Below are 72,089 nucleotides of genomic sequence, written 5' to 3'. Positions count from 1 at the left end.
GACTCTGCTACCATTTGTCACACAAAGTGTAACAGAACGTTGGTGGGAAAGTTCAACCTCTACTGCCATACCACCGACATCCATCTCTGATATTTTGGACTAACATCATAAAATAGGAGGCAGTACTTTTGGAGCAGCCTTTGTATTTGTCACTTACAGCCTCACATTACTTCATTTTAGTAGAGGTCACAGATACTCAGTATGACACAGCTTTGTTGTTCTGTAGCAGAAATATAGAAATCCCTTTCGAGGTAGGAGTCCAGCACAAAGCGTGAGACAAATGTGATTACAGGCTACATCTCTGATCTTCTGGTCCCCCAGAAAATACTGAAATTGGGCAAGAAATAAAACATTCCCAATCAGGAAGAACAGTTGGTTATGTAGTAGATATGTATATGTAGTAGATATGTAGAAGTTGGGCTTCTTCAGCTCTATGTCTATATTTTGTCAAGACAGGAAGGACATCAACACAGCAGCTAGCAGTGGGGTGCATTGGGTGCACCATTTCAAGAGTGCCTTTTCCTTTTGCATTCCTGGAAAAAAGCATAAAGACAGGGCAAAGAATGGGATAATGACCTGCGAACAGTGTTTAATGCAGCAGAAAAAAAACAAAATCTGTGCTCCAGTGTCAGAAATGCTGGCAAACCCCATGGATATTCAGTGCTGTCTGACCAGTATTCACAGGACTAGTCTCTAGGGGAGAAGGAGTATTCCAGCAGAAGCAAGGGAGGCTCATAATTTTTTATTTAATTATGGCTTTGTAGCTGGAGATTGGTCTCATGGGAAGCATAATGGGAGATTAAATGGCAGAAAAGTTCATTCTGTGTCTCTTATCTACACATGTCCAGATCTCTCTCACATAGGAGTTGTTTGTAACAGCTCTGACTTTTTTAAAAAAATAAAGTTGAGCATAAGGGGAAATAAGAAAGGGTCAGTTGGACTCAGTTTGACCTTTTTTTTCATAAAATAGCACTTGTGTGTTTGGGAACAATGAACTAAATATGGACTTCACTCAAACAAAGACAGATTCAAGGTTAAGGGGGAGGTTTCTGTTGTATTATGCAATGCTCTGGGATAGACTATTGCTGGTCCTCGCAGTGCAGATGTAGCCATGGCTGATTATCCCTACTCCCAAACCTCTTTACTCACCCGCACTGTTTGGTTTCCAAGAGAATGATTCTCCAGAGGCTGATTTATTTCTGCAGAAATACATGTGTGAAACTAACTTATTTTACAACTGTTCAGCATTGCGCATCCTCTTCCCTTAGCAACAGGCAAAAAAGGTTTTACAGAGGATACAGAATACCACTGTAGGTCTTGTTCTTTTTAAAAATATATTGTGTATCATGTAAAGACGTTATATCATGCAATAATATTTCAGTGGACATGGAGATAGAATCCAGAATGAAAGTTATGGAAGGAAAACTAGGTGTGGGACGTCCCCTAACGTCACTGAAATGAAAACAGAAAAGCGAGTTTTAGAAAGAAATAGCCTTGAGTTTCTGTAGCACTTATAAAATTTTATATTAAATTCTTAATTTGGTACAGCACCCTAATTTGTGCTGTAGACACCAAGCAGCTAGCTCTGGAGTAATGTAAAAAATCTGCTAGCACTGAGTACGTGCTATATGTAATGGGACAGAGGAGGGAAAATACATCAGTCAGGCAAAAGGTAGGTGGAAAATATCATACTTCATAAGGGAGGCAGCTCTGTGTTTCAAATACAGCAAACTGGGTGGTTCTCAAATAAATCACTAGTTGGCTCAAAAAATGTTTTGAGTTTGCGAGATGCTCCTTGAGAAGAATAAAATTGAAAGCGACACCTTGAAGGATTCTAGCAGAAAATGATATTGCGAAGATGCACCACAAGAAACAGGATGCTAACTGCAAGATTTGAATACTGGTGCAGAAGATTAGGGGATAAAAAGATTTGGGGGGGGGGGGGGGGGGGGGGGGGGAAGGGAGAATTACTTTCTACACAAAGAACTGCTCTGAAATCCACTTCTTGTGGATTGTTTCTTATTTGTTTCATGTTTCAGGAAAGAAACTTTTTGGAAAGGTCTGTTGCGTCTGGACAGTGGGAAATATTTTCAGGCTAAAAGGGGAGAGATGGAAAAAGCTTTTTACAGTAGGGGTGATGAAGCACTGGAACAGGTTGCTCAGAGACATAGTGGATGTCTCCTCCCTGGAGGCACTCAAGGTCAGGCTGGGATAGGACTCTGAGCACCTGATGGAACTATAGGTGTCCCTGTTCATTGCAGGGGAGTTGGACTAGAAGGCCTTTAAGGGTCCCTTCCAACTCCAATGATTCTATGATTCTATGAAACAGACCTGAATGTCTCTCATATTTCTTGGTGAAAAAAAGGACAACAGAAAGGGGGATATCCACAGTGCAACATGCAATAAATTGTCTAGTAAGAAGGAAGAGATAAACTTTCTGATACTTTCTGATAGCAAACATCTGAACCACCCAAAGAGTAGATCTTCTAGAAATCAGTGATCTTATCTGACTAATTATCAGTTGAGATGGGGAGAATTCAGTATATTTGGAGGACAGTCTGTTAGTTCAAAAAGCAAAAGAATGGAAAAGGAGGGGACTTTTTTAGGTTATGAGAAAGATCAGATCAGTAATCATGGGTTTTTCTTTAAACAATCATGGTTTACACAAAAACTCCTTAACTGAGAGATCTTTTGGGGAAAAAGAACTGAGAAACAAAGAAAAAACAGTGGGAGGTTTTGAATGAGACCACCGGAAAGAGGGGAAAGTTCAGAAGCACAGTAAGATGTTGATATGGCTCCATCAGGAACTCCTTACGGATCTGAAAGACAAGAAAGAACATTAAAGATGAGGTTCAGAACAAGTAACTAAGGATGGGAATTAAAATAACATGGATAAAATCAGAAAAGCTGTTGTAAGAACACAGAGGAAATGAAAAAAAGTCCAGCTATACACTAGAAATCAGAAGAGAGACTGCTTACAAGGAGGAAAAACACAGTGAAAAGGAAGATGTCTAGGTGTTAGTTGTTCTACTGTTTGCAAGAATTTTTAATTATGTTAGTGTCAATCATATAATGAATCAGATGCTAACATTTGAGGTGTTAGGGGAGGAGGAAGAGGTCAGAAAGGGAGAAGTATGTTTAAAAAAAGAAAATTAAGTTCAATATCAAATTATTGAGTTCACTGGAAAGAACATAGTTAGAGCAACCTCAGAAACAGTGGTGTTTCTATCCCAGGATTCCTGGATGATCGCATGAATCTAATAGGAGTCACTCCCTCCAGTGTTCAAAATGAACAGCATAATCTTCAGTCCTTAAATAATTTAAATACATAGATAAGTTAATTAAGACATTAAAAGGAGAATTCTGTTGGTGTCTAAAAAAAATAATATCAAGCTCACCAAATTTCCTTTTCTAATATGATTGCCAACAACCTGCATATCCCAGTACAAGAAAGACAGCTGTTGGAGAGGGTCCAGAGGAGAGCCACAAAGATGATCAGGGGACTGGAGCACCTCCCCTATGAAGACAGGCTGAGGGAGCTGGGCTTGTTCAGCCTGAAGAAAAGAAGGCTGCAGGGTGACCTCATTGCAGCCTTTCAGTACCTAAAGGGAGCCTACAAACAGGAGGGGAATCAACTCTTTGAAAGGGTTGACAACTGCAGGACAAGGGGAAATGGTGTCGAGGGAGGGAAGATTCAGGTTGGATACTGGGGGAAGTTCTTTATTATGAGAGTGGTGAGGTGCTGGAACAGCTGCCCAGAGAGGTTGTGTGGATGCTCCATCCCTGGAGGTGTTCAAGGTCAGATTGGATGGGGCCCTGGGCAGCCTGGTCTGGTATTAAATGGGGAGGTTGGTGGTCCTGTGTGTGGCAGGGGGGTTGGAACTTCATGATTCTTAATGTTCCTTCCAACCCTGGCCATTCTGTGATTCTATGTGATGTGATAGGGATTGCAGGAATAGTCCCTGCAAAGTGACCTGATATAGACAATGCTTCTTATAAGTATGCTAGGGAAATGGAGTTTAGGTAAAACATCCACAGTGTCTTATACATCTAGTTCGAAACCCTATACTAAGCATACTTATCAACACAGGCAACTTCTTAAAGACAGGTACTATAAGCAGGACCCTTATATGATATGTAAATGACACCAAAGTGAAAAGGTTGATGTGTGCTTGGGCTACAGGCTCAGAATTCAATGTGATCTTGGGAGAATGAAGAAATAATGTGGAGGAAAAAAAAAAAAGCAAGATTAAATTCTTCAAAGACATGTTGCAACAGTTCTTGTGAAATCCAGGCAGTTCACACAGCCGAGTGAATTGCTCTCTGGGGATGCCTGTGCCTCTGCATTGCAAATAGATGAAGTGCAGGGAACTGCGCAGACAAAATGATTAGCTTCTGAGTGGCTTTTGTTAGGTGAGATACATTCCAGCTCTGAATGAACAGATACGAAGGGGAGAATAGTTGTGGCTGGGCAGCAGTTCAGCGGGAAAGATCTCAGAATTACGGAGGATCACAAACTCATGACAAGTCTAACGTGGTGTTTTGCAGATGGAACGGTTCTTATTCTGGGTCATACTAAGCAGATTGTTCCATAAAGAGATGGGAGTATTTATTTAGTCTTTCTCCAAACTGACAAGGCCACATCTTAAAACCTGTTCCCAGTTGTGAAGTGAGCGCAGAAAGAATCAAGAAGCGACAGCATCAGAAACTGTCACCCGCTGATAGTGCCTTCAACCTTGCAGCTGTATACTTCTTTAGTGCAAAAACCTTCTGTCAGCTGCATGATTCACTTCATGAAATATTACTGGATATTAAAGTGTTCTAGTAAAATAATTTATGTTACAGAGAAAACTGATGTCTGAACTATGGAAACCAGTTGTAAAGAGGCAACCTGGCTTCCCTACACAAGAAAACTTCCTACAAAGGCTATATTTACCCTGCTTGAAAACTATCTGGCTAACTCCAGAGCTGATCTCTCCAGCTCAGGGAGAAATCCATGCATGCAGATGTTGCAGATAGGGATGAGCTCAAATTACTGCTTTGTGTCCTCATGAAACAGTAGAATGAGGCTCTCAGAGTGCAGCTCTCCAGAGCTGTCACACTGGCATCTCACCATCATTACACTTGCTTTACAATTGGTGTTAGAAAATATTTATACCAGACCGTGTATTCTAGGGGTGAAGACAGAAGTCCAGGGATGCTCAGTGGTGTGTCAAAATCTGCTCTCAGCAATAGCCAAGTGTCTTACAGCTGGTCCCTTGGTGGGGTCAGCCTAAGGCCAGGGATTTGCTATGTTCAAAATTATCCATTCATCCTGCTAGGAAAAAAAGAGGAACAAGCCATCTAAGGAAGGTAAGGCTTTTACTATCCCAAATAGAGTTCAGCACATGGACCATTGCCTGCACTGGAAAAGTTAAAGAGAAAAGCAGCTACAGAGGGAGAGGAGGATGCCTGATGCTGATGACATTACATATGTCAACTTGAAAAGCTGATGAGGGGGCATTAATTGCTTTGACACATAAAATCGCTGAAAGCTTTCGGATCTGAAATGCTGGAATTGGGTGGGAATCCAACCAGAAGTTGCCGTGCTTTGGGTTTATTTGGATTTCTTCCAAGGAGCATTTCAGAATTTTGCAGTGAAAGACTTTGAAATATCTCTCTTCACACAGTGATGGCAGCCATTCCCTCTGTGAGACGCAATGAGCATACAAAGCACTGCAATTTTGGATTATTCATTAATTATCTCAAACAAGCTGCAGAGAATACACACTGTGCCAGCTCATCAGCTGGTGTAAATCAATACAAATCCAGTGTTTCCCCCTATGAAGCCCACTAAAAGCACTAAAAGTTATTTAACTGACATTTTTGCAGTCCACATTTGTTTATTTCATACAGCCAAAAAGCAGGCTAAATGAAATATTTGTATACTATATAAAACCAGAGACTAAGCTTGCTATGCCTTTTAGCTCCCTTTTTTTTTTCTCACTGAAGTTTATCTCAGGATGGAGGATGATGGGACTGGCACTGTGAAGGTAATCCAGCTTCCTTAGGGCAGGGTGCTGGAACCTTGCTATTTGTGTTTCTACACCAGACTCTGACAGGTTTTCTGCTTCCTGGGAGCACTGAGAGACTGCAGCCTTTTCCTTCCCCTCTACTACCCAAGTATAAGGGCAGCTTGTCTTTCAAATCAGCTTTTGAGAATAAAGTACAAACCTTCCAAATATACAGATCTATTTTCCCTGTGAAGAGGAAGGGAGGGAAGGGGAAGGGGAAGGGGAAGGGGAAGGGGAAGGGGAAGGGGAAGGGGAAGGGGAAGGGGAAGGGGAAGGGGAAGGGGAAGGGAAGGGAAGGGAAGGGAAGGGAAGGGAAGGGAAGGGAAGGGAAGGGAAGGGAAGGGAAGGGAAGGGAAGGGAAGGGAAGGGAAGGGAAGGGAAGGGAAGGGAAGGGAAGGGAAGGGAAGGGAAGGGAAGGGAAGGGAAGGGAAGGGAAGGGAAGGGAAGGGAAGGGAAGGGAAGGGAAGGGAAGGGAAGGGAAGGGAAGGGAAGGGAAGGGAAGGGAAGGGAAGGGAAGGGAAGGGAAGGGAAGGGAAGGGAAGGGAAGGGAAGGGAAGGGAAGGGAAGGGAAGGGAAGGGAAGGGAAGGGAAGAGAAGAGAAGAGAAGAGAAGAGAAGAGAAGAGAAGAGAAGAGAAGAGAAGAGAAGAGAAGAGAAGAGAAGAGAAGAGAAGAGAAGAGAAGAGAAGAGAAGAGAAGAGAAGAGAAGAGAAGAGAAGAGAAGAGAAGACAGGTGTCATCACAAAAATTTCCATGCTTTTTTTTCCCTCAAGTCCTATTAATTGAAGGTTTCTCCAAGATCCAAACATAAAGTAAAATGAGCAAAAGGAAGATAAAATAACTAAGCTCTTATTCACCAAGGCATTCAGTCACAAGCCAGAATCAAAGCACATAATGTGACTGCACATTTTGAATTGTAAAATATAAACTTAATTGTTTCAAACACATTTTTAGCAGAGAATTAGGAGACTGTTGCAATGACAGTACTCGTAGATTACTAGATACATTTGAGAGTTTAATCCTCATGTAAATCTAAAACAACTTTCCTCTCTTAAACTGAGTTACTCTCATTTTACACCATGGTTCATCATTTTAATACAAGTGATATACTCCCTTAGTTGATGTACATCATATTCCCATGTATGAGTGGCTCTCCTCTGAAGCCTTTTCTGCTCAGCTGATCTTTCTCCTAGAAGGTAAGTTATCATATATTTGAATTGCCATGTTTCATAGACTTCTACAAACAAATAATTTCAGTGTAACAGTTGTCAAAGATGCAAGAACATGAGTTAAATTCTTTATAAAACATCTGTTCTTTTAATGCTAAGCTTTAGACATGTTAGGCATTTAAACAGAACATCCTGTGCTGGCCAAAGTAAAGAAAAGAAAAAAATAGTTAATATTCTTTTTTTTCTATTGCCATATAATTGTAAAGCACATAATTTCAGTCTATGGGAATATTTTTCAACAGATTTTTTTTTTTTTTTAAGGTAGTGGTTAATATCAATGATTTTTGCAGAGCTCTCAGTAGCAACACATTTCCTAACACGTGAGCAGATTACTCAGATGGCCAGAAAAGAATTGAGGCAGAATTTGTGGCTGCAGATACGTGAATATGGATAACAAATGTGAAGGGTGACAGGTTTCTTTCTTCTTTTCCACACTGTTTTTGAGCAAGCTGCCTTTTTCTCCCTGGAATGTGGGAGCTGCAGTTGTTTTGCACATTTCTGTGTAAATTATCCTGCTTCATCACAGAAACATGCAGTCATCAATTTAGAGAACTATGGCCCATGTGATTTGATAGCAATATATAATCTGGCCAGAAAATAAGTGAAAGGCCTAGGGTTGACACCGAGCCCTGATTATTAACAGAAGGGGAGTACGCTCAGCACCACAATGACAAAAGCACACCTTGGAATTAACCACACTGTGTCGGTTGTCTTCTTAGGTTTTTGCTGTTTTCTCATTTAGACTATCAACCCAAAATCAAGTGTAAAAATGGTTGTATCCAAATGAAAGCTAAGTACTGAAATGTTCTTTCATTATATTTATTTCAATGCCAGGTCCTGGAAAATGACCATAAATTCACAGCTAGTCATAGAAACAGTCATGAATCCTCATTACTTTTTCTTTGTTTCAGTGAACTCAAGCCATATCTTCTAGAAACGGGCCCAAAATTACTTTTCTCACCATGGAAGCTGAAGACTCTTGGTCTCTAGCTTGTGTGTCTATGGGAGCATCTGTACTTCATAGGAATTGATGTAATTGACGCAAGAATGATTAAACCTCTTCAGAGCCTGGCCTCTCATTATTAATAATTTAGAGAGAGTTTGTTCATCTTTCATCAATCTATAAAACACGTAATATACACAATCTATACACGTAACCACGTAGGGAGCACAGAGCTTGCTGGCAGAAGCAGTGCCCTTCCACACATTGCATGGACTATATAAGGACAAAGAAGCCATATACTGAAAATCTTAACTGTAATAATTGCGATTAGTAAATCAACTATGTGAAGGAACATAAAGTTCAAGAGCCTTAGAGACACTGGTAAATATTTCCCCACCCACCCCATCTTGCTCGTTACTGAAAATCCATGAGAACTGTCTGACTGGAATGCTTTGGTTAGAAGCCTGATTGAATCTTGGACAAGATGCTGCACAAAAAGCATTTTCTTCCAGCAGCCTACCAATCATGCTAACACTTGTTGATTTCAGATTTATCACTCTTCTTAAGAAGTGAAAATCTCTGTCCTGATAGCTTCCAACGCTAAGAAAATCTGCCAGAGGTAAGTAACGTAATGATAATTAGGATTGACAGAACTTGATTCTATTTTTAATGAATTTTGATTATGCACACATATGCATATTTCCCTATAGATCTTCCTGTTTTATTGATATATGTCTTTCCATCAGCAGTAAACAACAATTTTGTATTTTAATTGTCCTTTTTTCTCTCTAGATCAGTTATACGGGTCACAATTCATAACAGATTCATAAATAAAACACAATTTTATGTCATTCACTTCTGGTATATTGCCAGATAAGACTTCAGGAAAGGATACCAGTTGTCTACAAGTGCTACATTTCATATGTTTTCAACGATTCTTCCTCTGTAAAATTTCACATATTAGCAAAGGCATTTTTAAATATTTTAAATGGAAGGGGAAAAGTCAATGATCATTTACTATTGCAGGTTCAAATATAATCTTCACAAGCCCTTTACAATTGAAAATCTAATACAGTTGATTTTATCTTTGATTATATCTTTGCTGATATCTAACTTCAAATGAAAGAAGTGCAGCTATAAAGTTAAAAACAGAGCAAATGACCAGATTTCATAAAACATGAATTGCTACAACACTTTTGTCCATAAAGAATCCTTCATTCCAATTAAAACTATGGAAATCCCTGTTATTTTCTCCATGTAGAGAAAGACAGAGCAGTTTCCAAGAGTGATTTTGATTCTTTATGAGAAAAATACGTCAGTTAGACACTGAAGTGAAACTGAAATCTCCGTATAATGATAAATGATCAAAGTACCATTAGATGTTAGTTATTTTTCAGGTGTCTCCTCTGAAAGTATATAAAATTGTAAAGGTTATGTTTTCCAAATCAAACTCTGAAACCCAGCCTTAATTTGGCCACTCAGCAAAGTATCCTGCTGTTACAAAGTTTTAGACTCTTTAGCTCCCTCTTATTTTCATAAACAGAAACTACTAAATTTTTTCTGCATAGTAAAACTCATGACAAAAAAAAAAAAAAATCTCACATTTAGGAAGTACAACCATTAAATAAGACAAAAGAAATTGTTCCAATTTTCTGATTTCGTCAAGAAAATGTCTGCTTTGACACCACCACCACCCAGAAGAGAAAAGTGGTGGAGATTTTATAAAACTTTATTATTAGGCTCTCAGTATTACGTTACTTGGAAGGCATTAGCATACTATAGCAATGGTTACATCACCTTAACCAAGACGTAATGTAGATCTTTCTGTGACCTGAAGTGACCAAATCCCAAGACAGAGCTGCAATTTGGGCTATTTTTGTTTACAAATGGTAGCATTTTAGTAAGATTTTCCAAAGGGAAAAGAGCTATTTTAGCACGCTAAGTGTTTTGGGCTAGGCTGGTAATTACCTCATCCAACACAGATACAAAAGCAGCTATGATGAGAAGTTTCACAATGTTCCTTGCACACAAACGCTTCTCTTTATTAGCTGTTGTAATCTGGATATCTCCCAAGTCACCTATAGCCCAGACCTCCCAGAAGTCCCCTTTCCTCTCTTGTAGATGGGTTCATTTCACCACTATTGACACAAGGCACCTGTTTTGGGCAATTGTCTGACACTGTAGATCCACTTGGTCCCTGCTGAGTTAACAACCACAGGAGGAAAACTTTCTAATGCAGAAAAACATGTTGGCTCTGAAAGGTACTCAAGTTAAAAAAAAAAATACAGGAGATGAGCTTCACCTGCAAACATTTACTGGGCAAAGCACTGTATTTTTCTCCACTGTTACTACTTCCACATTTAAGAAGTGTGTGATACTCCACAGAGCTCAGGAGAGACAGGAATTTCTCTCTTTTTCAAGGCAAAATCAGCCTGCAATACACAGTGTATAATAAGCAGAGACTGAGCTAATTCTAACTTTAAATACATGCAGAGAGGGGGCCCAAGCACAGCATTTCTCCTATATGAATATTTTTATCCTACCTCACACGTCTCCTGTGTGCAGGACTGCAGGAAGGGAAAGAGCCCTTTCTCCCACCCTTGGCTATCCAGAAATGGGCAATGAAAATTACATCTCAATTTTTAGCAGTAATTCACGTGACTTCTGGAGCTTTCCCTACTGAAATGGGCTCTGTACTTAAGAGAAAAAAAGAAAATCCCCTCATGTTTTCTAATCATTTGCAGCAACTAAAAACTGAAGATCATTATAAACATGAGGCTTGGCAGCATACTACAAACCCTTTCCCCCTCTAATACAGATGATGCTGGAGGGCTGATCCATTGGCTTCTATTTTGGGAGGTGAAAGAAGGTAGTCACTGGAGCGCTATTAAAAACAGAATTTCTTCAAGATATTTGCATCACTTAAGTAGGTCATAAACAAAGGCAGAAGCAGTATTTACTGTGCTATTAAGGTAAACAAAAATAGAAACCCACAGGTAATTATGAAACAGATTGAGTCTGGCAGGTGGGTTCCAGCAGTCTGGTTTTGATTTCCAAACGAAGGATTAGAGCCAAGCTATAGACCCACCATAATAAATTAACTATATTCCCATACTTGCATGGCTTGTTTCTTTTCAATTCTACTTTCATTTTACACTAGCAGCATTGGTGCCCCGATCTAGAAACAGGCCTTCTCATTCCCTAATCACCTCTGAGTCCCAAGTTGGTTTTATGGTGGAACTACAGCCGCTGCACAGCGATCAGCATGGGGCCATCCTGCCAGTCTGTACCCGTGTAGAACTGACCCCTGGAACTGGCATCCATATGCTGCTCACAAGAAATGGAAGCCTTGCCTACATTTTTCAGAGGAAATAGCTTGTCAGTGCAATAACGAGTCCTGAGAGCAGAAACTACAGGGGGGAAAAAAAAGAGAGAGAGGAAGAAAAACGCTATGCAGATATTATGAGTAGACCAGGGAGTGGTACCACTCAAATGAATTGAGCACAGAGAGTCAAAGAGGAGGAGAAGGAGCTAGTTTGTAGAATGCATTTAAAAGGGACGAATATATTTGATTTTGTTCCACAGTCTAGAATATAAACTTGTGTATCTCATGACATGATTTAGTGATACGGTGGTGACAGGTTGATGGTTGGACTAGAAGATCTTAGTGTTCTTTCCAACCTCAATGATTCTATGATTCCATGCTTCTGTTATTCAAGGAATGTTCTCAGTAGTGACTGATGCACCAAAAAAAGTCTGGATTTGCACACTGCAGAGCAATGACTGCAGACCACAACACACCTCAGGGGCAGTTTGCATGAGGAGCAAGAATGTCAGTGGCCCAGAGCCCCTTGTAGCACCTCTTCATGTCAGTGTACACACCCAACCAACTGCTAGGATTTTGTTCTGTGTACTCTGCTTGGCTTCAAACACAGCAAGGGCAGGAACGACTACCTATACTGCAATCACAGCTCAGCTAATAAACTCCAAAGTGGCAGAGGTGCTTCCAAAAATAGGTCTTAAAATCTTGGAGCACTGCTGTCCCCTTGGAAATTCTCACTGGCCTTTTGGTGATGTTTTTTTCCTGCACATTATCAGGCACAGCAACAGTCTGACCTTGCAGTCCCAGGTGAGAATCAGTAGCACTGAAAACAAATGCAATTTACTCAGATAGTGAATATCCTTGGTCAAAACTAAGAGCAAAGAAAAGGAGACCAGATACAATTTACCCTTTAGACAGACAACTGACATGATCACTGCAGCTTTAGTACATCTGCTTTGATTTCTTTTGCTTAGATTAAAATCCATTAACAAGGCCCAAGAGGTTAAAAACTGAGAAATGACAGAAGTGAATTACTACTGCCAATTTTCAGTAGTAGAGACATAAAAAATGAAGGAATTGAGATTTTTTTTTTAATTTAAGTTTTATTACAGTTTCAGATTTTAATGGATAAATAAGCTTTTGTGAAAACTGCCAAACATTTTGTTCCGTTTCTAATTTCAGTACTGTTTGTTTTTTGGTGTTTTTTATTTTTTGGTGTTTTTTTTTTTTTTTTTGTAAGCAAGTATCAGAATTCAAAATTGTGTTTAAAAATACGAACACATTTATCATACAAACTATGGTTTTGATTGCAAAATCATCTGCAAAGGATATCAGTCAAATCACAGATTAAGCAGTGTGAGGGATAAAATGAACATGTTTGGTTGGATTCTTCAGTGAAAGGAAAAGTAAAGCAATTTCTGAGTGATTTATTTTTTTGTGAAAGCAGCAATAGTGAAGGACCTTGGGAGAGCACCAAAAGAAAACATCTTCCTTGGGAGGAACTCCAGCCCTTCAGATGGCTCACATGGCTCTGCACTGTCTCTGCATATTTCTTAGGTTTCAGAAGGGAACAGAACTTGGAAAATGAAAGTGTCATACCTACAGTTCTTTAACCAAGCTTAAATAAAACACTATGGGAATAGGCCCTTTTAAATACCTACTAGGACTAGTTTCAGAGACTCTTTGTTCACAATATCTTCCAATCCCACTTTTCCATTAGTTACTATGGCACCACAAAGTTCCTGGCTGACCTTGGTGGATGAGAGCAGAGTACCAGACTGCCCATCATCCTTGGCAAAATTGTTATGGCTTTCCACAAGCTCGCACCATTTTTTTAATATCTATTTAAATCTCTCATGCAATACCTTGACTATAAACTCTCTAAGACATAGAGCTGTTCTGCTGCATTTCCACTGCATCCAGTACGCCAAGCTGTCAATCCACAAATACACCTCCTAGGTGATATGATACAAATACAGGCTGTGGTCACCACTGTCTTTCCATCAAAAAGAACTTTTTCTGTTCCTGCTGCATGTGGAAGATGAGAGAGAAAAATTTTTAAATGAATGTTCAAAAATGTATGTTCTTTATTACCTAAAAGTGATCTTATTTTAGTAAAGCATTTACCACTTCATTCCATTCTAATAGGACAAGCTATGGTCTAGCAAGTAGGAAACAAAAGTCGCATAATAAATCACTCTGCTTGGTGTAAACTGGTACAGGTTCCCTACTATCTTCATTAGCTTTGCTTATGACTGGTGGAGTCTGCTAGAACTAAGCACATTTCATCTTTGTGCCTGAATCTGTTTATGTTTGAGGAAGAAAATAAGATTAACGCCGATTTTGTTTGTAAAATCCAAAGCACTGCATTAATACAGTGTATCTTTCACTGAGAGGGATGGTGGGGTGCTGGAACAGATCACTCAGGGAGGCCGTGGATGCTCTGCCCCTGGAGTTGTTTAAGGCCAGGTTGGATGGTGCCCTGGGCAATCTTATCTAGTACTTGATCTAGTCATTGGCAACCCTGGCCGCTGAGTGGAGGTTGGAACTTGATGATCCTTGAGGTCCCTTCCAACCCAAGTGATTCTATGATTCTATGAATACACTGTTATTCTTTAACAGCTAAAACTGTGGTAAAGAAAAATAAGCAGTAGAGAAGAAAATTGTTCCTCATGAAAGAAATGTCTTCTTCACAGAATGAAGTTCTGTGCTAGCTCTTCCTTTTGATCTGAGTAGTGGTGACAGAGTACGTATTGGACCCCAATGTCCCAACCAACATAGTAACTTTATCCTACCTGTAACATGGGAGAAGAGTTCAGATTCTCCATTGCAATGTAGACAGACTATAAGAACAAGCTTTCTCTTTCTAGTGCTCACAGCAAATGAAGAGTAGGGAAAATAACCATCTCAACACTGAAAAAAAGACAATTGACTTCACTGTGATACATCTTACTTGTAGCATCTAATATCTCAATGAAAAAAGACATAGCATGCTTGGACTGGACAAGAAATATGCCTTGGTTGCTCAGAAGGTTGACCAAAAATAATATAATTGTACCAGCTAAAGTTAAACAATGCATTGTTAAAGTGATACAACTTTATCTGTATGGATTTAAACTATACTTATTTGAAATATAAGAAGAAACTGTCCTTTGTAATAAATACTTCTGCTTTGCTAACTAACACTGCTAAACACAGGGTCTTCTATTTCTCTCCCTGAAGATCCTGGTGCTGATCAGCTGAAAATATTGCAAGATTGAGCCAGGAGAAAGGGACTGCATTTCCATTTAAAAGCCAGAGCCAGAGTAAATCCCATGGCAAATCAGGTGGAAACTAAACAGTGAAGTGATGTACTTATGTTCACACGAGTGGTGGCCCATGCCTTTGGATGACCAGGTTGATGATGGGAGCTGCCACACTTCTAATTCTTTGTACAGGCATGGATGTGCACCTCTGATATCACTGCTGAGAATGCAATAAACAGAGACTATTTCACCTTGAAAATCTGCCTCTCTTATAAACACTCCTTTTTTTGTACATGAAATGTGAGTGTTTGTTCATACTTTTCATTCAAACCTACTACTGCCTACGGTCAGATTGCATGACTACTGACTCTGCCCATGAAAGACAGCTAAGTCCATATATCCATCTATGAACATTCTTTTTTCTTTCCTTTGGAAATCCCCACCTTCATTATTGGTTAAGGCACATTAAATGCCATTGAATCATGAGGACCTTTCACATGGCTGTAGTTAACATCTTTTCCAAGGTATTTATTCCATGTCTGGATACACTCAAGATGGAACTAGTGTTAAAACACAGTTTTTAGGAATTAGGTTCTCCAATGAATTCAGGCTTCTAAGACACATAAACAAGGAATCCAGTGGGACATTCATTAGAAAAAGCCCAGGCAAATCCATAAACCAGCAAAGAGTTGAAATCTTTCATAACTAGATGTAAACAGATTTCAGCTCTTCACAGCCACTCTGTCATGATTTCCCACATCTACCTCTGCTCTGTGTGAGAGGGAACAGAGTTTTATCTCCCTGGAGAAGCAGCTTCCACACCTTTCATTTGTTGAGTAATGGCAGACAGCTCCCTAACCTGCAGTCATAAAAGCTGCCAATCACAAGGTACATCTATTTCGAGAGAATAAATTTTACTGCAGAAAATGATACACTAAATTTACTCCTTAAAAAAAAAAAAAAAAAAAGATTTATCTTTGTAACTGAAGCCTAAAATAACTATGAAATATTTTAAATGACCTATAAGCTCGCTATTGGAAGCAAGTTTGCTTCTCCCTGACAACTCTTTAAACATCATCTGTAATAATTAGTAATATGTCTCCTAACTTAGAGCTTTTCACTCATGTCTGCTATAGTTTCTCTGCTGAATGTTCCTCAAAAAAAAAAAAAAAAAAAAAAAAGATTGTTATCAAAGAATTTCCACTTAGCAAAGCCAGCTCTCTGAATTTTCATTGCTCTTTTTCTGGTGAGGGAACGAAACTGAGTGACAAGTTTTGGAAACTTAACAGATGCATCTCCTCACCTGAACCAGTGTAGCCTATTGCATGGGTGCTGCTACCTCACCTTGCCCAGAGGCAGAAGATGCTGCCTCTGCCCTGGTTGACACAGCTGCATTTAAGCCAGCACATTCTTCCCCAAAGTGAGCCTGGCTGAACCAACAGTGCATGTATGGCTCAGAAGAATTATTCAACACCCAAAATTTGATTTATTCAGTAACACACCCACTTAATGTTATGAGAAAAACTCAGCACCATAAACTATATTCCATTATGCTCATTGGAATGAACTTGAGGCAATGTATTTGGCTTCAGTTAATATTATCCATGTAGAGAAGTAACGGTAAGAAAAGGTTGGTCCTTATAGAGCTTATAATTAGTACTCAGTAACTCAGAACATTATGAAAACTACTCTGGCACCCTCTCCATTGGAAGAACTCATTACTGATGTTATAGTCCTTGGTCTATATAGAATAGAATTCTATATAGACGTAGAATTTATATATTATATTATTATGTTATATATATTATTCCACATATAGAATTTAAATATTCCCCTAAAGACATCAACTCTGTAAACACAACTAAAGTCAATGTATCAGTTTTCCTCCTTAGTATGTTATTAAAACAGGCAGAGAAAGTGTTTTTCTCCCTCTGTAGCAGCCAGACTGCAGACCCCTTTGCAGGTCAGACAGTTCAGAAAGATCATTTGGCTTACAGTAGTTTTATTTGCAAGTTATTGTAAGTAACTCCAGAGGAAGGAGAAGAAAGGAGCAAAGCAATGATTGATACCTAAAACTCATCTCCACTTCTCAGGAGAGACAGTGATCAACTGGACGGAGCTCTCTAAGAGTGCTTGTGCATCTAGCCAAACTCCTACAGGCTGTGAATAGATCTGTGCTCAACCTCAAGGACTTTCTGGGAGTAAGTGCAGTAGGAAGTAGGGCAGAAAAATGAGATCGCATCCAACAGGTTGTTAGGAGAGTCCAGTGCTTACTGCCCAGTGTCTTATTCATCTTATCTTCCCTTACAAGGAAAAACTAGAAGGAGAAGACATATGCAGAATTAAATTGACAATTTGATTGTTTTCACTAAGCGGTTAACAAATACGTGATTACAAGCTTCGTGCTTTCTGGAGCACAGAGTGAGGGAGAGAAAATAAAACCTGGAGTCAGAACTGTAAGAATAAAACAGGGTAGGAGTTCTTTTAACTTATTTTTTTCCTGAGTAGGGTTGGATGAGGGCTACTTTTTATTTATTTATTTATTTATTTGGCTGTTGGGCCAGATCCTTTCATCAACAGAGCTTCATACAGTTCTGCAGACTTCTCCTGCAATTTCCTGTAGGCAATATTTTTAAACTTAAAATATATAGAAAATAAATAGCTTACAGGCTTCAGCAGTTCTACTGTACTCATCCTTTTTTGTGGAGATGCCAGGCTCAATTCATCTATCAAAAGGAGAAAAAAAAAGTAGTACTTGAAATTAAATTATGACTGCAATTTGGGGAGTTTACTTTGCAGGGCAGTATGAGTGTGTGTTTATTTTATATTTCCCAAAGATGCATGCTCCCTTGAGGAGATGCTACTGAAATCATATTCACATAAACAGACTTCAGGGAGTTGACTTGAAGTTGTTAAGTTCACTGAACCACAGAATCACAGAATGGCCAGGGTTGGAAGGGACCTCAAGGATCATGAAGATCCAACCCCCCTGCCACATGCAGGGCCACCAACCTTTACATTTAGTACTAGACCAGGCTGCCCAGGGCCACATCTAATCTGACCTTGAACACCTCCAGGAACAGGGCATCCACAACCTCTCTGGGCAGCTGTTCCAGCACCTCACCACTCTCTCTGTAAAGAACTTCATCTTGAAATGAGGCAGAAAATGTACTGAAAGCGCACTGATCACATTTAACATCTAGAGGGGATGGGGGGGAAAGAACAAGTAACATAGGCTTTGACTGTTCTTCTCAATACCTCAGAACAGGCAAGGAGATAGAAGTAGGAGAGGCTGGGCAGCCTGGATGCAGGCCTGAAAGAGGAGGCACCACCCAAGGCAGAGCGCCATACAAGTCGGGTGCTGCCCCTGGAGCATTTTCCCCACTAGACCCATCTCCAGTTTTGTCCGTGGAAGTTAGCTTGGTGCTCAAGAGAGGAGCAGAGGAGCTGATTATTATGATGAGACATTTTCAGTACTAGTTGGCAGAACAAGTCAGACAAAGTTGTGAATGCAAAACTCAAGATTAAAGGAATGGCAGTTTTTAAGCTGTTAAACACCACAGCTTCTTGTAACACTGTTCACTAGAGATATGCCAAGCAGCACACTGAGACATTTCCTGTGCATGGAGCAGAACAAAAGTCTTTCCTTCACAAATACACACGATCACAAGGTACCATCAAATCCAAGAGATGGTTGATGCCTGAACTGCGAATGTTGGTCTTTCTGGCTTCAATATTATTAACCGAGTAGAGCTGGCTTTGGAGAGGCAGCCACAAGGTAACTGCCAAGAGTGTCAAGCCACAGGGAATGAAGAAAGACAGAGGGGGAGGGCATCGAGTTAAATATGTAGCACAAAGCATAAATCACTTGGTGCTGAAACCCCCACATCTGTATTTTAAGCAGTTCAGGGGGTTGTGTGGGATTAAGTTAAGATGGTTCCATGGGCCAAACTTCCCCACCACACATTTGGTCTGAAGCTGTGTGAAGGACCCATGATTGGCTTCAATCTCTATGCTTCCTTTAGGACTTAGAAAGCCCTTGGTATACACCTGAAACAGTGGTTCCAATTTAGTGTCCCTCCCAAAAAATCTACCTTAGGCACATGAATCTGTGGGTGGAAATCACACACAGCACATGGAAAAGTCCAGGGACAGACTTCCAAAGTAAAGAGTTGCTTCAAGCCAAAATGCTTAAGCAGACACAGCAGCAAAAATATCACTTGAAAGCTCACTACCCTTCATAATGTCTCAGTTGACCTCACCTGCTTCTACAATAATAGTGCTGAGGGAGCAAATATAACCAAAGGGTCATAATGTTCTGCAGCTTGTGACAACATAAATGTGGAAAGCTACCTCTCAGATCACTGGAAATGCTCTTTGAATAGCTAAGACATGATGATTAATTAACTCATTTTTCAAGTGCCTCATTTCATCTCAAAAATAGCTAAATCAGGCTATATTTTAATCCATCACCTTTTCACCGTCACCCCTGGCACAACCCTCCTCTCTTGACCTAATGTTTTCAACTTCCTTCTAAGATGTGTGTTTGATGCAACAAAAAACTGCCTAGCTTTCAAACTCAGATCCAGCTCTTTCCCTGTCATAGTCATCAGCTAATTTCCTTGAAACATCATCACATAATCAAAGGGGACCCTGGGGACCAGTGTCCTAACCCTGTCTTGTCTGACAGACTGAAGTTTCCTTTCTTAAAAGTCCAAAGCTCAAGGCTGACAGGAGCCCTTCAGGGAACAATATTCAGTTTTCCCAAGGCTGTACCAACTGCAGGTCACCTATGGCACTAACTGTAAAAATAAAAAATAAAAAAAAGACTTTTCCTGTTGTCCTGTCAGTACTCTTAAATGTTAACCTGGAAGGAGTACCCATTGCTTATGCAACTGAACAAAAGGTGATTTTGTACATGCATACTATATAGTGAGCTGAACATTTGACCTCCTTCATTATCGCCCAGTTTACTTTGGACAGAAATATCCAAGTTATTTGTGTTTGGCCAGCTCCCCCCTCCTCCTAGATCCTCAATGCTCTAACTAGATGTTAGAGAACAAACTGGTAACCTTCACTGGTGCAGCTACTTACCTCTAAAACTCAATAATTAATCCCAAGTGGATGACAAATGCTATGCAATTTATTCTCCACTTGGCTTTAGCTTGAAGGAGCATGGACTCTGAATTAGTGAGCTCTTTGGGTTCAATCTGGAAAGCATATGTTTCCCTTCCATCATTCAATCCATCAAAATGCAAAAAAAAAAAAAAAAAAAAAAAAAAAAAAAAAAGCTTGGGAAAGGCACATGGCACATTTTGATATTAGTCATTAACATTAATATCCTTTTTATAAAGATATGTTTTATTTGCAGGTAACAACAGCCTGGTGGGCATCTGGGAACACTTTGAATGATTGCCAAAAAAAAAAAAAGAAAGAAAGAAATTTGGGTCATAACTAATGATCAACATCCCCTTTTAATCAAATGAAGCCATCATAATGTATCAGTCCTCTGGGGGAACAAGAACCTTTCACCTTGCTGGGGCCTGTTGAGGCCAGCAGTAGCTGTAAGCAGCCCTGGAAAGTAGCCTTTTATCTTTAAGAGGGAAAAAATGGAATCTATCCATCAACACGCTCACTTTTGATACCAAACATATAAAAGAAACTAAGGCTCAGCTTTGGGTAGTGATGTCACCTCCCTATTAACACATTCATTTATGGAGCACCCATTTGGAGCCTTTCTAACAGCACAGCAACTCACACGGCACCACTGGTGGGTGGCCACTGCTTGAATGTTGAGGACTCTCAGAACATATCCTTGATAAAAGTACAGAGTTCTGTCTGTGCTTCCAGAACTTCTTGTAAAAGAGACTCAAAGGGCTACCCTGGGGCTCTGTAAAAGCAGTTTTCCCCTTTCATTGTTGGTTTTCCTACAAGTGGAAAAGGTTGTCAGGTCAATGGTAAAAATGTTCCAGCTTTTTTTTTTTTTTTTTTTAAATCAGTAAACAGCCTTCGAATGGATTTGGAAACAAAAGGACAAATACTTTATACCAAAATGACACCAAAATAAGACAGATGAGAACTTGCTGAAAGTTGATGAGGACAATAAAAAAGGAAAACACAACAACAACAACAACAAAAAAGAGGCCACAGCTAACAAATACTAATTTTCAGGTAGGCTTCAGATGCCTCCTGAATACTGCTACTCTCTGCCAGCCAAACTACTTGATGTTGAGTTTCACCCCCAAAATCTGCTACCATCAGATCCCCACAACACACGGCAGATGACTTACAAGGCAGTTAGGAGAATGGAGGTGTGAAGCACATCACATGGCACCTGAACAAAGTTTTCGAGTGGACAATAACTCAGTTTTGGGCCAATAGAACAAAGATTTTCCTTGAAAAAAGTCATTGTATTTACATCAATTAAGACATCCTGCTCAAGGCATTCTGCCAATGCAGTTCACTGCTTCAAGTGTTCTTACTGAATATGTCTGAGCCAAATGATCCACTTGTAAATAACCTCACATCAACCATTAGAGCGATGACAAGGGCAGAAGTCTTGCTCAGACTGCAGAAGTCCTGGCTGCATAGTGGTATTAAGGGAAGGGGCACTGGGCAGCTGTCCAGCCTCCAGAAAGGACAGTGACACAGCACATAACATCCTCTATGTCTTTGTCTCCAAAAACCTACTCAGAAGTCAGCCTACATTTTGTCCTAACAGGTAAATTTCATGCCTTTAACACAGTTTAGTCATCAATGCCCTTTAATGTTAAAGGAAAAGAAAAAAGAGAGACAACATCCCTGTTGTCTCAGTGTACTTCACACTGGAAGAAGCAACAACTGTCCTGTAGGCTCTCCAAAAACTGGTGAAGCGAATGTATCCACTTTGACTTTTCCTGAGGCATCAGAGAAAGAGGTTAATTAAACATTGTGGTCCGTATTTTGCTGTGAGATTTTAGCTAACTGTATTCTGGCTTTTTTCACTGCCACTCAGAGCCCCTTCAGTGAACTATAATATTTAATCTTTAGTGTTGTTCCAACTAAAATGACTCCCTAGATTTGTGTGAGAGCCTAATGTATATCTCAGATTTCTCTCTGGAGTGCTTCATCTATCAAAAAAAAAGCAGCCTTCTGGTGAGAGCTTTCCTATTAGCTTACCCTGAGAGGCTGGTGGGGGCTTTTAAAACCCGTATTTCTATGTGGCTCAATGCTCCTACTCCTGCAGCATCTGAACACTTCACATCCTGCGATGGGCACTTCCTTTCTGTAAGGTGAGGCTGGGCTATCACTACCAATTGACAAAAAAGAGATCTAAAGGTGCATGTAGAATCATAGAATGATTTGAACTGCAGAGACCTATAATGATCGTCTAGTTCCAATCCTCCTGCCATGGGCAGAGACACCTGACACCTTCCTCTAGACCAGATATCCCAAAGATATCCCAAAGCTCCATCCAACCTGGGCTTGAACTCTTTCAGGGATGGGGCATCCACAACTTCTCTGAGCAACCAGTTCCAGTGCCTCACCACCCTTAGGGTAAGGAATTTCTTCCTAATGTTTAACCAAAACCTACCTTCTTTAGTTTAAAACCGTTACACCTTAACCTATTGCTGCATTTGCTGATAAAAGAGTCCCTCCCCATCTTTCCCATAGCCCCATTATGTACTGAAAGACTGCTATAAGGTTTCCCTGGAACCTTCTCTTCTCCAGAGCGAACAACCCCAATTTTCTCAGCCTGCCTTCACAGGAGAGGTGCTCCAACCTCTGATCATCTCTGATCATCTGGACTCACTAAAAACTGAATGTCCTTCTTATGCTGGTGGCCCCAGAGCTGAACACAATATACCAGGCAGGATCTAACAAGAGTAGTGTAGAAAGGGAGGATCACATTCTTCGCTCTGCTAGCTACCACTTCTCTTGATGAAACCCAGGATACAGCTGATTTTCTGGGCTGCAAGCATACATTGCTAACTCATGTCAAGCTTCTCATTCACCAACACTCTCAAGTCCCACCCCAGAGAGCTGCTGTTCTCAATCCATGCTTTGTCTAGTTTGTATAATTGCTTGGGATCTCCTCAACCCAGGCACAGGATTCAACAGTTGGCCTTGTTGAACTTCATAAAGGCTGATACAGGCCCATCTATCAAGTCTGCCAAGGTCCCTCTGGATGGCATCCCTTCTTTCCAGTGTGTCAACTGTATCGTTCAGCTTGATGTCATCTGCAAAGATAGGTAGATATATATACATATTAGGCATGTTGCTCACTGAACACTGTAAGACAACAAACACTGCTGAAAGGAGCATCCTAGCCTTCTTCCTGAGGCTGCTCATGTCCAGTCCCAGACACCCCCACATCCACAGGAGTGTGTGGTGAATTGAAGTGCTCATGCTTACGCCAGTGAAAGAAGAGATGCTGCCTGTAGGAAAGTGTTTGCCCCTTGGCAGCCGCAGTCCATGTGAACCTCTTAATCAAAGGTAGCCTTGGAAGCCTTCCAGCACCTGTGGAAGACCCAGCAGGACAGCTCAGGTCTTTGGCATGATCCCAGATAGAAAGAATTCCTTTGCCAGTCACAAGGCTTTCCACTGTCAGGTGGTGAGCTCACCAATTGCGTTTTTATTTTACTTACTGAAAAAATGAAGTAGCTACCATGGTTATAAATGATGACCAGCCTTCCTCAGCCTGCAGTGTGTCGATGCAGAGACCCCCTCTGCTCCTTGGCTCTACCTCTGGTTTGTGCTTGCTGTCTGAATAAACTAAGAGACAGGAAGTTCTTTTTAAGATCCCTTCTAAAGCTATTGCATTTTCTGAGTGTAATGTTAACCATCCTGTCAGCACTGTGTAAGCTCACAGCAATTTTAGGTTAGGGCGCCTAGCATGGCAAGAGAAGCACAGCATGGGAGTTTCATGTTTGGAGGAAGGGATGAAGTGACAAGTTTTGAATTTGATAGCTTTGCATCTGGCACCATTTCCGAATAGCAGTGCATTCTAACTGTCCCTTGAAAACCACTGATTTGGAGAGAAAGTACACAGGCCTGCCCTCACGCCCAAGGCATTAAAGCCAGTTGGCAGGCCTGTCTTCAGGACTATTAGTGCTCTTGAACACTAGAAACCTCCTGTCCGAGGACATTGCATTTACGTACATCTCTTTTCCAAACTGGAAATGTTTTAGAGTTTCATTCCCTGCCTGGTTTTTGTTTCAGTTAGAAACTCAGGAAATCAAAAGAAGAAACATAGAGAGCTCACAGCATTCAGCAGAGACCAGGGGGCTGACTGAAAAAAGACAAGCCATGGTAGCAAAGCTCACACATTCCTTCAAATCTCCCAATTACTCTTCCACCCCCCTGCCTTTAGAGCACGAGGACAGCAGTTTGCCCACTGAGCTTTTTCAGTGCAAAAAGTCTCACAGGAAAAAAAAGCAAACAGATGTTTAAAATGTTTCTCTGCAGAGAGACAAAAAAATTTTCCCTGGCTGAGTGAGAAAATCAATAAACATTAAAGCATTGCAGATAATTGCAAAATGATGTTTGTTTTACTAAAAACCACTTCTATTTTTTGGAAATTAGTTCTGCAAATGTTGCATGTGAAGGAATAAGATTCCCCATGAGCATCACTGAAGATGATGGACGGGACCAGGAAAGAGTGCACAATCATGTTTTCTTCGTCCCAGAGAGAGGACATTAATCACACGTTCCTCCATAATCCTCCTTCCAAGGCCCCAGAAGGAAAGGGAAGAACCTGTCATAGTTCTAAAATTGGACTTTTCTGGTCTTCAGCGTGGGTGTTTCCACTGGGCCTGTGACAGACTGCAACACATCCTGAACCACTTCCAAGCACAGCAGGGGAAACTGAGGCTGCATTTCTAAGCTGGGCTTGCGTGTATGGTTTTTCCTCATTGCCGTCCCCTTCCACTTTGGTGGCTGCCAGGCCAACTTTTCAGAGATAAAACATCTTTTCGAATATGATCACTGCTTTCGGCACCTTTGAAAGCTGCAGTAAGGGCATCAGCAAGAGAGCAAAGAGGTTGATGTGGACATTTGGACAAGACAAAACCCAGGCAAAGAGGCAGTGTGTCTGTGGGACAGTAGCATGCCTGGTAACACTTTTCCAAAAGGAGCTGGTTTCTGAGTTAAATGACGCTATAAACCAAGATAGCATCTCCCTAGCATCCATAGTTGAAGCATTTGGACAAAGCCCAGCTCTAGTCCCAGCACAGCCAGAGAAGTATTCAAGAGTAGAAGAAGGCAACCGAAATTGTGCAAGGAAGGTTTTGATCTGTTATATATTTGAATATTTTGAAGGTCTCTATTAAATGACTGTAGTCTCCCTGCTGCGGCAATTGAGTGGAGGAAATAATAATGGAGATTGAAAGGCATTCACCATTCGACCTCTCACAACCCTGACATTCTTCAGTAGAATATGATTGGAATTGGGCACATCTGCTCTCAATAACAAAAATAAAAAATGGCCTGCAGCTTTAAGCCCTGAAAAACATAAAGTTGGTCTAAAAGGAGGGCATAAATATGTATATTCGTAGACTCAGTGTAACTGCAGTGGTTCAGTAATAACTCTGTGATCATGGCTGCAACATGTTGTGGAATGCTTTGTCTCATAGAAATGCCCAGGAAACATGAGGAGGTGAAAAGATGATTCCATCTTGCAATTAGGTATGGCCAGCTTCATGCAGAGGTCATGCACAGCCTATGTCCTGTCTACCACCTAACACGGCACAAACCAGCTGAGCCCTCACACCTCATCATGCTGCCCCAGCAATGGGATAGGTGAACGTTGTATAGATGTGCAGTGTTGAGATGCCTGGTCTAAAGCCAGCCCCAGAACTGCTTGTGAGGTGGCCATCTCAGTGCTGCCAGCAGCCAAGGGATTCATGCTGCTGATGAGTGAGGCTACTTACCTCAGGAACAGTTCTCACAAGTTTTCACAGCTCCCAAGTAAATGTAGAACACGGTGGGGTATCATTCACCATGTCATTTCACTCTAACCTAGCCTGCTGAGGCATATCAGTCTGCCATGATAACAGAGAGGGCTTAAAGAGCACCCAGTGCTGTCCTGGAGCAGGTCCTTCTGCACCTCACAATGCAGCTGGACCCTCTGCTCTGTCTGCCAGCTGAGGGAGGTAGTCATGCTGGGGATAAGACTGCAATGAGCTGAAAGATGGAGCATGTCCAGTGACTCCAGACACAGCTGCTCGGTCTGGGACTGTGCTACGAATCAAATGGTGTTGCTGATTCATCCCATTCCCAGTAGCACATGTGAGTCATCTGTCCACCCTGGACTGCTCACTGATGAAAAGTTTATTTTTAACAAGTACTAGTTAAAAATAAATATATACATCATAGAAATGAGTACAGCATTCAGCTCTAAATTGGTATGAATGTGCCCTGAGAAAAATTAGCTAGCTTAAATGCAATAGGAAACCTGAGAACGAGTCCTTCTCTTACATTGGCATAAATCAGGACTAACCCCACAGCGATCAGTTACTGTTTCTATTAAGGCAGCATTTTTAAGACTCTGATTGAGATCATGCTCCATTAGCCTAGTAGGAGGATCCTCTCAAAGGTTTTATTATTATCCAGTGCTCACAGAAAGGGGACTCTGACAGTGAGGGTCCAAAAGCAGGGTTTGTGCAACTTTTACCACTATAAAAGTTGGCAACAAAATCTAAACTTTTAATTTAACCTCCATCTATAATAAACAAAGAGATGGCCATGTGCCACCCATCCTCCTATAGGTCTCAAACAGTGGGAAAAAATGCCCCTTGAATGTGCATATACTTCTGCACTGACTATGGGCACAACTGGGTTTGGACTGGACACCTGAAATTTGGCAAGATGAGCAACACTCCAAGAGATCACAGCAGGGGAAGGAACTTAACTTTGGTCCTCTCAGCTCTAATGAGAGCTGAGAGCTTCAGCTTTATGCAGCTGAAGTGGCAGAAGATTTAACAGCTGAAAAAAGGTTGTTAATAGAGCATATGGGTAAAGAGTCTGGAATGTACAGAGGGAGAATTAATGGTCTTGCCTGGCCATAAGCTCTGTAACAGTGCAACAAGGGCCATACCCTGAGCTGCATAATGGCTTGTAACTGCCTGGAAAGCTGCATGATATCAGCCACTGGATTTAGCCTGCTTCAACAACACACACATTTGCACTACATGAAACCTGCCAATTGCCCTCCCTTGGTTTTCTCATAGACATAGTGGTGTTTTTACATCTGAACGCACACAAGAGCAGAGCAATGTAAGCACATGTGATGTCCTGCCACAAGAGCTGACAGTCCTAGAAGATGTCCAATGTACTGAGCATAGAAGGGTGGGAGACAACTGAGACAACTGAACGTGTCTGTTTAAAAATAATTAATTGGCACATACGTACATTTGGATCACAGAAACAAGGCAGAAGCACTAATAATTTCCTTTGCACATTTGTAACGAGCAGATGGCATGTGGAAATACTGTGGTGGGACTTTGAAGTGACCTGCTCTTTCGAAACGTTAGACTTAAACTAACTTTTAAGAACAGAGCACTTCCTTCCTGTTGTCTTTTATGTAAGGCAAGCAGGCTGCAGAAAGAGATGTGCTTGCCTTCCTCACCACGCATGAAAGAAGGCCGAGCTGCATTGTTGTTAGCACTGGAGTATCAGCATGCAAAGCACTTACGCTTGGGCCAGGCACCATCTCACTGCTGTCCCTCTCCTTACTGTGCACACAGCCCTGCAGCACTGCCACGCTCAACTTCATGCAATGATGAGCTGTCAACAAACACTTCTCACCATGGGACTTGTGCTTATCAATAGAAACCTAACCTATCTCTAACCTCTAGTATGGTCAGTAAAGTCACATGTCCCCGACTGCCCAGAGAAGCTATGGGTGTCCCATCCATGGAGGTGCCCAGGTTGGATGGGGCCCTGGGCAGCTTGAGCTGTGGGGGGCAATCAGCCTACTGCAGGGGGTTGGAACTGGATGATCCTTAAGATCTCTTCCTATCTAAGCCATTCTATGATTCTATGATTTACAATAGACCAAATAGTTAATTGGCTGTTGTTAATTATTTTATGAAACATTTTTCCTTAACTTCCTATGGAGGGCAGTAGCCATTACTACAGCTTAAAAAGGGGCAAGTTTTTGATGCAGAAAATAGCCTTCTTTAGGAAGCATTTCCTGAGTCCTTCTGAGAGCTTTATCTGACCAGCATCTTTCACTTTTATTTACATTTTATCTTCTTTAAGAACACTTGTGGTATGGGCTGAGTCATCAATAAGGGCACAACATGAAAGGAAGGATGAAAAATAAGCTGTCTTAAGAGCACTACTCTACAGGAAACTTATTAGCATTTATTGTGCAGTATCAGGTTACCAGAGTTGAATGGAAAGAACAGAGTTTATTTAAGTGGCACAAAACACAGCCCTCTGGAACTTACATTCAGTATTTCAGAAGTACATGATGGGAATGGGCATGTGAGAAATCTCTTAGATTTTGCAGAAGACAGTAACAGGTACAAGCTGGGGAGAGAAGGAGTTTTAACATTCATGGGAGCCTTAAGAAACAGATCTTGGAAAAGGGAAATGCCAAAGAATTAGGGAAGAAAGTGTAATTTACAGTGGGAGAAATCCCAGAGCTATCACGTTCATAACCTACATGCACAAAGCCTATGTCTTGCCTTTCCCTTCAGCTCCTCCCCCTAATTAAGCAAAAGAGACACACTTAAGAAACAGTTCCATAGATTTCCATGACCAATTCCTGCATCTGGAAGACTTCTGAGCTTTCTCGATGGCCAAGTCACAAACCTCACTCCCACATTAATAGAATCTGATTGCTACTGATGTAGACTGTAGGAAAACCTTCGAAGTCTTTCTGTAGGAGTAAAGCAGGATATATATTTACAGATGAAATGCATGTGCTGACATAAGCAAGGCACACAATTAGAAATTAGGCTAGATTTACAGTTTGGATCTCTCTTTGGCTTGAGTAACGATAAAGCCTGCATGGCTGACGTCTCACTCCAAGAAAGAAAAAAATGAATATATATGAAGAGAGGACTTGGTTTTAGGGACACGGTTTTGCAGGCTGTATCAGCAGTAGGTGAACAGTTGGACCAAATGAAGTTAGAGATCTTTTCCAACCTTAGTGATTCTGTAACCCTATGACTTTGCCCTGTGTCGAAGACCTGATTCCTCACTGGCTTTTTTCTCTCAAAGCAGAAGGTCATGATCTGAACTTCCATTATGGCTGTTCTAAAATGCATCAAAGGTTCAACGGATAAAAGAATGTTATTTTCCAAAACCGCTGGGACACTTCCTGTCAGTTCACATAATTGAGTATTACAGTATTTAAATTACAAATTGAAGATTATTTTTACAGGTGTCATTTTAAATATAATATGAAATTTCTTGACATTACCTCAGCCGCGCTACACAACCCAGCTGCACTCGGACTTGCATGTGTGATGCACATGGCTGAAATTTTGTCATATTACATCATGGGCTACAAAAACACACAGTATAAATAGACGATGTAATATTTGAGAGAGCAAAAACACATAGTGCTGGCCGCGCTTTGTGGAACCCCAGATCTAATACGGACGTGGAAATGTAAACTGTTACTGGAGTTCAGATCAAAAATCTTTAAAAAGGGTCGTGCAGATGCACAGGGTGAGGTCGGATAGACGGTGCTGCATTGCCCTCCAGTGGGCTCCCACAGCCTCTGCCTCCGCATCCCCAAACCTGTCCGAGCAGGAGCACCTACCCGCTCTGCCCCAAGAAGCTAAATGCATGAGACAGCTATGGCCCCTGAGAAAGGCACGGGTTATTCACACTGGTAACTCCGTAGGCCAGCAGGAAAACGTTAACTTAATTAAGAAACAGATCTCTGAGAATCCTCTTGGCTTTTTATCCACAAATTGGCATTAGTGGCCGCAAAGAATTTGCCTTCAACTGTTCTAATTTAATGTGGCTTTCTAAAATGCTATTATCTCCATTCTGTAATTTGTTATTTCATTTTTATGGTTTCCAGCAAATGCCATGTCTGGAATGGAAAATTCCACCTTTTCTTGTACTCTGTTGTGACTTGCAATTTGCATTCATTCTGCATGAAATACTCAGTTTCCATCAAAGAATTCTAAATGTAACAAAAAAAATATAAAGAAAACAAACTGTCAGCAGCTTCCTAATGCTGTTAACGCAAAAAAAAAAAAAAAAAAAAAAAAAAAAGTCAGCAATACTCACTAGATAAATTAAAACCCCCTTGACCTTTCACTACCCTCTTCCCAAGGAAATGAGATACAGTTTTACTTACAGAAAGCTTTACATTGGATCCAACCTTCAGACCAAGTTCCAGTTCCAACAAACAGTGACCACAAACTAGGTTGGATGTCTGGACAGTAACTTGGAACCAATGCCAAACTCAGAAGCAAGGAGCTGACATTTCATCTACGGGCCCATCCACACAGTAAGTAGAAGAGACCGATAACTGTAGCATTTACTGAGCAATTATTTTCTTTATGACTAGTTTACTTCACAGAGCATAGCATGATTTCAGTGATTCAAGGAGCAGATCTGTAATGGAAAAAGGCACACATGTATTGAAAATGAATCTTAGTGCATTAGACTTTCAGTACATACTCAGCTAGTGACATTAAAGACCGTAGCAAAATGACTACCTCTGCCTTTTCAGACAGTGCTTTTTACACTGTCTGAAAAAAAAAGTGATTTCAGTCGGGGGAGAAAAAGTGCCAATTTCTCCTGGAGATTTTTTTTTTTTTTTTTTTTGGTTACTGATTTTGAAAACCAAAACAAAATGAAAAGAAAAAAGGCCTTGTAGTGTCTTCCCAGTCTGTACCAAAAGACATTTTCAACAACAACTACTTGGTTTGGTGTTAGGCAATTTGGGTTATCAGCATGAGGAAAGTTTACGCTTTAATCAGAGACAGAAATGAAAACTGGGAAGAAATAAGAAAATGTAATAGTTTTCTGTTGTGAAAGGAAGGTAACACAAGGCTACCCTGGCCTTAACCTGTGGAAGGAGCATACTGGGATGGATCAGATGCTAGTAAACCCTACCTGGCCAGATGTAGGGGTCATGACCAAGGCCACAGTTTAAAATAAACTAAAACAGGAGGGGGAGCTCTCACCCAGCCTGTCAAGGCAGAAAGGTGTTCTCAGGTATTCTATTTCAGGATAAGAAGTGAAATGTGAACCCCTTAAATAAGTCGAGTGTTTATATTAGAAAACCGAAGCACTGATTGTATAGGCTTGACAGTTCACTATGGGCAGGTAAGTTCTGCCGTGATCTTTTAGACTGTGTAGATTTTACCCCAAACCAAACAAAATGTGTTGTTTTGTTTCAGGGATCCTTAACACTGAATCACTGCAGCTGATTTTTAGCTCAGTGATGTTTGGTTTGTTCACATCTGAAATTCAAAGTAAAAAATATCAAGGAATGGGAGCTCATATGGATGAAACCCAAAGCAAATGTTTGCAGGAACCTCTGAGAAATGGAAGTGCTGTGTTCACATAGTTCTAATTATAACACTGTATTAGTAGGATTCATTTGAGCTAGGACCCACGGAAGGGAAACATAAAGGAAAGCAGACTTAAAGGGAATGCAAAATACCCCATGGAATTTGGTCTGGAATCTTCTAATGTGAAGGAAATCTACTTTAGAAAAGTGGGAACTACTTAAAAAACAGCTGGAGAGACCACAAGTGAAATTCATCCTGGCTATAATCTAAACACAGAAAAGGGCAAGAAAGGCCATTTTGGTTAAGTAAGGATATTAGTCTTATACACTGTGTACAACAAGCCTAATAAAGGGTCTTAAAAGTATAAATAGCACTGGGAACTACATAAAAAGTAGACAGAAGCTAGTTAAAATGAATAATTGGGAGGTGAATGGGGTTTTAATAGAAGGCAAACTGTAAAGAATGCTTCAGTTAATCCCAAAAGCTCCTTGCATATTCCTATAGCAAAGACAGCAGTTAAGCCAACAATGAAATGGATGGTGCATTAGACCTACTCTTTGTGTTGAAATGGTATTGCTCCTATTCAAAGCAGAACACAGTTTTCAATATTTTCCATCATCAGCCCATTTGCTTTCTGCTCACAGTACCTGGGGTATCTCTCATCTCACTGAATCCACATAGGAAAGGGGCAGTCGATTGTGGTAGCTAGCTAAACTATGGAAAGTGAGGCACCCCTCTTGAGGTACTTCTCTCCCACCATAAGATACAAAGAACCCAGACGCCTACACTTTTGTGTGTGAATGTGACTCTGTGTCCTTACAGACAGAATTCTAATCCAGTTACAATTTTTTAAGGAAATAACCTAATGACTTGAAGTCAATGAACCCTGCTGGTTTACAGAAGCCAGGGGTATCACAGCTTCAGAATAGCAAATTGCAATTGTAAATGTAGTAGGAAATTCGTCCCCAGATGGAAAAAAAAAAAATGTTTCTGCCCATAAATGGCATCCTTCCATGGCAAATTGATGAATTTTGTCTGTGAGTCATTTCTCATGGAATAGTAATGTTACAACGGGTAAATGGCTCGTTAGACTGCAGACATGCTCAGATAGAATAGTTGGAAAGAGGCTGCTAGTTAGTGTCTTTGCAGTTGCAGTGGTTAGTTCTGGAGCTCTCTCTTATCATTATTTTCAACTGTTCGGCATTATGCCTTTACACAACACCAGTTGCATGTGTTTCAAGGAGGAATAATGGCAAAGAACAGTCTCCAGCTCTTCTTTCTTATATTTCAAAAGTGCACATGTGAGTTGCATGCAGTGTAATCTGCATGACTTGCCAGAATGACCTTGCAATGATCTCCTTGGAGACCACCATAAGGCAGTAAAGCACTTGATGACACAGACTAGGGCTTAGTCCAATCTCTGGCAAAAGCCTTTTTTTTTAGTAAAATTCCTTTATTTTATTTCACTGTAATAATTGAATACCTTTTGAAAGGAAAATTGCAAAGTGGCTTTTGCTTTGAAACAGAGGCCATTTTGTGGGAAAGAACTTCAGTTTTATGTTGAGAAAAAGAAAGTTTTTGCTTCAAAGTAGCAACCCTTGAGATTTTAACATGTGAAATCCCAGCTTTTGGTGGAATTGAAGGATATTTTGCATATGAGCAAGGAAGTTTGCGAAGTTAAGTGAGGCAGAGTTGTTTACATGGTGTGGGAGGTAGCAATTTCCTATCCTCTATTGAAAGAGTGCTAGAGAGGGTCCTCAAAATGTTCTCCATCTTAACTGTGGGCAATTCTTCTGCAGTCATACAAAAAAACTGATGCAACTACTTTCACCCAGTGTAATGAATCCCAAACCTGACCTGGAAACCTAGAAGCAAAAAGCTCCAAAACAAGAATTTGTTAGTTCAATGTTTTCTTCACCAGTCACCGTAGTTCAGCTGAGGAACCCTCTAAAGGCACTGAAGGAACCTAGCAGATTTCCTACGTGGTGCTTTTCGAAATGCAGCCATTTTGAAATAATGACGATAGAAATAAATTAACAAAAGGTGCTACAATATTATAAGTTAGGTGTCCATATCTAACAATAATAAGTGTTGCTTATTAAGAACTTGCTATCCAAATCCTCAAGGCTCTTAAAAACACCGAAGAGATAACAAAACTGGCTTCTATAAAGCCCTCTCTCATGAGTCACTTGAAGAGAATGATTTACTGAAGCAAGAGTTCTGAGAACATCCTATTATGATAGGTCTATACACAAGTCTTCAGAGTCACAGAATCACAGAATCATCAGGGTTGGAAGGGATGTCTGGAGATCATCTAGTGCAACCCCCTGCTAAAGCAGGTTTCCTGTAGCAGATTGCACAGAAAAGTGTTCAGTTGGGTCTTGAATGTCTTCAGAGAAGGAGACTCCACTACCTCTCTAGATAGTTTCTTCCAGTGCTCTGTCACCCTTAAAGTTCTTTTTCATGTTCGTAAGGAACGTCCTGTGTTTCAGTTTGTGCCCATTATGTCTTGTCCTGTCCCTGCACACCACCAAAAAGAGCCTAGGCCCATCCATTTGACACTTGCCCTTAGATATTTATAAGCGTTGATAAGATCCCCTCTGAGTGTTCTCCAAGATTCCAAGATGAACAGTCCCAGGTTTCTCAGCCTTTCCTTTTACAGGAGGTGCTGCAGGCCCTAAATCATCTTTGTCACCCTCTGTTGTACTCTTTCTAGAATTTCCCTGTCTTTCTTGAACTGAAGAGCCCAGAACTGGACATGGTACTTCAAATGTGGCCTCACTGGGGCAGAGTAGAGGGAGAGGATCACCTCTCTTAACTTGCTGGATACACTTTTTAATTCACCCTGTGATACCATTGGCCTTCTTGGCCACAGGGGCACACTGCTGGCTTATGGGCAACCTGCTGTCCACCAGAACACCCAGATCCTTTTCCACAGAGCTCAGTTCCAGCAGGTCAACCCTGCACTGATGCATGTGGTTATTCCTTCCTAGTTGTAGGATTCTACACTTGCTCTTGTTGAAACTCATCATCTTCCTGTCTGCCCAGCTCTCCAGTTTGTCCAGATCTTGCTGAATGGTAGCACAGCTTTCTGGTTTGTCAGTCACTCCTCCCAGTTTTGTATCATCTGCAGACTTGATCAATTTGCATTCTCCCCTCATCCAGGTAATTGATGAAGATACTGAACAAGATCAGATCCAGTACAGACTCCTGGGGAACATCGCTACTAGGCCACCAGGCTCTGCACTGCTGATCACAACCATCTGAGCTCTGCCAGTCAGCCTCAATCCATCTCACTCTCAACTTATCTATCATGCACTTCCTAAGCTTACCTGTGGGTACCTTTTCACTGTCTTCAGGATTCTGTAACAGAGCAATGGAATGGAAATGTCCTAAATATTCAGAAAACACTTACCTAAAAAGAACATAAGAAAGAAAATTTGTGGTTAAAAAAAGTCAGAGAAGATAAAAGGTCAGTCAGATTTGGTGAACACCGAAGTCACAACACAGTCAATAATTGTCTCAAAAACTCAGTATCGGTTGAATGAATAAATCAAATGGGATTCAGTAACAATGCTTTCAGTCCTGTAGCTGCATATTTAAATGCAAAGTTTGCTTTAGAAAATCTGGTAAAAGATCTTTCAGGTGCATGTAATTTTTTTAATTTTTTTTTTTTTTTTACTGAAGACTATTTTGTTTTTGTTTTGAATAGTCATTAATCAGAGCAATGGTGGGGAAAAAAAAACAGAAATGGAATATCACTTAACAAGCCTGCAATTAGTGGACTAACAAGTTTGTTATTTTTGTACTTTTTCCCACTGCATGACCTAACGGAATACTAGCAAGCATTAAACACTCCACAGCTCCAGTAAGAGCATTGTGGTCTTCCACAACGTGCATAATCTTACTGCAAGTCTTTGTGAATTTCACTGTTGTAGAGCTAAAATGCACTTGATGTCTTGTCCATCTCAATTTATCATGAATCATATGTCAAGAGCTCAATATTGATGAAGACAGCATATGAGAAGGCATATGCCTGGATATTTTCCAGTCTCTATGAATAGTAGAAGTCTTAAGGAATTTGGTCCTATCTTGATATCTGAAGAACAATGCAAATAATATCAGATTTCTGAGCCATAAGAAATGCTCAACACAGAGCCAAACCAGAGAAATGTACAGGTGTCTTTCCCTGATCGTTTCCAAAACCACTCTGTCCCTCTACATTTCTAGTATTTTTCATCTGAGAAAAAAGGGGGAGGGGGAATACTTTTTGATTAGTAAAACTAAGAAGTTGTGCAACAATGCAATGAGAAGGTCAGGGTTCAAACTCAACATGCTGGATTGCTTGTCTCCCTCAATCCTATTCACTAAATCAGCAGCACTGAATTGCTATGATGACAGGAAGAATTTGGAAGGGGAGGAAAGTTGTGCTAGTATCGAAGACAAAAAATAAATCCATAAAATTATTTCTTAATCTCTTTCCAAAATCAGAAGAATCTGTCTATTAAAAGAGTGAATAATTTTTACCTTCACTGAAAGGATGGATTTGAGATTGAAGTGTTAACTGTGAATATACATTGTTAGGTTTTGTTTGATTGTAACCCAAAAATTATGTTTGATAGGAAACTTTTCCCAGCAATAAAAATGTTTCTCACACAAAATATCCATTAAAATGAGTAGATATTCTCCCAAAATGTTTGTGATCCAAAAAATGGCATTACAAGCTTGCCACAAAACCAGCTAAACACTGACTCTTGCCCAGATTACCAAAAGCATTTACACACTTAGCTTGCATTGGAGCTTAAAACCCTTTGAGACCTTGGGCTCTTAACAATTCAGTTCTGAAAAATATATTCTTACAGAGAAATCAGATCATATCATGAGATTAAAGTTTATTCCTATTGAGAAATGAAATATTATCTCACTGAGAAATTAGCATAACAACCCAAATGCAAAAAGACTGAAACTGTGCAGTTCTTTAGGTTATTTCCATTTTTAAAAGCCTCATCCATTAAGCACAAGAACTTGGTAGTAATCTTATCTTGTCTGAGTGCTTGAAAACATTAGGTACAGTTTCCAAAACATTTTTATAATTGTAGCCAAGCTATGCATACTTAGGCATTAAATGCTCTAAAATTGGACCCAAAATTCAAAATCCTGACCCAGAAAGAGTTAAGAACTGCGGTGTAGAAGAAACCTAATTTTCTCTGAATCTTCAGAGGGTGATTCATCCATTCAGTGTTGGAACATATCTGTATCTATGGATCTCAGTTATTCTACAGAAAGGCTTGGTGCACATGGTTCATTGTAGGCAATGCCAGAGATGGGGGCAGGGCTGAGTGACCCCTCATTCCAAACTCAGCCATACGGTTATCTCCTTCTCCAGAAGGTGCAGGAGATACAAGAAACAGTCATGAAAGTGATTGCGTTCTTCTCTCAAAGCTGGGTCACCAGACAGCAAATATGGCGAGATGCTGGTGCTGAGGTACAATGTTCCAACCATTGATCTTATAAGACCATTCCTAGAGGTTCATCCTGTAAGGTAAGAAAGAACTCACATCAGGGTCTATTACTGTGAAAATTAGCATCCTAAGGCAGGGGAACAGTTCCAGAGAACAGTCTCAGGCATGATGGCATTGGAATGAGAAGTGTGTGAGATTTAGGCATCTAATGTCCACATACTTCCCCATCTTGGACAGCCTGAAAGCAATTTTAAGTGACTTCGCACCCTGAGAGGAGCAAGGGTACAATTCAACACCTAAGTCCTATTTCAGTAGCTATAACTATTTTCCTTCTGGGTGTCGAAGACACTCAGCTCTTGGAAATCAGCTCTAACACATAGCCAGACTCTTTGGCTGGGATTTACCCATTAATTTTAAACCCTTTAAAGTTAGTTGTCCAGTCTAAACTAGTCATCAACCTCCCTTCTGAAGTCCATGCAAGGAGATAAATCTGTCCAGGGAGGAATTCACTCCATTTATCCTAGGCATTTCTCTTCACTTATTGTGCAAGGAAGGACTTGTGTATTGCTTTGCAGAGTGAGGCCCTAGCACTTAAGACTTTCAGCTTCTGCAAATCTCACAGTACGACTACTGAAAATACATTCAGCTACTGAATGCACAGAGGTGCTTCTGAGCTGTCAGTATCTCTCAGTCTAGCCCTATATCTGTGTACACCTTGCTTGTAAATCATCAGCAGAATGAACTGAGGTTTTTCTCATAGTTCAAGAGTTAAAGATATTTTTCTGTGATCAGTAAGTCAAGCTTCTTCTTCAATGAAGAAATCATTCCTTGACAAGAAAAAAAAATAGAACTCCTTTTTTTTCTTTTTTAAACAATTGGCCATTTTCCCTTTTTTCCACAGCAGAGAAAAGATCTAGAAAGTCAGAGATGCTCTTATCCCCACGGTTACTAAAAAGCAAATGAACACACATAAAAACACAGACTAGGAAAAAAAATAAAAAATAAGGAGTGAAATTGAGACACAAGAGAGAATCCAAGCTGCATTTTCAATACAAACCTTGACAACCGTATGTTGTCTTACAGTACAATCTTTTCTTATATATGCAGCTGATACACAATTCAATGTGTCATTTTTTTGGATGTGATAGCAAGAAATTCCAGGAATCGTTCAGCCAAAGGTAACTATGAGTATAATATCATGTGTGGGTATAAAAACTGAAACCCCCAATTTTGTGAAGCACTTCACAGAAGACTTGAAAAATCCACCTTCCATTAGAGCCAAATTCCAACCTCAGATACACACTCAAGGCTCTCATTAAAGGCACGGGGAGCCAGAAGTACTTTGTTGAGGGCAGACTTCAACTGATTTCGGTATTTAACCTTACAGAACAACTCTACTGAAACCTTGATTAGCCAAATGGAACAGAGACATGAAAGTAGTTTAGATTAACAGGGTTTGGATAAGTGGGAGAGGTTTTAGTGTTTTGTTATGCACTTTAATAGACATGACCTTAGGCCACAAATCAGCAAGGCTCCTAGGCACATGTGTAACATTAACCATATGAGTAGCTGAAGTCAGTGGAACTGTTTGCTCTCTGAAGCATAGTAGTATGAGAAAGTACAGGTAAAAACTGAACCCCAGTTTTGAATAAGAGGAGAGTGGCAATAACTAAGGATTGCATACTGCTCAGTTTTATTCTTAACCCTAAATACAAGCTTAAAGCAAGCATCCTGAGGAGAAAAAAAAATGCTGATCGGAGAACAGACGTCCCATTCAAGCCAGACAAGTCAATGGAGGTAAACCAGTTGGTTTTAGGTACAAGGTGAGAAAAATCTTAGATGGGAACAATTAAAAATCTCTGTCAATAGAGCTTAGAAAACAAATCCCAGTCTGGAAGTGAGTGCAGAAATGCCCAGAGGGAATTCATTCTCCTTAAACTCCAGAGCAAAGCTGTGAATCTGCACTGGTTTTTATCCCAGTTTCCGAGGAAATTTAAGCTACTGAAGAATCTGTCTGTATTCCAATCATCCCCAGTAATTTTTGCACTCAGCTGTAAAGATGGCAACAGTCACTGAAATCCTGAAAGTCTGACAAAAAGAGCATTCAGACAAAGCTGGAAGTCCCTACAGACACCCTACATGAAGGAAAGGCTGCAGCCTGCGCCAGTGTACTATGAGGGAAGTCCCTTACAAATAACTCAGCTAAAGGACATCTATTCAAATTCAGTGTGGGATAAAATCCTGTTGGAAAGCAAACTTTATTAGTGTTCACTGCATGTTTGGGAAGGAGAGATTCTTGGGTTCTCTTATTTTAAAGGTCTGCACATTAAAAAAAAATGTGATGTTCAGTCACTTATGATCAGACAAGCAAACAAATGTAATAGCAAAGTTAGCCATCAACCAACATGTGGGAAAACGGTTCCATACATTTTACATAGTTGAGGATGCAGAGAACCAAGGCTTCTGTTTGTCGTTTGGACAAATCCCATTGCCTCACTCAGTCTCACTCTCTCATCAGAAAAGTGAACATAATAGTCACTTGTCTATTTTCAAGGTAACTTGGGCATCCAGGTTGGGAGTTGAGCATCGATGATAGTGTCAAAGGCTGTGGTGATGGAACAGTGAACTACCTAGGATTGCTTTGCCATTTATTTTTAGTTTATATCATCCCTTATCCTAAACATCCCAAACTTGCCTGTCCACTAATAGCTACCATTTGATAAAACACAAAGCACCAGTATGTGCTAGCAAATGCACATGCCTACACTACGAAGGACCTGAAATCTAAAACAGAGATAATATAGAGCTGCAATAAATCAAGCCTCCCCACAACACTATCTGGTAGTTTTTCCCCACAGTGATTAATAATTGTTTCCTAGATGATCACCCAGAATTTCCACTGACTCTCCTACACGTGTGGTGGTAGTTAAAAGCCCGAGCTCTGTGCTTCTTCACAGTAGCTTGTGTATAGGTTTGCTCCTCCTCACTCCATGCCACAGGTGCAGAGACGTTCCCTCCCCATACTTAGCATTTGGAACTTGGTGAGACACAAAAGTCTCTCACATTGGCATGAAGTGTTGGGTACTGCAGGATGAATAATTTTGATCCAGAAGTTTTCAGCTTTGGCGATTAGTAAATGGGTAAGATCTGAAAGCAGACAAGAGCTCCTTGTGGGCATTTCCATTTGCTAACAAAAGAGAAATGTGCAAAAATTAGCACATCTGAAGTTTGGAAAGAATTGTTGTTTGGTTTTTTTTTTTTTTGTTCTGTTGTATTACTCTGGTCATGCTAATGTTTTATTAGTAAAGGTTTTAATAAAGCCTATGGGGAAAAATAAGAAAAACAAAAGAAAAACCAAGAATTCAATATTAATCTATTCTAGAAGAATAAACATCTGTGCCTTATGGGACACATACATCAAGCTTGGTTCAGCTGCGTGACACAAATGGCATTTTCAATCTGCCTTCTTAATCTTGATTCCCACTGCAGGGCTATTGCTGAAAATGAACTGGGGAGAAGCATTATTCTTTTCTACTGTATGTTTTAACAAATATGGGGAGAAAACAGTTTTAAAGGGGAAGTGCTTTTGTTATACGCTCATGAGTTGAGCCCCTATATAAGGATCTTTTTGTGAACAAAAGCTTGTCAAGGGAATTGGGAGGACTGCAGTGAAAGCAACTCATTGTGGGGATGTAGCAAATTGATGTTGATAACAACAGAACCATAACAGAGAGAGGCAGCACATTCCTTGTCTGCATGAGGCTACATCCCTCACTGCCTTCAGTAGAAACTCGACACAAAAAGACAGAGAGAAGCGGATTGCCTGAACTAAGATGAAAATTGTAAAGTTTCCAGTGAAAATAAAAGCTTCTAAGAGCTGCAAAAAGAAGTGCTAATGTGGTGATAGCAGTGATAAGGAAGAGAAACAGATGGAAATAAGCACAGGTATAGAAGCACCCTGATGAAAAACCATTTGCACTTGAACTTTGCAATGCTTAATCTCTCCACTGCTTTCATTTTGCACTGTCCTTCTGTCTCCAAATTCAAACGTTGCTGATGTAAATTTGTCAGAGGTCCGCAGCTCTGTGCTGCTCACCACATCTGCATGTATGTGACCTTTCTTCCCTCATCATAGCTACCTTTGGGGCTGTTTGCATCACTGTCTCAGGTTCTGGGGACAGCAATAATAAAAGGAAGCTAGAATGAGGCGTCTGGAAGTCCTGCCAGGCTGCTGCAAAATCAGCATTCTGGGGAGCATGGAGGCAGCACTGGCCCCAGAGTCTTTCCCATGAAAGGCTAGAACAGCACCTTGAATGTCCTCAGATAGATCTTCGTGGTTACCTGTGCACAAAGGGTTTCCCTTTTTCGTGTCATTTTCCTCTTCTTACATATCAGATGGTGCTTCATGATAGAGAGCACTGGTTGGAAAAGCACTCACAGACACTGCTTTTTCTTTACCTTGGACTTCTAGATATGGATCTCAAGCAGTAGTTAATCCAAATGTTATACAGTACCTGACTATTTGCATTTGGCCCTATTTTGCTGCTGATACCACCTCACAGAAGAGTGAGATGCAAATGCAGGAAATCCATCCCATAGACAGCTGAGGAAGTAACTCCTAAATTGGGATTTGTTACAGCCTCACAGAAATGTAGTGAATTATTGGTCTATATAATTCTGAGACACCATTCAAAAGAGAAAAACAGTTAGCTCAAGAATTTATTTCTTAGGTAGGAAAAAATATAGCAGATATACTAGGTCTAATCAGAATATAAGAAACTGTAGAGCTGTTAGAAAAAATTTCTACCCTGGCAAAAATGTCAATGAATTTTTATGATATTTGCAGAACATGCAAGATCTTAGACCTTCAGGCTACATCTGAAACATTTTATACAATAAATGTACCCTGGACCATTTTCTTGCTCAGGGGCCAACTGGCATATACTGTTCCACATCCATCTCCTCCAAATCTTCTGCTCTCCAGATCGGGTTGGCTACAACCAGACGGCCTGTGGGGAATAATCCTGTCCTAATTCCTGAAATGCCAAGGAATTGCTCAGGATAGTGCTCGTCAGCATAGGCTGAAAACATGTCACAATCCACTCTGAATAACACTAAAAACAATAAAGCCCCAGTGTGCAGGGGAAGCTCCTGGCATGGTTTGATTTGCTAGTGTAGACACATCAAAGGAAAGTTTAAACACTGATCTTATGCATCTTTACTGAATAAAGCAGTTTCAAAGAAATGAAACATGCTAAGGGTCCTGACTATCACACTGAAAAGTCTGATCCCCAGGTTGAAAACCGGTTGCACTTCAATAAAGAAGCTCCTGTAAACAGTTGTGAGGCCTTCAGTATGAAGGCATACCAACCTTCTGCATAGCACCACAATACATAGATGTAGTTCTGCACACCGCTGTCATATGATAGCATAACACGTGGAGTTAAACCATAACTCCTAGTTTAGCTGTTTAGCCATCTACTGACAACAGGAACACATACCTGAGCTCTGCAGCCGTCACTTAAGGAGATGTTATCATCTTTGTTTTCTGGGAGAAAAAACTAAAGAACACACAAAGCTCCATGTCCTGAGTGAGCTGGGCACCCTCAAAACCCAATTTTAGGTGAAAGTCCAAAATAACCCTGTTACTCCCAGAAGTGTAATCCACATCACCTGCCTATAGCATGTCAAACTTATTTGCAGAAATGCTAAGTCTCAAGTCCGTAACTAAAGGGTAAGTTTCCCACTATCTTCTTTTCTGAGAGATATTTTAGAAGGACACAAGGGTCACAAGATGTTTGCAGTGAAATTCTTGTGTTTTGTATGTTTCGAGCAATGGCCCATAACTGCCTTAAGTTACTGCCAACTTCTGTTAAGGAAATGGTCCTGGAGAAATAGGGTCCTTCACACCAAATATGAGTTGGACTCCCGTATGTAGGATCTTTTCCAAGCGGAGCCCCATCCTGCCACTTCTCATCCATCTCACCAAGAACACACAAGTACTATTTGTTTTCCTCCTTTTCAGCCTGCACAGCTATGTTTTTTCTGGCTTGGATCCACAAATGGAAAATATAACAAAGGAAAAGTCAAGGACGGATTATAGCTCTGAAAGAAATTTAACAACAAGCACATTGGCGTTTTCTCTTTTATTTTGCAATTTAATTTTACCAGTTTCATTACAGCCTTCTGCTAGGTAACGTGCTGGATTTTGTTTGTTGCAAATAGACAAAGCTTATGATGTGTTCCCATACTATATCAATCTAATACCTCTCAGCCTCCACCTCTTGTCTTTCCTAGCTGATCTTAGCAAAGAAATGTGCAAATGTTATAAAATGGTTTGTGCTGATTGTGAAAAGCTCTTTTTCAATTATTTTTTTCTCTCATCTCCCACACCATATGCACTTGGAGGTGTGGTTACATTAGTTCACAGGGAATATAAAGAAATGAGATGTGGCTGAGCTTTTAGAGAAGGGTAGCACATCCTGCCTAGAGGCCATTTTTGTCATGAAAACTAGGATTATAGGCTATTCTCCTGCTCTTCTTGCATGATTTGAGACATTAAAGTGAGATATCTAAATTGGAGCCTATTTTTCATCTATAACCAACAGATGCAGACAGACACGCTCATTGCCTGTATAGGGAGCTGAGTATGAGCCCTTAGGCAAGTTGATTCGGTGCCTGAAGTTAGGTGGAATGAATCCAAGCTGAAGGTCTTCGTTTTGCAGATTGTATTATTTTAATATGATTAAAGCATCTAAGGCACAGGATACGTATTTTTTCCCAACAATTGGAATAATAGCATGGAAAAATAATGTGATCTTTCAGGATTAGGCATGGGTGCTTGGAAGAAAAGCTCTTAAAGTCCTGGTGAGAAAGCTATAAGAACATTTAGATGTCTGGAAAGACTATCTCTATCAGCAGTTCATTGCTGAATTTTGTGCCTTTTACCCATTGACAGTGAACTATGTTTCTCATAGCCTTTAAGTAGATAGATTTCTAGCACTGTATCTAGAAAATAGATGGGAGAAGATGCAATATTGTAGAAGCAACACAGAAACATGGAAAAAAAAACCACTAAAGAACACAAAAGTTTTCTTTTCTTACCAATTTTAACAAGGCACACCTGGGTCCTCCCATGTCTTGTTTAAGCAATGGTTATTTGATTAACAGTGAGTTTTCTCTCCTTAAAACAGAGCTATAAAACAATGATACCATTCACTGTAAACCACTTGAGCGTTAACTAACACTACGCAATAGTAGAGAAAGGCAGGTTATGTTGGGGTTAACACAAAACACAAAATTTGGACCAGGGAACACTTATGATGATACCTTCCAGAGCGTGAGTCAACAAGGTGATTTGCATAGGTGTCAAACCATGTTCAAAGAACAGTTCTCATTGTCAGAAACTACAACATGTAAGCTTATCTTTCGTACACACATACACACCATCTTTCCCATAATGTCCCCATTCCTATATGTTTTTGTCCCCTTGAAAAATATTTTAGGACCATCTCCCCCACAGTACCATTAGAGAATAATCCCTTAGATCCTGATTAGAAGACACCATTGATGAAAATAACCTACATGTTTCCATCATTATAGTCAAGCAAATATTCAAATATTCTTCTGATACACCATTTTCCAGTTTAAGAATCAAGAGCTCTTTTAGGCTAACATATTTTATTTTATTTTTTTTTTACAGAACTGACTCTTAACAGAAAGACTGTGAAAGGAAGCACAAGCCTTAGTGGTCTTACTACTATGGGAATGCACCTCTGTGAAAGCATTTTACAAGTCACGTTCTGGGCCTCCACCACTATTTCTTTCACTGAACAAATTGTTTACAGTCTTGTCTCATTTCAGAAATATGTTCATTTTCAGACTAAATGAGACAATACCACTGGAGAACTGGACACTTTTAGGTAATGCATTATCTAGTCCCCAGGGAGCCCAACAGCTCAGTGTGGTCACGTGGCTATCTACCATCAGCAGCCCAGAATATCTCTCTGGTACAGATCTGCCCTTTTCTTTCTCTGCCATTTAGTGCTGGCTGAAGCTGGCAGATGTGCTTGTGTCAAAGATTTAGCAATGTACACAGCAAGGAGATGAGGAGAAACCATAAGCTATGACAGCCCTCATTTAGAACTCATTCTCCCGTTGACCTGGAGGAAATTTTAGAGCACACCACAAAACAAGTTCATTCTGAATTATTACTCATTTCCAATGTTGAAGTGTCTTGTTTCACTTCACTTATCAGCATATTCATTTGTTGAATTTTGTTTATATCAAGGCCACCTGGTTCATAGGAATAAACAATCTTTTTACTCAATGTATAAGTATAACAAAGCAACTTTAGCTTTACATTTAGTTTAAGTTCAAAGATTCTTTAGAATCAGCAACGAGTGTGGAATGAGAAAAAATGAACCCTATTTTCTCTTCTATTTCAGGAAACTACTGAAGCAAGAAAATGACTGTTCCAATGGAATTTTCCACATTTCTACATATCATTTTAATTTACTAATTCTAATAAAGGGCAAGTCAAACCCTGTTCCTCTGACTTTGCAATTAGATACGTGAAAAAGGAAATAAAAACAATCACATCCTTCAGATTAAGAGTAGAAAAAGACAGAACATTTCACATTATGAAGACCTTTAGCTTCTCCATCACTGGGCATCCACTTATTTTGATGGAGTTTGTTTGGGTTTTTTTGTAGCTCTGATTAGGCCATGTCCTTGAAGTTCTCTTCGCAATTAAAGAATCTACAGTGGTGAAAAACTGTGCTGTGAGAAAAGGTTCTTTTATTAGAATAAGTCATCTGTTCACTATGGAGGAATTTTCATTTCGTAACATCATACAACTCTTCAGGGCCGTGGTGCTTAATTCAAGGCGATTGTGCCAAAGTGTTCCTGGAAATTACAGAGATCAATGAAAGAAATTTCAGCACCAGATTTAGAGATGGTTAAAGCTATATCAAAAGTAGAACAATCAAACTGCTAAGTGAATGGAGTATGTTAGATTGCTCAGACAATTTTGTACTTCTCTGAAATCGGACAAGAATGAATTGTGAAGAAAAGAACAGCTGAAGGATACAAGGAAATGTATATAGATGTATCTGGAAGGTTATTTCAGAAAAAACTAATTTCTCTCTTTGTTTAACAAATTAATAAAGGAGATCCTCTGAGCTAATTTATTCAGATTTGACAAAAAAAAAAAAAGAAAAAAAGAAAAGAAAGAGAGTCATATTGAGGATTACTACTTACAGTAGCGATAATAGTGGCAATTTTTAGGTGGGTAGATTTTTAGCTGAAAAGAACATCATAAATATGTCCAAAAAAAAAAAAGCAAATTGTCAGTTTTATCCTTTCACTGAGCATCCCTAAAGGTTAAGTCTTCAGACTTATTTTATTTCCAGTAGTCACTAACTGAAATCTGTCTTAAAGCTTCAGGTGACAAAGCTAAAGATTTTGCCAATGCAAATTTTCCTACTGGGTAATTTCCTTCTGAGTGAGAAGTAGAAGAAAGGATGAAAGCTAGCAGCAGTCACAGATGAGCAATGTTCTGCTCCTGGGCACCCAGAGTAGCTGGGATTCTAAGACTGAGAGGTTGAAGCTACTCTTTTTTTCACTGTGTAAAAGCTTGGTAGTCCTTAGCATACAGTCTTGATTTCTAGAAATAAGCTATAGCTATTAGAAAGACTGTCCCTGTTAGACAGATTTGTTAGCTGTAACAAATCACTTGCTTGAAGCTGCAGATCTGGAAACATATAAGATGGGAAAAGTCTGGATGAGTTGTTAAATTGGCAATATTAAGGTATGGGATGTTAAAGAAATGGTATTTAATGCAAGGATAGGGAAATACAAACACCGCTGTCAAAAGCAGCATCAGGAAAACATTAACTGTACTGTCTACAATTCTTCTGACCCAGAAACAAAGTTTTAGGTCTTGACAGGTAGCTCATGACTGGAGAAGAAAGGAAAGGACCATCATTAGCATTGTACAGAGAAAAGAGGAACCTGTCTTCTAAGAGGAAATTAAAATATTTGGTTTGCTGAGTCTATCAAACGAAGTTTTATAATGGCCTTCTCCATAATATATTAGAAAGTAAATCCAGAGAGGAGTAAGTACTATTAAAACCTGAAAATCAGTTTTACCACAAGAAATAATTAGCTGCAAATATATTATATCTGGCAAGTAGAAGTAGGTCTGTAGCTAGGCTGGGTTTCTGCAATGGTCTTCCAGTAGCAAGAAACATAGCTAATTCCAGGATGAAGTTTAATCCATTTATGAAAGATTGGCTGTACTATCAGTATACAAGGCATTGGGAGCCAGGAGGTTCTTTTAGGCCTATTTCTTTCTTTTCCCTCTACCTAAATCATAAGTGGTTTCTTTAGAATTCTTTAAGCATGACAGCAAATTAATGGATAAAGAAGAAACAGATGATATTATTTATTTGGATGTTCTAATAATAATGATAGTGACCCTTGCAGAAAACTACTATATAAGCTTCATACTTACAACAGAAGATTAATAGTAGGATTTACCAGAACTTGTTATTTCAGAATATAATTTCCCATCAATGTTCCTCCTCTTTTATATCTGAAGTATCTGGGAATGCTGATAAACAGGATACTGGACTAGATTCGCAACTACATTTGCAGTACTTTGCCTATATGGCAAGTTATCCATTCTTACATTTCCAAAGGTTATACAGCTGAAATGTATTATCTTAGTCTTGGACTCTCTGCTCTTTCTGTTGTGATTTTCTCTGACATAAACCATAGCAAAAGAGCCTACATGATTTCAACACTAGGAGATTGCAAAGTAAACCATTTTTACATACCATGTCTGGTAACACTTTAAAATAATAGCCCAGTTAATTAATGATGAACTACAGTGAATATTCTTATACAAGTACATATGACATTCCTATTAGTGCCAAATGAGTTCATCATGATTAATGTTATTACAGTACATACCAGTGAAATTCATAAAGGCCATTATGCTGAATGGTTACCCAGCACCAAAACGCACTCTCCTCCAGCCAGCAGCCAACACTCAATAAGGAAGATGAACAAAGTTCTATTCTAAGATCCATGGAGCAGCATTATTATCAGCTTGGTATGAGATACAGGCCTTTAAAGGAGATCTTCGGAGGAACCTTCAGTTTTAGGAATTTATTCACAGAGAGGCATAGTGGTTGATGTGTTTAAAATCCAGGCAAGTAAAATTAGGTGCTGCAAGGATTTTTTTCCTGTGCAGGTAAGGCCTGTGGAGTGGTATATGTTCCATTTCATTGAACACTGGTCTTTCCATAACAATGTGAAACATTAAGCATGCATGCACAAGAGCAGAGGTCATCACACAGCTGCAAAGAAGGATGCTGTGTTCATTGCCCTGTCTTTGCAATGGTTGCATGACAGGGTCAAGGAACACTACCTCCCTTAGTAAAGGCAGTGGTTAATGCCCAGATTTCACAGTATAAGATGAGAGGTAGTTTCAACATTAATGAATTTTGGGGGGTTGGACACGATGATCTCTGGAGGTCCCTTCCAACCCCTACAATTCTGTGATTCTGTGAATTCAATAAGTACGAAGTATGGGTCAAAAGACTGTCAGAAAATTGTTCATACTGCTAGCCACAGGCCAATCTTTGGCCTGTACCAGCTAGCACTCACTCAGATACCACATGTGCTTGGTTCAGGGTTAGCTCAGTGAAGGACCATTCCTTGCAAGTTGGGTGATAGTGGCTGATATAGCCACTCTGTTTTCAGGGAAACTCAGCAAGTTTAGGTGTATGCACACAAGTTGTATGACACCATCTGAACCCAGTATCAGGAAAGTCTGTGGTACATTTCTCTGCTTCCTGCAGATATAACCAGAAGAGTTGTGCCTTCTAAGACCTATACCAACTCTGGGTTACTGCAGTTACTGCAGTAAAGCAGAGAGTGCTTTTGGCTATTCCACACTGCTGACTCATCCAGCTCATAGCAGAGCTTTTCTGGGGTTTGAAACCCAGACAGCACCAACAGTGCCACAGAGGAGCAAGAGCTAAAGCTCCAGAAAACTGAAAATGATTGAACAGCAAAGTTCGAAGCTGTGGTACCAACACTTACTTAGAGGGTGTCTTCTTCCTATTCACGTAGAAAATTGTCTTCTCTTCAGCTGCAAGTGCTGGAGCAAAGCTCAGTGGTTTTTCATATGTTAGGATAGCTTAGATATCCTCTATTGGGCTCCACAGCAGCTGGTATAATAAGATCGGTGTATCCAAGCTTCTGACATTAAACTGTATCTGTTTAAATGATGCTAGGAATCAGTGGTTAAGTTCTGAAACTCAAACAAATGGCTATTTTTCCATTTCAGCATTCCTGAGACTCAGGAAGTTGATTTATCAATTGTACTGAAGCCATTATTAGAAACGTTCTGCTAAATGCGTGCAAATGAAGATGGAGTAGGTATGGAAATAAGGATATTTACCTTTGGAATGGCTAGAATTTCAAAGAAAACTGATATTAAATCTGGGATATTTTAACTAGAAGTGTTGCCAGTGCTATTAATTGTCCCCATTATTTATACTGAAATGTAATTAAGATAATTATGAGGGGAGTTTTCTCACTGAAATAAGCTCAATGAAATAAAAAACAAAACTATCAAGAGTACTTCACCAAGTAAAAAGTAGATTGTCTCAAAAATTTTTCATGTAGAAGCAAAATAAAACCCTTAGAAACAAATCAAAGTTCTACTAAATAAAAGACATTCTTCTAAAATTGTTTCCCATTAGTGTTTTCTTACCTTGTTTTTCATTCTGGAACACTTGACATTCACACCCTATATTCACTTGTCTGATCTTATTTTTTGTGGTTTACCATAACTTTTGGTCATGTGCAGAAATTCCTGCTCTATCAAATGTTTAAGCACGAGTTTAGCTTTTAGCTGGTGAGTATTTCCAGGGACACATGTAGCTCTAATCACACACTGATTATGAACATATGCTGAAATACATGACTTTTGGTGAAGTTTCTCTTCAGTTTTCTCTGCGTTTCCTCTCTTTTCAGACCATATCGAGCCTTCGGTTTCTCCATGCACTGTGAAATTTCCTGGCAGGCCTAGGTACGATACTGGGGGTTAAACCTCTAAGAAATAATTTACTTGTTACTATTCAGCTAACCCAGTAGGAACTGTCAAGTAAGACTCTTTAAATTCTCAAAACCTCAAAACCAATTCTCTTTACATCTCAGAGCACGTATCACCACCTTCAGGACCTCCTACGTCAAGATTATTGAAAACACCCACTATCCTCTTCAGCATTTTGTTAATATCCAATACTGAAACACCACAAAAAAGTGGTCTATCATGTCAGAACAACCAATGTAACATAAGTGCTTTATTTGTCAAAACCAGCTAACAAATTGTAAATAGAAATGAATCCATAAGCCATACTGATGGACATGCATATTCCCAAAAGGTATTTTGGAGTGTATGTCCAAACACAAAGTCCTGACACATCAGCATTGCTGGATGAGATCGTTGTTCATATAAAAGGGTGCCAGCTGGGGAACCTGATCTAAATTCTCACTTTGACTACTAAGTCACTGATTCATTCTAGCCCACGTGTGGCTCGGTTTTTCCAAGGGCAAAGCAGGTGTGATAGTTTTCCATTTAAGCAAACTGCTATAATTACACAGCTGATCAGGTAAACATATTATTTTCAGGGTGTACAACAATAGCGGATTTCTTCAGCCTAAACAAATAGTAAAAAACAAACTCAGGAGGGACAGACACTACCCAAGTTAGCAGTGGATTTGATTCTTAACAGTTGTGCAGCTGGTGACACTGCCTATTAGGAAACTTGCCCTGAACTTCCCATTTTAAGTCATTGTTCAGTGGCCCTTATCCAGAGTTTAACAGTTTTGATTGTTTTGTGTAGTAGATGTCCATCACAAGCTTCCTCTAATTTTCAGCTAGTATGGTTAACAATTTTGGGGAGTGACAAGAGGGAAAAAAGTATCTGAAAACTCTTTCAAGATCACTGTAATTTCTCTTCCTTTTTCATTCAGTAAACTTGAAATCTAGTACAAAAGAGAGGTTCACATATTAGGTGTGATTTTGCAAACTCAAAGAAAAAGGTCAAATAATACAGTTCAGAAAACAGTCTGCATTTGCCTATACTTAGCAAAAATAGTTAAGTATTAGATTAGCATTACTATCTTAGAAGTCTCCATCTTCTTTGAGCCTTTTAGTCTCCTCATAGCTCTTATTTATACACAGCAGTCTCTGCAGAGCAAGGGAAAAGAACCCCCTTCCCTCTTTGGAGAGGATAAAGCTGAGCTGCAAGTGTGTTCTTCCCTTCAGCTGCTGAAAATGGAAACTGGGAGCTCACCCCTCAAACTACAGTTTATTTACTGAACAAGGTAAAACAGCTCTGGGTGTAAAGTAGAAAGAAGCTGCAAGAGATGTGCCTCGTGTATTGTACAGAAAATAAAGCAAGAGAGCACTTGGTGCTCAAGGACCCAGGTGGTCTCAAATTGGGCATTTAAATTCAATATATTTTACCTCAGAGTCTCAAAGCTTTCACAGTAGTGCAACTCATTACCTGAAAGGACTGTGGGGACAATTAAGCCTCCTGCAGTTTAGACACAGGAAGTCCAAGATTTTAAAGTCAGGAAAAGGAAAAAAAATCCATGAGGAAATTAGTGATTTTGTCTGTATGTTCTGAATAGGTGTTTAGCCATATGTTAATGAATAATTCTTCCCTGTCTTTGTTAGTTTGATGCCTTCCTCTAGAAATAGCAAAGGTGTTACTGAAACAAAACACGCTGGAACACAAAATTAGTGACTATACTTTATATACAAAATATTTCAATTCACATTGCACAGACGAGCAATTTCTGAACACTTGAGCATTTGACATTGCAACCTGAATTATATCTTTTTAATATATCTTTGGGTAAGCAGTTTGCATTTAAACACTTCGGAGAATTTGGAAAAACAGATGGATCAATACACTGGTCACGCTTTTCCTTTGATAAGTGGGATCTTATTTTCTAGTACAAATAGATTTAATATTATGTTAGCATTTATTGATAATTTTTCCATACTTACACCTCCATGTCAAGCCACTTATGAATTTATTTCCAAAGGAAAGCAGTTCAAAGTTCAACCATAGCAAGCTTTATAAAAAACTGTGGAAAGCAGGAATTAATTCTGACACATCTGATCAGCAATTTGTGGCATCATTCATCTCAAACTCCCCAGACAACTGAAACCAACAAAAGATGATAATCGTTTTTAAGTAAAATCTTCAACTGGAAATAATTTTCTGTCTTCCCCAGCTCCTTTACCCACCCTTCACCCCCCAAAAATATAAAATATTTTACACAGCAACATCTTTAATCTTTTCTTTTGTCTCCCTAGCACATAACACAGATGGGCTGCGATAGGAAAACCTGGCCGCAGTCCACTTCTCTCCTAGAGAATGAGAAACAAAAATGATTGAAACTAACCCAACCTGCTCAATGTGCTAGTTTCAAAAGAAAGCAGCATAAAATATTAACCTTTCTATTTTTTGGCCATTTTTGTTTGTGTATTAGTTTTACTATTGCTGTACACACTGTAATAATTTAGGGCCCTAAAATTGATCAGAGTGGCTTCAGGCTAATCAGCATGGGAGAATGAAAAACTGCCCTTCCCTCAAAGAAATGTGATATGCTGTAGCCCATGCCAAAGATATACTCTAATGACATTCACATCACGGAAATGGAGGGGAGGGGGTTGCAGGTGAGGGTGTCTGAGGAAACAGAGAGTGAGAAGTAATGCAGAGGAGAGGTGCCTGCATCTTTCCCTTCAGGTTAAACGGACGCAGAGTGACAAAGTGAACATAGCTATTTATCACTCTGAAGTCTAAAATCAAGTGGGGTTTATTGTCATCTCAGTATTTCTGAAAGAAGGATATGCGATGAAATTACGAGTTAAAACAAGTAAATCAACCCCTTGGCAATGATGAGCAAATATTTCAAAGGGGTGCAGTCCCTGATGAATATAACAAAGTACATTGGTTTCATCTACATTTATATTTATCTGCACTCTAATAAAGGGTTCCTTTTATACTGAGCTATTCCCTTCCTCTTGATAGATAGCACAGTGATTAACATTCCTTGGCAAATCTTAGAGAAGTTCTGGTGTCAATAAAGTCTCGCTAAATTGAGTTGAGTTCAGATGATAAATGTTTCATTCTTTTGTATCCCAGTTCCGTTATCCATCAGGCTGAACTACAGTTGGCAAATAACTTCTCTCAGGTCAAAACACCAACTTCTCCAGCTCCCCTCATCGCAGAGTGCTTGGTTATATGAGTGAACCTATCCTAAAACCTGGTAACTACACACAACCTCCAAGTTTTAATGTGGTTTATGTAGCATAGGCCAGTTGTACAAACAAGCAAGTAAGATTTAAAACATATTCTATTTTGAATACCACAGTTTCCTTAAGGGCAATTTAATGCAGCATATTTTTCAGATTTCCTGTGTGTTGCATGCCACTGTGATGTAATCTAGCAAGATGCTCCAAACTGTGACAGACATTTTCAAATGTGAAAAATATGTTTCCAAAGAGCAAGGTTACTATCACACCAGACTTCAACAACCAGGAAAAGCTGGGCTGACAGGTTTCAACTACATTTTGTACCATCTCAAATCTCTGAGGGCACATAACTCTGGCAATGTGTGCAATACGAAAACCTAAATGTACTCCAAGAGAGATAAATGACCATTCAGTTACCAAAGAGATCACACTCTGTAGTATTAAGAACAGTGGTCAGCATCTGACTGAATATCTTCTGAAAGGTTATAAATCAATAGGAATATATATAAAATTTAGGCATTACTTCTACATTCAGTTTAGCAAGGCTTTAGTTACTGTGTCACTAGTGCAGAGCACTGAAGGGAAAGCCAAGGCTACTGGGGAAAAGGGGAGTGAACTGAGGTGGAGGATCTGTCACCGACAAGGAGGGACTGACAGATCTGGCACCACTTAGTATAGGGAAGTTTGAAGAAAAGGTCAGTTTCAGATGTTGGAAAGTCTGAGGCAAAGATGTCAGTAATAATCTGCTCTCCTTGTCTTCTAGAATGAAAAATAATGGACTTTAATTGCAGTAAAGAAGATTCACATGAGATATTTTGGAAAATTCCCTAATGATAAGAATAATGAAGCCCTGGAATACATTTTCTAGGGAAGCTGTAGGATCTCTGGAGAATTTTCAGAGCAGGTTAGGTAAGCATCTGGCAGGAATGACATAAGATTAGTTGATTCAGCCTTCAGGCACAGGACAGGATGGCCCCTCGAGGTCTGCCTCATATAGCTTTTTTATATTTTCTGTGAATCTCCATTTCACAAACCTGCAATTGAAGGCATCCAAAGTACCATGTCTCAGATAACATTTCTCTTTATGCAACACCTGGACTTGGGTCTTTGGGTTAGCCATAACCTCGTCATTTTAATTTTGATGGGCTCTTCTAATTGCATCGCTAGTAGAAGGGACAATTTGACTAAGATTCGTAAAGATGTAAGTGATGAAGAAAAATGGCAGGTTGTAAAGAACTGCTATAACACAATAATTTCATCAGGGACAACAGGTTGTCGCACAAGTCAAATGTTTTCAAAGTAAAAGAAAAACGCGTCTTACTAAAAGTATGAATAAATAAGCACTGACATAATGTACCACGAAAAATGATGAACTATTCCATCTTGAAGATTTTGAATCAAGACTATCTTTTTAGAAACTACCATAATCCAACAAATATTTTTGGATTCAATATAGAAATAGTTAAATTAACATGGCTGTGTAACAGAAAAGACCAGCTTTTTGTCATGTACGTACTTGATTCTTTTATCTTTCTCTCTTAGTATTCTATGTCCATGTTCAAAAGTATTCATATTCCATAATCAAATCATCTCTCCGTTATGCAATTGAACAATATTTTTCTTATCTAAAGATGCTGATTTTATCAAAGCAGCTCTTCTTTCTGTCTAACATATTCAAAATGCTCTTAAGTAAATTCTGCTAACACTAAGAAGTGTTCAAAATCCTTTGAACTTTGTAGATTCTAAAACAGGGAGAACATACCATTTTCTGTTCTTTTTTATAACTGCCTATTACAATAATTAGCTGACACTGCAGAACAATAGCCCTTTTTAACACATAAAAAGAGACTTACAGCTTTCAAAATTATTAATATGAAATATATCAACGAATTCAAAATATCTTTCTGATGATTCTGAAAAATGAAAAAGAGTCAAACTAAAGAAAATTTAGCAGCTTTGATTCCACAAAGCACATTTTTCTAAAAATATTGTTAAATGTTTCTATCCCAGTTGATCTTTAATTTTTTTAATTAACTGTGTAACTGGAAGTCTTTCACTCCATCTTACGGCTGCTTCTTTTGTAAAATCTCCAACTAAATATCTTCCTTTTCAGAAAGTGAGTCACAGCACTCATCACAATAGGCTGGTACAAAGCAGCACAGAACAAAGACACAAGGATATCTCCCTATCTCTGGCTCATTTAAACAAATTATATTTTATTGGACCAAACAATCCAGATTAACAATCCAGAGTAATCATCATAGCAGATCATGTTGACAATATTTGTGTCTTTCACAGCTGTTGGCAGTGATAGATCCATATTCATCTCCAGAGCACTCGAGAACATTTTCCTGACTTTGGAGTCAGAAGCCACCATTCTGGAGCTGTCCTGAAAACATTTCTATTTGATAATGGTACCTACAGACAAGTCTTTTAAAATTCTGTCAAGGGGATTATAGCAGACTAAATGTTCACTTTGTTGGCACCATGTAGCACTGATCATTTAGTTGGAATAACACTTGGAACAGATTAAAACACTTTATCCCACCCTTTGTACTGTTACCAAAACTGATTTCATTTGTTGTTTCAAAAATTTAAACCCAATTTATTTCCTCAAATCATTCATTCAGACTTGATTACGTTCATGTGAAAATTAATTTCTTCTTAATTGAATCCTGTACCAGATTGTCCAACATTTGGCTGGAAGGCAATACCAGGTAAACCAGCCGACAACTCTGGGTCATCTCACTTTCCCTATTTGATTGCTGACACAATATTGCAGTTCTTTCTCTTTTCTGGAGTTTCACGAGATTTTGTGACTTATTAAAAAATGAACATATGTGAAACAGAAATGTCTTCAGCCAATTCTGTCAGGATTCTTAGGTGTAAGCTAGCCAAGACAGACAACAGAAAAATATTTACCCCTAGCAGATCTTGTCTGTTGTCTTCCTTCAGCACTGATGAACCTGGAAGGTGGTAAAGTATGTCACAGTGCATATTTCCAAATGGAGATGAGAAATCCATATTCATAGAATCATAGAATGGCCTCGGTTGAAAAGGACCACAATGATCATCCAGTTTCAACCGCCTGCTCTGTGCAGGGTCGCCAACCAGCAGACCAGGCTGCCCAGAGCCACATCCAGCCTGGCCTTAAATGCCTCCAGGGATGGGGCATCCACAGCCTCCTTGGGCAACCTGTTCCAGCGTGTCACCATCCTCTGTGTAAAAAACTTCCTCCTATTGCCTCTGTTTTTTTTTTACTTCACAACTCTCAGTTTTGTTGGGCTCCTCTATACCAAGCCTAACTTTTCCCTAAGGTTTCTTCTGTTCCTAAAATCCTGAGCCCTACCCTATCACCATGAGCTTCTTCATATTAGGATCAAACTCTCTTATCAATTAAACTGATTTCTTCATTTCTACTTTACACAGGTTGTTTTCACCTTTTCTATTTTTTTCCTCTGTATGTCATACATCTAGGGAAGATGACTGTAGCCTTGTTTCTCCACTGGATTAGAATTTATTTTAGCAAATTACAACCTTTGAATGTGGAATCAAGACTTACTAGCCAAGCAATAAGCTCTTGTTGAGGAACTCCCTGTTTTCATTCATATTTTTCCAACCCCATTTTTCTCCAGGGCAAATTTATTCATCACTTCTCCCTAGCTTCCACAAATAAGCCAGTTGTTGGGACTGTTCTCTTTTAATAAATTAAGTATAAGTTACATATTACTTGCAATCAGATCATGATCATCAGACCCGTAGCCACTCAAGGCTGCTGTGCAGCATTAATTCATCTATATCTATCAGAACAACATCCAGCATAAAATTACTCATTGTCAAACCCAGTATGTTTTGTGTTAGAAAACCATCATCTGTCATCCATCATTTTTAGGAGCTTTACTACCCTCTGCATGAAGTGAATCTTCCATCATTGTATCCTGCACTCAAGTCCCTCATGACAATTATTCTTTCTATATATTAAAGACAGGTGTTGGTTTGGCTGGATTCAGCAGGTTGTAACTGACTTATATTAGTGCACGGTCCTGGCCTTTGTTAATTAGTTTGTACAGTCACAGGCATTCAAGACTGCACATTTCAGATTTCCCTTTAGCCTCCCAGATTTTAGAACTTCAACTCACTACATTCAAACTTCTAGCTTTTTGCAACTTTGGGGCATATTTTTCACATGGCTTTACAGAAAGATTTAATCAGAGAGAAAGGAGGATGGTTCTTTCTTGAATTAATGAAAAGCACACATGGAAATTAGCTTAGGTAGTAGTTGGACTTGATCTTTATTGTCTTTTCCAACCTGAGCAATTCTGTGATTCTATGATTCTATGAGTTTACACCTCTAAATGAGCTACTTTTAGCACAGTTTAATTCATAGCCTTTGAGACCTTAAGGAACTATATGGCTTTTCTCTCCAATCTGATGAATAACACAGGGTACTGAATCCCACTGCCTGCCTCCCTTTTGATCAGATTTGTTCCTGGTTATTTTAAAGGGTCTGATGATCTTGGTAAGTTGATAGTGATTGCTTTGTACCAACTTTATCTCTACTGTGGCATGAAAGAACAGACTGGAGATCAAGTTTGGAAAGGTCAGCATCCTTTCTTCACATTTATGGCAGCCAAAAGTATACCTGGTTATGTGCTCTGTTTTACCCCTAGGGACTCCTTCTCACAAGTTTAAAGATGTCTTTTATATATACATATGATTCCAGGTGTGATTCCTAAATTCTGCCTACATTATGCTGAGGATTTTGTCCTCTGATACTGTGATGCTTGAACAAGAAAGAAGTTCCTTATTAATGAGTAATACCACCAAATCAAATGTAATTTCTGACAACAGTTTCCTATACAATCTTTTTAATGCTCTTAACTGGAATTACTATAATTCATGTGAATATTATTTTAACCATAATATAATTGTACAGCAGAGCCTTAGATCCCCACATTCAAAATAACTTTTTTGAAATGCCATGGATTTGTACATTGGAACAGCATACATTTTTGACAGCCTCTTAATTAAAAAAGCCTGCAAGGCTACACCATTTCACAAGCGGAAGAGCAATTTTCATAATTATAATTGCACAGAAGCATGCACATGAACTTGGCAATCCCCATCTACACAGCTATAGATCAGACTAAACTTAAATTGTTAATGCTCCTTTGCATTGAACCAAGCCAAAGGGAGCTGTGAGATCCGATTTTGCTACTAAAGCTGCTTATCTGAGATAACACTCACTAAACTACTAACTTTTGCATCAACTACAAGTTTCACACAGGGCAAGAATAGACATAAATAATATCCAGAAACATAACGTTTTACAAGTATTTTTCCTCTTTGAAATGGTTATGCCTACACTGCACACGATGTGTCCAGATGCTTTAAGCCCAAATTAGTACCACCAATGAAGCAGCAAGAAGATACTCTGCTTTTTCTGATCACGAGCGACAGGGTTAAACCAACCACTGAGAGCTGGAGCAACATTAAGGTGCTCATGCCACGAACCTATGTCCCACTCACGCTGGCCAAGAACAAGGAAAGGAATGATGTGGAGACCACTTCAGAGCTCTATGTCTGAAAGCACCAGCTATGTTGATGTGATGGGCCCAGATACACTGGCTTGAGAGCCAGACTGCACTACAGGTTCAGGACAAAGCATCCAGAGCACCCCAGGGAGTCTGGCTGTGCTCATCCTGCTATGGGACTGAGTCCAAACCCTAATGCTATCCACACTTGTACTGTGGGTAGAAGCCTAACGCCTTGCTCACTCCTCTCTGATAGAAAAGGTCAAGTCAAAACCTGAACATTTTCAAAAGCTATAGATCTTTGCAAAGCTGCAAAGCTTTGGTGTAAATTAAGAAGCTTAAACTGTTTCTTCTGTATAATGTCATGAGGCAGAAATCTTTGGTAGTGATAGATTTCAGATTTGAGCTCAACCACATTCCATATTATTCAACATTTATATGGCATTGATGCAATGTGAAAACCCCTAGTGCACAGAGGTTGCAAGATACCAAGGTATGAGGCTATCACAGTGTGTCAGATATTCTGCTCACCCTGAAAAATGACGTTTTCATTTCCCTTCTCACCCATGCAAGGAGTTTCTCTTGTCTCTCTTAGCTGTTAAATTTTCAGTGAAGCAAAAAATAGAAGAAAGTGAAATTTCCAGAAAAAAAAAAGTACCAGAGCTCTCATTTGTACCCTGCAAGCACAGCAAATCAAGGTCACGGAGCACTGCCAAATGACATTTTTTTTACCTTTTCACAGTTAAAATGCAATTTCAGCACTGATCTTGGAAGGAAAAAGGCTACAAATGAACCAAACTGCTGCCAAAACTCAGATGTGAAAGCAAAATATCTTAAGCAACAATGCATTGACTGAACTACTGCAGAAGAAGTCGCAGCCAGATTCTGCAGTGTAATATTCCTAGATGCTCCTTGACCCATCTCCATGACCCACCCTATCCACTCTTTTGCACTGTCCATTTTTGCAGCAGGCAGCACAGCTTAGAAGCAGCTAATTCAAAAAATAAATAAGTAAATAAAATTTAAAAAACTACATAAGACATCACTTTGTATTGTGGGTAAGCATTAGGGGGGTTTATTAGAATACCAGTGTTAGAATACATCCTACAGTAATGAACAGAAGCTAGCATTTTAATGCCTTACATGACTTTCAATACCTTGTCTGATTTTCAATCCATTAAGAAATCGGAGAACACTGCTAAAATAACATTGTTAAAATTGTGCTGTAGTCTTTATAAAGCAGATTGTCAAGGGTTTGGGGTTGGGTTTTTTTTGAACTTGAAGCAATCAAATCTGTAAAGAAAAGATGCTCAGCAACACCTCACAGATCTTTAAGGAATACCCTGCACACTCAGTCAATATCCAAGTATCCCCATACCCTCAGGCATGCAGCTCTGCTCAGTGGGGTCAGCACTCCATGGCTAGCAAGAAATCATCCTGTTGGTTGACATGCAGCTCTGAAAAGAAGATGCTCACCTATCACAAGCACACAACAGTATCATGGGATCCACACAGCTGGATGCAGGTGGTACTCCTTAACCTATCCAAGTCTTCCCTGCACTTCACTGGGGTGTTTTGGATGATGCATGGGTCAAGATTTTGTTCCAGGTCTGTAAAACTCTTGAGAATCTTCCAAAATTAGCTCTGTTCCTGAAATGCAGTGCCGGCATCCTAATCTCATGCGTAACCTAATTCAGTGATTTCTATTTGAGATGATTTAACTAAATTCAGGGCAACTGTAATTTATGTTTGTAACAGCAGGTTCATAGAGATTGCAGAAATGACCCTTCCAAAATCAGATAATACAATTCTGAAATCTGTTTCTAGGAAATTAATGTCTTATTGCATGCAAAAGACATTTTAGAAGTACATGAAGACAGAACTCATTGCAGTGCACTGTTGGCTGACCTTCATATGCTTCTTCTATTCAGTGCCCCAAAAGGCATTATATGCATGTAATTTCCAATATGGGAACAATTTGAGATGTAATTAGGCAAATCTCAGAAGGTTCCGCCACTGATTTGTTCATTCTTTCAATATTATTCTATAGGACACACCAAAAACATTACATTAGGTTCAAGCAGGGGGCAATTAAGAAAACTTTAATCCTGTTACAAGGGTATGTAAACATATCATCACTTCATAATGGTGTTATTATATCTTACATATTGGGCACATGGGTCATCTTGGCGTTCTGGCATTCAGTATCCCAAGTGCTGTCTCCAAACATAATTTGCCATGTTAACAGACACATTTCCCATTATCAGACCAATAGGAATTCTAGTAACAAAATAGCTATTTGCAAAAAGGAATAGTGACAATGTTAAGAGATTGGACAAACTTACCTGAAATAAGCCTCTAATTGAGATGAAAAAGCCAGCAGACTAACACTCCCTTGAGAGCAGATGTTTTCACCAGATCATTTTAAAATTCCTTCTTTTTATGGCAAGGGGAAAGTGTCATCTGATTTGTTTAATATGCAGTATCTTTTTCATTTTCTCTTCATGTTTGCAATTTGTATTTTATTTATTAGTTACCTACATATGTATATAGGAATAAAAATATGTCCATGTGTTTACACCTGTGCATGCATATATGTATGTGCATAGGCTGCTTTGATAGTAATGTCTCCTATTTATTTCCCTGGAAACTACAACAGACAGAAAGAACACAATAACATCATATGATAGAGCACATTCTCAGCTACAAAACACTCTTTTTCAGCACAGTCACCTCCATTAACTGTTTTTTCACCAGCAGCGAATAAACCCCCCATGCCATGCTCATAGAAATCCTCACCAGCAGAGGTGACCACTGTCACTGTCAGCACAGATGAAATGCACCACCCACTGCCTCACTGTGTTCACAGCCACTGTTTGGACTCCATAAACATTCAGCAAGAATGAACTCCAATGGATGCCATTTTTTCCACAAGGAGGAATTCAGTGACATATCTTTGCTTCATCCACACTTCCGTGTCAGATGCCATTCTGTCAGACCGCCCCACTGTTGCCATCTGTCACACAGCAACAGCATGTAACAGCATATTGGTGGGAAGGTGCAACCTCTACTGCTATACCACCAACATCCACCTGCAAAGTCATGGGCCAACGTAATAAAATAGGAGGCATCACCCTCAGAGCAGCCCTTGTATGTATACGTGTATGTGTAAAGTCGTGAGACATACAGGTTACATTGTTATATGTACTACTTAAGGGCTAGATGAAGACTAGTTGAAAGTCAAATCTTAGATATAATGGTTAACACTGCTGAATTCAACTTAAAGACATTGTGAAGCCTTAAAATATTTTCTTGATGCCTGTTATTTTAGAAGGTTTTCTCCATACACTTTATCAGAAAGACAATTTCTTCTGCAACTGTCATTTAAGAAAATGACTCTAAAGCAATTTTCATAATCAGGAATAAATAACTAACTAATTGCATAAATATTATGCTCTTTTTGTCAGGTAATCAATTATTAAAATACCATAAACTATACAGAGACTCTTTCACCTTTACTTGAATTCCAAGGTGATTAATCTCTGAAGGTTACTATTTTAACAACAGAATAATATTATATATCATTTTAGCTAAAAAGATGTGGACTTAAAACTGTGAAGAAAACAAATAAAGAAAATTTCTTTCACAATTTTGTTTGAGCCAAGTTAAGCACAACTGCTCAAAAATACAATGAAATCAACAACATTAGTAGCAGTTAGACTCCGCATTTATTTTCTGCTTGATTTAACTTTAGCACCAGCTTATATTCACTGTTGTGTTTACGGTCTTCGTTTTGCAAGAACAGCACAAACCAAAAATTCATCTGAGTTTGTGTCTGATAGATATCTGAGAAAGACCAGAATATCAGGGTAATGAATTTCGATGTCCTTCGCATTTCTTCCCTGCTGCCAGTAATCAGAGGCATAAGAACTTCCCAAGCCAGAGGTTATTTCTTCATGTTATTAGCTTTTGAATACCTTTTTTCCATGAATTCATCTAATTGCTTTTTTAGATTCACATAAACTTTCAGGATTATAAATTCCACAGTTGAACTAGTTGTTTAGTTTGACATTTCCACCCCATCACCTTCTCAGGAGCCTCCTCATGTTTGCTTCAAGATGAACAGTGAATAATCATTCCCTCTTCACTACGATTGTTCCACTTTAACTCCTAGCATGACATCCACCCTCCTCAATCATGCAGTACGCTGAATTAGCAAAATGTGTGACAAGAAGACCTGAATGCAGACAAGTCTTAGAAATAGCATTCGTTGATGGCTTGGGTTGGAAGGGACCTTACAGATCATTAACCTCCAACCTCCTTGTACATGCAGGGCCCATTCAAACTGGCACTGACTGCCTCCAGGGATGGGGCACACACAGCTTGTCTGGTCAGCCAGTACCTCACCATCCAACAATCTTTTAAAAGAAAAGTATTTGCATTTCTCTTGGAAACAATACATGTTTTTCAGGGTTTGTGATGGAAAAGTTACGCCACTTTTCTGACGATCCAACAACTTCTGAGCAAACTGATAGCAAAGACTATCAACAGCACTACTGTGTGCTTATAACTTAAAGTATATGAGGCAGAACTAGGTTCACTGATGCAGCACATGTCTGTATGTGACAACTATAAGAAATACTCCTTTAGAAACACAACAGGTAGTTCAGACTTGCAGGTAAAACCTCCTCTGTTGTGGGTGTCCTTTAGGCATAAACCAACCAGCAGTTTAAACAAACCATTCTCCTCCTCCACAGAGTGAATCACATCACATAGCTGGTATCTAGGCACTGCTAGTTAGAATGCGTCTGTTTTTCCAGCTGAATCTGTCAAAGTCAACGCGGTGGTAGCATTCGGGGAACAGAGCCAGAACCAAATGGTGAGAACAAAAGAACATGTTCTCCCTACCAACCAAAACAATACACAAACAAGCAAACAAAAACCTGTTACTCATTAGGCTGATGCGTGATTCCCAGATTTAAAAAAAAAAAAGGGAAAAACTTACTTCAGTTTTCATTGCTGAACTCTGACATGTGCTGTCATCTCTGATTACACTTCGTAGGTGTTTGACAGAGCCTTATTTCTTTCTAAAAAAAATAATAATAATAATAAAGAAAAAGCTAACTCTGCAGGCTGCTTGAATGGGCTTTGTGGCATTTCCATTCTTCCTTTTTAACAGACATTGCCAACTTAAGGGTATTTAAGACAAAAGTCTTCTGTTGCAAGGTTAAACACTTGACTGACTGGAACAGCTGCAGTATGGAAGTAGTTAAACTTCACTCTTACTCAGATCTGAGGCAGAACATAACTCCAAATTACCAGTTTTGAAAAAAAAGGAAGCAGAAAGGTAAACCCTTATTCCCTGAACCACTCAGGTGTGGGGCCTCATGGGTGTCATGGAAAAGATGTGCTCTGGACTCCCGTCAGCAACTCACAGTTGCTTCCTTTGGGGTCTGCTTTGAGTTAGGTGGTGTGAGCAGAGGATGCAGATGTGTGAGTTGAACTCCACGTTTGAAGACATTTGCTGGAGGTCTCTCATGACCCCCACAGCCCAACCTGCACGTCAGACATGGCCCCACTCATTCTGCAGCTCCACGTGCCAAAGTGCTATTCCTTCACAACTACAATTTACAATACTCATCTCTCTCCTCTCTGCTGCCTCAACAAACTCAGTGAAACTCAGTGTGTCTGCCACAAGCACACATGAGATCCATCACGTACATGGGATAGACGTCGCCTATCCCACTGGAAAAAGACGAAAATTAGAGATTTGTTTCAGTTGAATCAGGAAGGAATGTTGTTGGGAAGGACAAGGTCTGACAACACAGATCAGGGCCAACACAGGGACTGCTGTCCAGGTTGAGGAGATGGAAAGGGGAAAGCGAGAGCTTAGAGGCCTTCCACCATGCAGGAAAAGAAAAAGAAAAAAAAAAAGAAAAACAGAGAGAGAGAGAAAAAGAGAGAGAGAGAGGAGAGAGAGAGAGAGAGAAATCTAGACTTTATGTTTCTATTTAATTTTAATGTGAAAGCTCAAAGTGACCTAGACATGCATAGACCTACCAAAGCCTGATAGAGATGCCACTGCCCAAAGCCAGGGTCATTGTCAGCTGCCAACACTCAGCTGTTGTCACATCAGAGGTATTTCACCAGATTTTCAATAACTGAATAGACCTAATAATAGTAATATTGCAGTGACCTACTGGTTAGAGTACTTTGATATATGTATAAATGTACTTCTACTGGTAGTTAAAGGCAGCTGCAAAAGCAGTTTTCTCAGGCCACAGCTCTGATGCCATTTTTTATATTTTTTTTCCCCAAAAAAATGAATATAACATTGCATGTTATACAGCTTGTGCAGATAAGGTATATACTAGAATCAGATCTCAATTAGAATTACACAAAGTGTTAGATTAACAAGTGTAGAGGACCTAATGAAGGTGTAATACTAAAATGCTATCCATTTCATCTTAAAACAGTTAATATTTACCTGGACTGCATCATCAAACATAAAGAGTTGTTCATAAGAATGTACAAGGCCCAGTTCAGCAGGGTGGCCCTCCAATTTGATATTAGATCAATTCCATTTAAATAAATGGGGTTACAGGTAGAAGACAGTGCATACACAGAAAAGATCAGGAGTTAGTACATATTCTGTTAATACCTTAAAGTCATGTACAGAAAAGTAGTTACCACACTGCAGGTAGTGATACTGACCTGAGATTTCAATAGATCACAGAATCACAGAATTGTAGGAGTTGGAAGGGATCTCCAGAGATCATCAAATCCAATCCCCCTGCCAAAGCTGGCCCCCTACAATAGATCTTCTAGATATAGTTTATCAAACACACAGATTTTTATACATTGATTTTCTGCTGATTTTTAATTCTCCACGTCTTTCTTAATTTTCCACGCACACAGAAAAATTTAATCATCTAATATGCTGTATCCATCTTCCTTTGGGTCCCTCAGAAAGAAATTTCTCTGCTTTGCTCCCTACATAGAAAAAACAACTTCTGAAGAATTGATCCTATAAAAAATGTTATCAGTGCATGATCTGGTCTTATTTCACCTGCTGCTTGCATCACAGTAGAAGAAACAAGAGTCTCACTGCTGCAGGAGGCTCTCAGACATGATGGTACACCCCCACCAATAAACTAGGCAGTTCCAGGCCCTGTTCTTTGGCCCTGGAATCAGAATCATGTTGTCGTAACATAGCCACATTTATTTATTAAACTCTTCTGGCCTCTTAAGCAGGGAGGCTGCATCCAAACCATGTTTTCGATGGTGTCTGGCCCAATGTAACTCCTGAACCAGGCCCAGAAATAGTACGGGAGGCTTTCAGTAAGCCTAGGCCAAAGCCATGCCAAGGACTGCTCTAACAACTTCAGGATAGAAACAACGTAGTTCAAGGCCAAGGAAAGACCTTTGGCACTGCTAATTTATTAGTATAGATGCAGCAAAGGGAGGTGGCTAATTGCCCAAGAAGGATAGGCAATTTGAGGCCATGCACAGCAGCCAATAGTAAAAAAACTAGCCTTCTGAGCACAGCACAAGCTCTCCTTGGAGCACTGTACTGGGAACTCTGAGATTTTTCTGCCCTCGGTGTGCTACAACCCGAATCTCCCCTCAGGTGTGCTGCTATGTGCTCTCTTAAGGAGGTCAGACTGCACCACAACCTTGCTACTGTCCCAGTTTATCTCTTATTTGAACTGTGGCTGCCCCCAGTTTCCTCCGGAATGCCCCCCACCCCATGTCATTACCTGCAGTATTCTTCCAACACCTCCGAATCGAAATTCAGGCTATCAGAAACCCAGTGCTATACAAAGACTAACAAGGCTGAGCGTATTCGTAGTATGTAGGCACGTGTCCCACCGAAGCCAAGGAGAACTACAGGAAAACAACCAAAGAAAGAATGCACTCCAGCAAGATTTGGATCTGCAGCTTACTCTATTATGGCAACATCATGAGATTATGTTACTAACAGTGCCTGAAATATCTGCTGCTGAAAGATAGATTCATATTAACAGCATGTGCCGTTTGTTGGGAGCATTGTGATAAAAACAACTATCATATTGCTAGAAGTTTGATGCTTTATAAAGGCTATGTGTCATGCAGCGGTCTTATATCATCAGTGGGAGAGACTGAAATGATACTTCTTGGCTTCAGAGAGGACAGTCTAGTGCTTAAACTGGAAATCTTACAAAGGCACAGCATTTCACAATGTAGTATCTACTTTTTTTTTTTCCAGTCTGCTGTTTCCACCTCCTGGTGCCACCTGTCCTTTATCAGCTCTTCAAGGCCACCCTTGAAGAGGTCAGGATGTGTGAACCCATTGCTGCTGTCATGTAAAGCTGTCATAAGTCTTGCCAGGTGTGATGTTATCCCATATAGCCAAAGACTTGTGCTGACATGACAATCAGCTTGACACCTACAACTGAGCTCACACCTAGGGTCCTTCAATGTTCAGTATTTCATTTGGGAGTGACTACCTGTGGAGATCAACAGGCATGACTCTCCAACCCAGTGAGTAAGGCATTCATGTGAAAAAAAGGAGTCCTGGGTCTTACTCACAAACTTCAGCACAAACCATTGCAAAAGCTCACTGAAGAGCATCATATGCTGTCTGCTTTCTCTCTCCCTCTTGAATCTGTTCCTGATGAATCTGGCATCTTTTTCTGCCTCTCAGAGCAGGCTCAAAATGATTCCCCTTTTCCAAGAAGTCTGGTCGATGGGACATTTTCAAGGAATGGAGACAAAGAGCCCACTGTGATGGAGGCAAGCATGACACCTTGGTCACTTGCTATCCAATTGACTGTTCTTGTTGATCATAAATGAGCAGCTGGCAGCACCATCTTTTCTGTGTATTCTTTAGTTGAATTGGTGTGAATCTGCATGTTTGCTTATGGTCAGGCTTTTGAACATGCCTATGAGATTAAGCCTGTCCTCTTTGCCTGAGAATCATGGCTGGACCTAAGAGAGGAGGTTCCCTGGGCTACTCCAGCATCTCCAGCTTGAGAAATATAGGTGCCAAGTTACTTAATTTCTAATAGTCAGGGTGGATATGTATCCACAAACATTAGAAATGCATCTATTTTGTGAGTGGTTTTGAGACCTATTCTCAAATTACTTTCCGGAAAGACACACCTTAGAAGTCCAAGCTTTTTAATAGTTTTGGCCAAATTTATATTAACGGAGCAATATTTCAGACTTAACTTTTTTTTTAAAGTAATGTTTCAGACAAATCTAATGGTAGCTAATCGCAATATTTCCCCCCATTAAAAATCTTTCTCTTTTCTACTTATCATATCATATTCACATTTATTTTGATATTAATAAATGATAATTCTGGCCTCATCAATAAATGATCTTGCTTGCTCCCAGGATAATTAAGTAGTGTTGATTTTTTTTCATAGCATTTTAACTACTCTCTCTATAAGAACAGGGAACATCTAAAGCTTAACTCACTCTAACAGCTTTTGTGGGATTTGGGTCAAGAACCAACAACCCTTACAGCAGTCTGATCAGGGAGACAAGCTACTAAGATAAGTGCTTTCAAATTACAAGTGTCCTCCCAAGGACTGAGAAGAAATGCAGCAGTTATATTCAGACCAACCAGAAAACTACTGTTGGAAAGCAGTATGATGGGGCGCTTATCCAGAATAAGCCAGAATTGCCTAATCCCTAAAACCCTGTGCATTTTTTATTCTATTTGTCAGGTCAGACATTTCTTCATTCTCCTGTTTGGACACATCTCATAACCTCAGTTCTGATTGTTGTTCTTTGCCACACCACAGCTCGGTGCCATACATGATTTCACGGATCTTTTCCAGTAATTAACATAATACCAAAGGGCAAGGAGGGGTTGTGGCTGAAAATTAATGCTATAGCAAAGGCCCATTAATCACAGCTTTCTACAAGCCAAATTAACTACAGAAGGTTGTGCTGATAACATGACAAAAATTAACTACAGAAAGCTGCTAAAAATATGTAAATACAACCTAAGCCTTTGGAACTTTTGCCTTATGAAGATTTAAAAAGAACAAAACAGTTATTTTGGTTATAGAAAAAAAGTCTTTTTTTTTTTTTTTCTGTGCGGTATTAGAAACAGAAGATCAGCACAAAGAAAACTGAATCTAATTTCTTAGTGGATCTTATTTGCTGTTCATTGATTTCTAACCAGGATCTAATCTGCGAAGGACAATAAAAAAGTTTCTGATGTAATCCTGTTGACTGCAGATGAAGAGCAGTCAATAATGAACAATTATGGGCTGCTAGACACATGTATTTAGAAGAGCAAAAAACAAAAACCAAACCTTTTCCAATACAATTAACCGCAACACTTTTCATTGGAAAAAATCTACAATAACCTTGAAATCCAACAATAGACTTATACCTTCTGAATAATGGAAAAAATCACCCTGGGGGGGCTATATGCTAAACAAACAAACTGACAAAACAATAACAACAACAAAAACTGAATATTTTTTTACCACAATCTGGAAGTACATAGAGAGACTTGAACTTCGCATCATTTCAACTTTTCCCATGAAGGTGGACAAAATGCAAACACCATATAAAATTTGCTTATAGAATAGGCATAAAGATAGCATGCTTATCTCTGAGAAGAAACCATGTGAGGAACAAAGGATCTTTTGTTCAAAATTTCATGTTTAGAGGAATTTATATAGTAAGTAATTAAAGTAAATTATTTCATCAAGGGAAAGGTATAAACTGATTCTCCCAGGAGGACAATTAACAGTTCCACAGACTTTACATAGGAATCATCTGCCAGAGCTCAAATGTCTAAAAGCTAGATGTCTAAGCTTGAACTAATCCCTAGGTTCCCTTTAGGGTCAAAGAAAGAAGCAGTCACCTCTAAGAAGCAATTTATCTTGTCCTTCAATGTACACTTAGAGCAAACAGAGGTGTATACTGGAGATGCCTATTTCACTAGTTGAGAGCTGAAATATTCACATACTTCAATTTTATACATTCAGCTTCAAGCCTGTGCACCTGGGCTGAATGCACAAACTCTAAGTGTGTGAACATTAATGCTTAGATGAGAATCTATCAGCCAAAAGACAACTGCACCTCCTCCATGAAGACAGGCTGAGGGAGCTGGGCTTCTTCAGCCTGAAGAAGAGAAGGCTGCAGGGTAACCTCATTGCAGCTGTTCAGTACCTAAAGGGAGTCTATAAACAGGAGGGGAGTCAACTCTTTACAAAGATAGATAATGGCAGGACAAGGGGAAGTGGTTTTAAATTGAAGAAGGAAAGATTTAGTTTGGATGTCAGGGGAAGTTCTTTACAGAGAGAGTTGTGAGGTGCTGGAACAGCTGCCCAGAGAGGCTGTGGATGCCCCGTCCCTGGAGGTGTTCAAGGCCAGGTTGGATGGGGCCCTGGGCAGCCTGGTCTAGCATTAAATGTGGAGGTTGGTGGCCGTGGGGTTGGAGCTTAGTGATCCTTGAGGTCCTTTCCAACACAAGCCATTCTGTGATTCTGTGATTCTAAGAACTGAACAATATAAAAAGCAAACAAAACACTCTTGATTTAGCTCAAAAACTTAAAAAAACTTCCTTGGGAATTCACTAACTTTCTACCTGGAGATAACCTGGTAGAAAAAACGTGGATGGGAAAAGAGGAAAAAAAAATCGGGAAAAAGCAAGATTTTCTATGGAATATTTTTACTTTTGGAGTGAAATTCAGTAAAAGTCAGTTGTCTGCTGAAATTAATTATACAAGGAAACAAACTACAGACATTTATTCAAAACTTGTTCCATCAGCTCCTCAGACACATTAACTTAAAGTTAATATCTAAAGTGGACCAAAACATTTCTTTTTTTGATTTCTTTGAATTTAAAGAGAAGCTTGGACAGAAAAGTTTCTGAAATCTAAAGCAGATACGCTCTGTGTGTGTGAGAGAGGCAGAGACAGTTCATCTGCCTTATCAAAAATTATGTGAGAGATTCAAATCAGGCCTTGACATGTGAGGTGAAAACAGATGTTTCAACTCACAAAAAGCTTTTCGCAAAAATGCTTGAGGTTTTGTTTTTCTTCCAATGCAAAATGAAAATAAATAGTCATATTTTGAGATTTTGCAGAGGTAAACAAAAACCACCAGAAAAAGCTTTTTTTAGCCCACATCATTTTGGTTATATCACAAGCAAGAGACTTACAACCACTGAGATGGTGAGTGATGCCAAACCAGTGCTTCATTTAATGGCATTTCCCAATGCTCTCCTTGGCTCTACTCAACCAAGACACTTTTGCTCAGGGTTATCAAACAGAAACAGTGAAAGGAAGAAGGGGATGGTGGAATCAGGCTTTGCCAGGCAGCTCTTTGCTCACAGCTCCTCTGCCCTCAGAAACTTTCCTATGGATTTACACTGGAGTAAATTAGTGGAGAATTCACTGCAGAAATAGAAAGCTGTTTACAATTTTAATAGGAAAGAAGGTTAAAAATACAAAGAAAGCAGAGAAGCATCTTTTTCACATTACCAGTATTTTTAAAACTTTATCAGTCTCAAATTTAGCTTTTAAATGTAGGTCAGAATAGGAACCAGGTTTCAAGTTCATCAAGTGACCCATGTTTTGTTCTTTCTGTTATAAAGAGGAGTAAGTTTATTAAATCAGTTTCTGGAACTGGAATCTATGAAGTCAAATCTACACATTGTGGTCATTGTTCAGTGCTGATTTGTTTTGTCATGAATTAGAATCACCACAAGGCAAAACAATGCCTGAAAAGAAACACTGGAGAAGAAAAAAAGAACTTATTAGTACACCCAAACGCATGGAAATTTGTCTAACTGAGAGAAAGCTTATTAGTCCCTGGAGAAGTGAATACAAGTGCTATGTCCCTGTAAAATTTGGAGGTGACTGAATAACCTCATGCTGGACCAAATACAGGCCCATTAAAATCGCTGGGAACCTCTCCATTGACTACAATAGGCTTTGGATCAGGTCTCTTTTCCTTTTTTAGGCAAGGCAGCACAAGATGGGGTGAAATACTATCCCCACTGAAGTCAATGGGAGTTTTGCCACTGACTTCATTTGGTCCAGGATTTCACTCCTCCTCCATTATCAGAACATAAAGTGTACTTTCCGGATCTAATATGCTGGTTGTGAAAGAAGACAGGAACAAAAAACTGCCACTCTATCCAGAACACAGCATATAGTATGACATGACAATATTACTGTGCTTCCAAGTGGCGTGAGATACTCAAAAGAAAAATGGCAGTGGAACACAAACCAACACAAACGTATAGCACAGACTAATTTACAAAAGCTACCTGCAAATATACTTCATTTTGCAAATTATGAGAACATTTGTGGCAAATAAAGAAACAGATGTTTTAATTCTAAAAAGACGGACCTACCTATGCAGTCCTGTTGGCATTTCTGTGGTTGATAATGTTGCTAGAGGAAAAGATATCAGAAATAAAATATGTCTTATTTTCCATGCTTGATCTTAACTCTCC

Source organism: Lagopus muta, chromosome 2, assembly GCF_023343835.1.
Source record: "Lagopus muta isolate bLagMut1 chromosome 2, bLagMut1 primary, whole genome shotgun sequence".
Classification (NCBI taxonomy): Eukaryota; Metazoa; Chordata; class Aves; order Galliformes; family Phasianidae; genus Lagopus; species Lagopus muta.
The sequence above is the reverse complement of the archived record's forward strand: the minus strand, read 5'-3'. Positions refer to the sequence as shown.